The 72,089-nt window shown below is 41.4% G+C and overlaps 2 protein-coding genes across 2 annotated transcripts; one reads left to right on the forward strand and one right to left on the reverse strand.

The window, feature by feature from the left end:
* The first annotated feature begins 26,513 nt into the window (after positions 1 to 26,513).
* Positions 26,514 to 57,739, forward strand: nlgn2b (neuroligin 2b). Its single transcript, XM_053441524.1, has 8 exons — positions 26,514 to 27,021; positions 35,225 to 35,278; positions 39,802 to 39,951; positions 51,340 to 51,525; positions 53,785 to 54,050; positions 54,228 to 54,381; positions 55,558 to 55,924; positions 56,791 to 57,739. Exons 1-8 carry the CDS (start codon positions 26,532 to 26,534, stop codon positions 57,737 to 57,739), a joined length of 2,616 nt encoding a protein of 871 aa, XP_053297499.1. The 5' UTR covers positions 26,514 to 26,531.
* Positions 57,740 to 65,642: 7,903 nt separating this feature from the next.
* Positions 65,643 to 67,942, reverse strand: LOC128457174 (endonuclease domain-containing 1 protein). Its single transcript, XM_053441741.1, has 2 exons — positions 67,588 to 67,942; positions 65,643 to 66,608 (listed from the first exon to the last, which is right to left on the reverse strand). The coding sequence occupies exons 1-2, from the start codon at positions 67,888 to 67,890 to the stop codon at positions 66,000 to 66,002; spliced, it is 912 nt and encodes a 303-aa protein (XP_053297716.1). The 5' UTR covers positions 67,891 to 67,942; the 3' UTR covers positions 65,643 to 65,999.
* Positions 67,943 to 72,089: the final 4,147 nt, after the last annotated feature.

Consider the following 72,089-nt stretch of genomic DNA (forward strand, 5'->3'; position numbering starts at 1 on the left):
GCGACGCGCTGCCCTCCCGAGAAACAACTGCGATCGGGGAAGAAATGGCCTAGTTAGACGCTCCTCTTCATCATCACCATCGACACACCGACAGAGGACGGAGCCGAAGAATCGCATGGACGGGCCATCATCACCATCATCATCCTCGTCATCATCATAAATCCGGTGCTTGCATTGAGACCCTTAAGGTAAGCCATATGTTCCGCAGACGTGAGCAGAGATTTTTTTTTTGTCTTTCCCCTTCTCCCGTTTATCACGGGTGTCATGTGTGCGCAATGGTGACTTCGCACATTGCGCACGTTATCCATCTTGACGCACTGTCAGAATTGGGGGGGGGGGGGGGGGGATATTTTTTTTTTGTAGTGTCAATTCTCCCAAAAAGCACTTTGTTGCCATAGCACGTATTTATTCTTCCTTGCAGCGGGAGCCTTCCATTGGCCTTGCCTGTTGATAAGCTGTCACATCCCAACGCGATCGGTCGACTCTGTGCGTTCGGGAATCAGTATTCTGTCATTCGGGCCATGCTGCCGACGAGATGACATTCGTGTGATTTAATTGGGAATCAGTGGGACTGGCCGGGGGGGGGGGGGGGGGGGGGGGGGGGGGCTCCGGTGTCCTGTCTCACTGCTGCTGGTGCTGGTGGAGGTGGAGACTGTTTGAAGAAAGCCTTTATTACATGCGTTAATGGCTGCTTAATTAGACACGCTGCTGTGCTGTAATGTAACTAAAATCAAGCGGTGTATTCGTGTGTGTGTGTGTGTGTGTGTGTGTGTGCGTGTGTCAGAGCTCAAACTCAGAAGATGTCCTCTCTCATGAACAAACCCACAACAGCTCTGAGTAACACAAACAGTACACACACACATGCACACGCACGCACAACGTAGGTGCCCTAGAAGATGCAGATAGGATTGTGAATTAAATGCACACACTGATGATCTAGGGGAGGCTCCATTAATATTCAGCGGTGGTTGGGCAGTGCTCAGTTAATGGCAGACAACAGGACCTCTGTTCTGACAGGTCAGGGATGAGAAATGGTGTATTTTCATTTTCAGGGAATAGATGTGTGTGTGTGTGTTTTTATTCACGCGGATATATATGTGGCCTGTAGCCACAGAGGAGTGACATTTAAAATCCATCAGAAAACCAATAAAGTGTTTTTAGTAGACTTTGTTTGCAGAATTTGTGAGAGAAGAAGTATGAGTCTGGTCCGTCTACTGTTGGAATTGCTTTGATTGCCTTCAAAGGCCGGCCTCACGTCAGCTTGGTTACTGGCATTTTGGACAGTTACACAAACCGAACAGAATATGGCTGAAGACATGGCTTATTTCTAAGGGCTTCCAAACGTCTTCAAACCAAATTTAGTCCCTGCATCCAAGAGAAAAGACACAGCGCATATTGAAAGCAGAGAATGGAGACCCAGTACTAAAAATGTGCAGAACTATACAGAGAATCTCAAAATAAAACGTTTTCTTGGAGCATTAAAAAATTGAAAACCCCTTATTCCCTATTTGATAATTTTGAATGTTTTATATCTGGAATTTGTTTGACCATGCTCCATTTTGTGTCTCTGTTGCAGTTCTTGCATTCAACAGTGAGTGGGTTTGGAGGCTTTGGTGGCAAATTGAATACACAGAAGGTCTTTTGGGACACAAAATATATCATAAAACACTTCATATAATCAACCAAACCTGTTGGTACATGGGTTTTGCCTATTAAAACTGTTTTCTACCTATATAGGGAAATATGCATTTCTGCGTTAAAAAACGTCAGTAAAGCATCGATAAAGTTCATTTCACTGCGACCACATTTTGTCCAGAGCAAAAATAGAAAAGATAAATGTTGTATAAGAAAAAAATTGAAAGAACGGCTGCTTAATGGATTGGATGATGACGCGAAGTGTAGACCCAGAGTGTAGAACCCCCACAAATGTGGAGTCTTAATGTTTAATGAAGTATATTTGGATAATATGTGAGTGAGGAAAGTGGCCAAGAGTGTTGGCTGAGATATTCTCTCACGCATGGACATTGAGCTTTCTTAAAGGGGAGCAATGCTGATGTCCAGCTGTTGTGTCATCCATACAGCTGTTTTTGAGAGAGAGCAACTTTGACACATATCAGTGCTTATATCCATCACCAGGGCCCAGCGTTCAAAAGTGGAGCCCAACCGATATGGATTTCTGAAGGCTGAGGCACATACTGATGTGAGGAAGTAAAACGGTCTGATACTGATATCTCAGCCCATATATAAACATCTAAAAATGGACAATAATTGATAATAAGATTTCATTATCAAACCATTATGACAGAGAAATGTAAGTAAGGCTTGATTTTTTTAAGTTTATTAATTGTAATTTGCCATCGTAATGTCACAGACTAGTTTTTTGGTTACACAAGATTTTTGGGAATATACTAATTAATTATTAGTTTAAGGCCAGAAAAACAAATAGGATACTTGGATTCCTCATTTAGACTCTGATATGTGACATGTCTTCCTGCTGCTAACAAGGGCTCAAAATAACAGGTGATTATATTTATCACAGCTTCCCTTTGCTCTTTGATGTTGCACTGCTGCTTAGATGAATCAACATTTCCAAATGTTAAAAACAAAATTAGCTGTTGCACAGAATCTATCTCCCCGAACTGCAGCTCGTTGCGCGCTGTATGAGCATAGGCTGAATGCTACAGCCATACATGTGCTGCAAGGAATTTAGATGGTAAATTATGGTTAACTGAGGTGTCATTTGTTCCTAAATTTGGTTTTATGTCCATCAGAGACAAGACATTATCAGGAGTTTAAAGTTTCTCTGCTTTTGTTTGGGTTTCGGACGGGATTAATGTGTTTTATTGGGTTTAAGAAATCAAAATTGCGGAGAAAGTTGCATAAGAAACTTAAAATATGCTGTGATTTGTTAAAGCTAGCTGCAATTACTTTATTTTTCTCCTGCTATGCCTGCTACATGTTTTACATCAGCTTGTGTTTTATTTAAACTTCCATAATTTATACTTAATTACACCCTGTTGTTTGGTCACTTTATACATTTTACACATTCCAAAAAGATAACATTCTGTATCGAGCAGTTATATTACAAATTAGTAAACAGGTGGCTGTCTAACAAAGATGCATTCACAGAGTGGAAGTGCTATTGCGTGATACTTATACCTTGTCATATTAATTGCATTCAATGTACCTCCGCTTTGAGGAAGTTAATGTACAACAGCAGATCCAGGCTGTGCTCACAGTGGAGGCTGGAGAGATTTTCTGTTCCTGGCCAAACCTAATCTTTGCAGGTATTGCGGTGAGGACTTGTTTTAAGAATGTCGATCTTTACAGTGAACACCTTAGAGGTCATCACTGTGAGAAATGTTCCGACTGAAGTCATTCAAATTAATACAGACAGAATCTCAGTGTCCACTCCACGATCAAAGTATTGGTCTCCGTAGAATTTAAAGAGCTCTAAATAGATTTATAAAGTATGGTATTGCACTATGTGGCACTCAGAACAGAGGTATCTGACCATCATTCTGTTTAAAAAAATAATAAAAACAAGGCCGCCTATGGGGTTTCCCTGTCAATCCTGTTTGTTTTTTTATGTCACAACACTGTGAATTGTGGGTCAGTCCCGAGGGGAGTCTGCAGATTGTGCACTTACAGAAAGAGTGTATCACGGGTCCAGAAGGTCCACAAAAGAGCCCTTGTGCACTTACCAATTTTGCAGTTTGAGAGTCTTTTGATCTGTATCAGGACCAATTCTTAAAAATCTGGTATTTGGTTTGGACATAGAGGTTTGATATTAGGATGGATGTAACCTGTCGTGTCACTGCTGCACGGCACCTATTACCATGGGAAGCTGAACGTTTATGGAACAAAAAGCCCTTGTTGCTTTAGATTTTCCAATACTACCATGTTTATGTTTTTAGAATTAGCACAGCTACTGCAGGGGGTGTTCTCAGAGTGTTTAGAATGGCGGTTTGATTGGTCCGTGGTGATGCTGGATGCAGCGATCTCTCTGAAACAGTTAAAGTGACTTGCAGTAGTTGAGCCTTGGCAGGTAAAGAGATGCTGCAGGACTGACTCCCCGGATCCATGAAGCTGCTCCACTGCTGCTGCACAAAGAGCTGCTCGCCTGTTTCATTCAAAGTTTGGTGAATCTCGACTCAGTACACAGAACCTGAACTGGAGAATTAGTTTTCATTGTAACTGTTGCAAATAAGCTCGCTGCTGTGAACGTCTTCGTCGTGATAGACGATGTCACTTCATTGCTGATTTCCATCCACTGCAGTGGCTGAACATTGGTCGCCTGTTTACTCAAAGATTATTAATGCCAATGGTAACGTGTCAAGACGACAAGATAAATGGTTCTAGAGATATGCAAGCCACATACAGACCGGCTGAAACATTAGATTATCATTGGCCCAAAACAGGATACAAATCCATCCCATATTTCTGGTCCTCACATGAGCTTTCTCAGCAAGCTATGGCATCTTCACCTGAAACATTGGCTGCATGCCGGATTAGTGGTGAAGCTGCTTTAATTGAAGAGATGGAGGAGATGTTGATTCCTGTGTGAAGATGTCAAGTCAGAGAAAAGGGAGGTTAAAATGATCCAGCTCTTAGTCAAGTCACAACCAAGGAGGAGAGAAGCAGGAGAATAGCTCGACCTGACCTATTATTCTCGAGCAAAGTAATGCTGGAGAAACGCCTGTGCAAATGCCATGGTAACCATCTTGTGTAACCTCCTTTGAACAATATCACATAACAGTCATCCAGGAGATAAGCCGGGGTGAGTGCCGTCCCCGTCTCGTTCAGTCTGGGGAGGAATATCACACCGAACCCCATTAGAATATCTGGAAATATGATGTTTCTTTTATTAGCAGCTGAGGCGTGAGCCCGTTAAAACAGCCCACGTGTCCTTTCGTGAATCACAAAGTTTAATTCACCAGGTATACGATCCATTCAGCAGCCGTAACAGTCCGTTCTCCGATGTTTGTTTGGGCTGTCAAACAAGGCATCTTGAAAAAACAAATTGAACTGTTTCCTTCGAGCGGTGTTATTGTATCATTGACGAGGATGATCATAACTCACCTTGCTCCCGACACGGTGCAGGCATTAGGCAGCTGGCGCTCTTTATGAAGGTGCGGGCAGCGTTGACATGAGTTACACACGGGCAGTCGTGGCCTACTTGATATACTGTTCCGGAATGGCAGCCCCATTTGCTATGAGTGAGACGCCTTAGTTTCTGCATCTTCAGATGGGAATATGATAGCCAGTTAATGCTGCAGTATGAAGTTGGCTAATGCACGTTTCATTGCCTTGAGATAAAGTGAGGAGCTTCGATGCCTGAGCAAATTTTGAGATATGGTGCTCTCGGAAATGTTAATACCCACGTCCCCCCCCCCCCCCCTCCCCCCTCCACCCACTCTGTCCCTCCATTGCAGAAGTAAACTGTCGCTTTATGTGGAAAGCTCATTGGAGTGTGTGCTCGGCAGTGCACTCAATGCTTTGTGGAAACCCAGTGTAGCTACAAAAGACAAATTTAGCGGCCAAAAGACATTTTTAAGACGAAGCTGTGAAGAGTTTTTTTCGCTCAATATTGTGGACGTTCAGTCTTTAATGAACATTGAATAAAAATCTCTGTAAAGGTGCAAGGACATGCCACTGAGGATTATATATATATACTAACATTTTACTGACAGCACAGTAGAACCCTTTTAACCCATTGACACTAAAGGGGCCAAATAAAAAAGTGCTCTAAAACCTAAGCATTTTTCGAAAACAACCCAAAAAAGCCTTTGGGTTTCCTGAAAATGGAATCTGATTAAATTGTTATTGCTCATTGCCTTTTTCCCAAAGAATATTTAAAAATAATAAATAAATCTGGCAAATTCCCAGTCCCCTACTTCTCTCATGTCTTTCACCGACTGAGCATTGGAAAGCATGTCTGCAAGCACATCATCTGATTCTTCATTGTTATTGTCAATGTTGTTTTAATCAATGGAATTATGTAATCTGATTCAATATTGCTCCCCTCGCTTTGATTTTCAGCCATTGACACTCAACTTTAACAATTTTTTTAGCAGGCTCAGCGTGTTGAAAAGCAAGCCGACTATATTTCCCATGATATTCACTTCGCATTCGAGTGTCAGTGACCGTGCTCATAATATATAATCGTAAAATGCTATATACACGCACACCGGTACGTTGCATCAGGTCTAAATGGGTTAAAGCCACCTCAGAATCTCTGCCAGCTCCTGAATGAACAAATTGAGATAGGTAACCGTAAAGGTCTGTCCCAAGTGACAAAAAGAGGTTGAGGTATAGATTTGATGTTACGTGGTAAACTGACTGGTTTAAAAAAAAGATACAGAACATTGTTGTGAGGTCCTGTGTTTCTTGCGGAGCCACAAATCAAAGCGGACTGTACTTGACCGTTAATTAAACATTCAGGCGACTGCCCTGTGTGAGCCCCGTGCAAAAACCAGGCATCCCACAAGGCTACTGTAATTACTTTTTTTTTTCTACCAAATGAAATGGCAAGATAATTTTAACCACCCTGTCTCCTGTTTGATGCATTACTGCAGTCAGTGGGTTAAATGACACGTGCCGGCTTTATTCTGCTGATGTGCTGCTCGTGTGCTCTAACATTTGGACATTTTTTGTTTTCTAAACTCCTTCAAGTCAGAGATTCAGTGGATCGCATCAATCCTAAACCATGGTGTTGTGCTGTTGACGCTCCGGTGATTCAGGGCCCAGGGTTAGTCATCTCAGTGGACCCTTATTGTCTGCCCTTGTTAATTCAAAAATACCCATGTTTGTTCCAACAAAAGACCCCTCCACTGAGTTCAGACCAAATTAGTAACAAAAAGGCCCGTACTGATGATTACTATGTTCTCAAAAGGTCGAGAACTCAGTTTCAGGGCAGAAAACCTTATTGTTTGTCAGCAGAGCAAAAGATTGGTCTGTAGTTTTCACAATCAGTAGGCTGGGGGAGAAGGGGAGGTCAATAAACGTTAGCTCCAGCAGCTTGAATACAAATTAAAATTGATTTACCTTTTACAATAACATGAGGGAGAAAACATCATCCCATATCATCTAAAAATAAAGACATTTTCCTCTTACACGTTCATTGCAGCGAATTTACAACATTTCCTGTGACCTGTTTAAAAACATCCATTTCCTTTTGCATAACAAAATCATAATCACCTCCACCAAGGAGTTTATCTTTTCACCTGTGTCTGTTGATGTGTCTGCAGCATCAAACAGAAAGTACTGAACCGATTTGCATTTAACGTGGCGGAGGGCCGAGGCAGGAGTGAGGGATGAGCTCATCATGTTTTCAGGCACATCCAAATTATTTATAATAATTTGTATGTTTTTTCTCTGACATCTGGTTTATGTTGTTTAGCTTTGTTGAAGTTCTCTGGGCTCAATGAGTGCCTTTGAAGTGAAGTATGTGTTACAGAGCATTAAAGGGCTGAATAAAAAACATAATTTGAGGAATGAATAAAAAGAATTGGGGAAAAAAAGGGCAAACATCTATAGCTTATGGAAAATTGTTTAAACAGATGAATTTTTGCAGTATAATGTGGCTCAGCCTATACCCAGAAATATGCAATTCCATACCATTTAAATTAGAGTTATTTGATCATTTTTTATAAGCAGTGGGGCTGTTTTTGTGCTAAGGTAGATGTGTCAACTGGGTGGATGCATCAGGTTGAGGGAGTTCACAGATATGCATAAAATACAGGCTCATCGAGTCCTCTTTAGAAATAATGCCATGTTGTTGTCATATCTTTAGCTAAGACTTCCATTAGCTCGGTCGCTAATGAAATGGAAAGCTAATGGGTGTTTTTGTATCATAACTCCTGTCATAATCAGGGTTTCCAAGGGGTCTTAAAAAGTCTAAAAATGAAAAAATCTCAACTCAAGCCCTAAAAAAGTATTAAACACATGAAAAAATGTCCATATTTGGTCTTACAAATATTTTGGTAGAACTTTATTTTACTGTAACTTTACATTATTTGCTACTTCCAATTAAAGGGGACATATTATGCATGAAATGTCTGTAGCCTATTTTGGTCAAAATACCACAAGGATAATTTAAAACAGCACCCCTTTTACCCGGTCTAAAACAGCCCTCCTCAGATTGACCTTTTTTGAGTGCCCCGCCGCGCATCATTTTGGGCTCTTTGATTCGAAGTTTGCTCAAAGATCGTCACTGACACAGTGACTTGCTATTGGTCAGTGGCACAAATTTGCACGTCAAAGTTTACCAAAGTTGAATTTGATACTAGATATAATTTGCCAGCACATTTTAACCATTATAATTGAGTTCTTTGTTGCATAATTTCTAATATCACCAAGCTGAATGTTATTATCATGAATAATGGCTGTTTGTTACTTGAATGTAAACTGCAATATTTCAATACCTAGCATAAAGGCAACTATATAGAACCCTACGTTTTTTGTTTACAGTATATCCAATGACAAAACACTTGAGCTTGGTGAAGATCAAGAGACTGCACCGTGGTCACCACCCTATACAGCATTCTTGCAAAATGTCAGGTTGCAGAAAGACACTCGTATACTTTCCATAGATTTCCAGATACCGTGGGACGAAAATTGTCTTTCATTCAAAGGATAAATCCGAGCATGGCTGCTTCTGTGTGGCGGCAGAGGCAGTGACATGAATAATCACAGGAGTGAGAGAGTGTGAGCTTGTCAGATTATCAAGACCACCTAATTACCTTGATTCAATCTGATAGGCAATTGTAAGAGTCGTCTGATAGTGATCAACTGATGGCACACAGGATTCCAGGTCTCTCCCTAAACCAATATGACAATACTGACAATTTTGTTTAGCCATTGTTGCACTAGTACTGTAGTACTGTGGGTTATCTTGAGTAATCAGGTTTATTGAGGCAGTATTGTGTCTGAATGTACTTTTTCTGCATTAGCTTATAAAGGCAATGAAAACAGGAAACTGAAGGTCCTTTCTGAACCTGCCCGTTTGAATGGGCTGTTTGCTTGTCCTGTATTTATGCTCTGAAGCTACTACAGAATTATTCCTTGTCATTAGTGAGTCCTCCTCAAGCAGTTCGACAATATACGGTCACTTTTTGAATGTTTGTGTGCAGGACGTAGTGTGCAGAGCTTTTTCATCCGACCTGGTTTATCTGCAATTAGGATGTTGTCGTCAATGTTTTTCATAAAACGAAACTGAATTTTGCTTTACTACTGTTCAAGTGTGTGGTTTATATATGTTTATATTATATATTTACATCACATGCAGCGGGTCTCTGTGCTCTACTTATGCTAACTTACACATCATCAGTGGGCCCAGCCAATCTGTCAAGGTACGCTTCCCACAGAGCGTGACAGTCTTCTTTAGGCCACGTTTAAATTTCAGCAGCAATTTTTTTTTTTTTTCCTCTTTGTTTGCGGCAGTTTGATTAGCATGAGGAAAGTGAACTTGTACGTATTTACTCAGATGAATGATGAGCTCCCGTCAAAACTCTACCCAGTGTGAGACAATAAAGGAGGCTTATGTTTCAGATTGTGTGGCTGAACTCTCGGGCTGCTTTCCCATCATCTCCGCAAACGAGCATTGTATATCTATAGGACCAGCTGCATGACATGATTGTATTACACATTGTTATGACTGTCTGTGGTCAAAGATAAATCACCTATTATCCACCAAACATATGGATATGACTTTTAAATGTTTCACTTTTTGAATTGCCTCCGCCAAAGAGGTTTTTCGCTCCTGTCCATTTATTTGTTGGTTTGTCTGTGAGCAAGTTTCTGCAAAAACTACAGGATGGATTGTCATGAAATTTGTTGGACGGAGGCGTTATAGGTCAGGGAAGAAGCCATTACATTTTGGTGCAGATTCAGATCAGTGGGCAGATCCAATATTTGTGTTTTCTTTTACTTCCTTTAGCTCTGCGAGATGGGGTTTCTCTGTAAATAATTCATGGTTCTTGATACAATAAAAAAAAAAAGATGACATACTGATATTTATGACAATTTGGTGCTGATCCAAATACTACAAATCTGGATCTAGTGAATTTAAATGTGGTTTCTTAATGGGACTGTTGGGCCGAGTTGATCGTCTGTTTAAAAAACTGTCTGCATCTGCAATGATGTACATCTAGATCACCCAAAAACTGACAACAGGGCCTTCCTTGTTTTGAGCCAAGTATATAAATATAAAGGTGCATTTATCTTTATATTTGTCTGTAGACACAGGATTTAATAGGGATTGGACCTGTATGCCCAGTGTAAGTGTAATAAAGCATGATCTATTTCATCGTTGCTCACATATATTCTGAAAATACACATAAAACATTCCTAATGTTAATGATTCTGCAGGACCATCAATATTGGATTATTTCTGCAGGGGATTATCCTGAGTGAAGGTTGTTTTTTTCCTCACATTCCAACTTCTTGTCTAACTCTAATTTTTACAATATTAGTACATAGCAACTACATCATGGTTAAACTGTCTACCTACACTGCAACCTAATAAATAAAGACGTTTAAATGCTTTAAAGACTTCAGTTAAGTCGCGGCGTGGCGGTTACCTCTAAGAGAAGGTGGAGGTGTGCAGCCTGTCTCCTGCAGCTTCTCTGACAGCTTTATCTAACAGCTCACTTTGCATGACTGCTCCTGCAATATTTAAAACTGATCCACTGTCTGGAAACGCCAAAAATAAAACGTTTTGGACTCCCCTTAGTTGAACGAGTGGTGTATGTGAGAGGTGTTCTGCGTTTCCTGTGACTTCTTCACAATTAAGTCCATTGGCTTTATCATTGTCTTCATACAGCTCAAATATGGTAGCAAGTGTGTACATTGAACAGTAAGGTTGTTTTCAGTGAATTAATAATGCTCTGGAATATATTCTGCATCATTTCCTGTAAATCCCTGTGTGTAGGCAGCCGAATCCAGTGTAGAAAAGGTGGACTCTGCAACTACCAATAGAAAATAACATTTAGATAGATTGGTAATTTTTTTTGGAACACATTGAACTAGGGATGGGCGTTCGATCAAATTGTCTTCGTCGATCGTCGTTAATGACGAATTTTCGATTAATCATTAATATTTTCAAGTTCAAAAATTCATTATTTATAAGCTACATTAAAATGCAGTGAAAAAAAAAGCGTGTTTCCTCATTGAGATCTTTATTACAAGATGAACAAAATATGCGCTGCCGTAATCTTAAGCAGCGGAGCCGACAGCTAGAAGCCGGTGCTACTAAACACAACTGACCCTCGTTTTGTTTTCCTCCAAAATAAAATAATAATAATATAAAAAAAACAATGTTAAACAACAACTACAAATATATAATACTTAGGTCTGACAGGTTTTGCCAAATGTAACTCAAAACTATCAAACAAGGTACCGAGTCGAGAAAGCTTCATAAAAATAACCAGTAACACACATACAACTTCAGCACCAGCCTACGGATTTGTGTTGAGAAAGATGAGCATGATACCATGCTCTGGGGTCAGAGGCGAACGCAGCCTGGTGACCGTCAGTCCAGCCGCAGAAAAACTCGCTCTGAGGGGACTGACGTCACCGTGATACACAGGTAGCTCCGTGCTAACTTGGCTAGCCTGGCCGCGGCTCCGGTGTTTGCGCTCCCCTCGGCCGTGTCAGACAACGCAGGCTCCTTGTCTCCTCCAGCCTCTGGGATAGCTTCGCAGTGTTGGCAGTGAACCAAGTCATTTTTTAACTCAAAATGGTCCCATGCAACACTTCGCCGTGACCTCTTCATGTTTACTTTGGAAATGGAGGTACACGGTAACTCCAGTTAACTGAGTAGGACTGTGGCTTTTTTTTCAAACACTGCCCCCCGTGGTCAAATGTGTAATTAGCGAATTTCTCGATGAAAAATGTATTTCATCGACGAAATTCTTAATGATCAATTAATCGATCGTCGATTAATTATGCCCATCCCTACATTGAACCCAAGTCAGTCAGTCATTCATTAGAATTTCTAAGAAACGACTGAGCTGATCTCCATTACGTTTTGTGGCGGTTTGGTGTGTGACCCAAAGAAGAACCCAATACATTTTGGAGAAGATCTGGATAAATGGGCATTTCCAGGATTTATTTTTTCACTTTCTTTAACATGGCGAGATGCATTAGCCTTGGTGGAAGTATCCACTCTCTGAATGTCCTTCTAGGTTGCTACTCTCTGGGATCTCCTGTCGATGCTGCAGGAGTAACTGCATTTACACGTAAAGAGCCCTCTGGTTTATTTTCAGCGGAAAAAATATATAGTGGTGTGTTGCAAAAGATGAAAAACACTATATGCATGTTATCCCGGCCTCTCTGAAACATTTTAATTATTTAATAGTTTGGATACTCAGAACACGACTGGACTATAGCACATTAAACCGGCAGTTTGGGAACCAGGTTTCAGCAGCAGGGAATGACACCAACTAAACAAACAAAAGTATGCAAACCCCCAAAAATGCCAGTGACTTCAAGAAGGACGAGCATCCAGTAAGAAAATGAAGGACTATTACGTGTTGGTTTTATGATTTCAAAAGTAACTTTTATCTGCAGAACCAAGAGCTTGAGTCGTTAATGCTCAGTTTTCCACTTCCCCTCACAATGTTTTCAGTACAGTGGAGCTGACTGTAATGCTCTCATGCATGCTGTGTAATATACTGGACAATTGAAACATTTGACTTAGTTATAAGTCACGAAATTTACACTGAGGTTTTTCCTGTTCTAATCTGTTTTATAGTTTACTTCCTAAAATTGGCCTGGAAAACAGATAGAACTTATATAGACAACATCTCCCGATAAAGTTATGATACATCTAAGTCAAAAGGTGTTATAGATCTTCATTTGGTCCTGGAAGATCTTATTTTTAGAGCATTCATCAAAGAATAACTTCAATTATCTTTCATGTATGTAAAGAACATATATTATTTATTAGTGAAAAACCTCAAAATCCTTCCGGCTCTGCAACCCTGACATTAAAAAGTAATAAAGTCAATGGGTAATTTTTTTATTTATATTTTTATAAATTGTCCATTTGTAATATAACATTCCATTTTGATTAAAGCTTTTACAAACCAGACACACATTCAATATTCACATCCAATATCATCATGATAAAAAAGGATAAGTTATAATTCAACTAAGACTTAAAAAAGGCTTTGTTTATACTGCTTGAGAGTGATGAGGTAATGACTATAGTGACCAATAGGGACCAATTGATGTGTCCGCCAGGGTAACAGTGGCAGTTGGAGTGAATGTTAAGTGGTAATAAATATATCTATTTTAAAGTTGGTTGAATCTGCCATTTTCTTTCTTTTTCTCTTATTTCTCTCACTCCTTCTTACCTCTAACTCCTTCTTACCTCGGCCAGGTGTCACCACTTCCTGTATTGATTGTTTCAAATTAAAACCCCCTGCAGAGTTATGAGATTGTGATGTTACATAGCCGGCTATAATTGTGCAACAAAAAAGTGCTGCAAAATGTACGGCTTGCAACGGAAACAAATGTAAAGGCTAGAAGTGGTTGATAACACTTATACTGTCTTATAAAATGACTTTATGACTTAAAAGCAGACATTTGAAAAAAATCTAAGCTTCTCCGGACTACATCATTCTTTCACTAAAAATTTTACTAGATGGTGGGAACGAGCTTCCTGACCTTGTTAGCTCTGTCACTAAATCGACAACAACTTCATGTCCGACTATTTGTACTCGAAGCCGTCCCTAAAGCATTCCTCTGTTGTAGAGGCGTAAATGCTCCATCACAGGAGGTTAAGTAGAAACAACACGAAGGGGACACAGCTATGATGGCGTCCTCCATTTTGGACTCTTTAGTGCTCTGCCTGCTCCAAAGGTCAGCTCTGTCAGGGTGGCTTGCCGACGCTTGATGTACAAGTAACGCGTCAAGTTCACCAAAGTTTAACCTGTCGCGAGAAATTTGTATTGATCGAGTTTCCCACTGCGATTATGTTTGTTCGATAATTTATCTCTTTACTGCTGTGACCAGGCCCTTACCTCTTCCATGCACCTTAACAGATACACCCACTGCCTCATTTCATCTTTATATATCGACACTAATATAACTCCACATTCCCACCTTTCCGTTGCACTTCACTTCATCTAAAATCTCACAGCGCTTCTCTAGCGCAGCCGCTATCTGCCACCAGTGGTGCAGTATCCAGGCTGCAGCTGCTCTCCCCTATCCCCCAAACTGACTGCACACTTGTGTAACAATGGGTATTTTTATGCCAATGTGTGTGTACAATGTCAACCATGTGTGCTCTTTCCAGCCCAGTATCTTTCTTTGTTCTCACGTGATCTTATGTAAGAATGGAGCAGGTGTGGCTGACATGTGTCTCTTAGCCACACACTGACTCAGGATGCTCCTTAAAGTATATTGCGGTTTCCACCGGGGAGAATGGGGAAAGCAGGTATAACAAAACGCCTGATTGCAACACATTTTGACAACAACCAAAAGTAAGAGGTTGCTGATGATCTGTTTACGCAAAGTGTGAAGTAAAAAACAAAATCCCCAAACAATCACACTGGTGAAATCACAGCACAACTAGCATGACATGTATTAGCTTTGATTGTATCGTGTATTAGCTGTTTTGACAGCAGAGAATTGTATTGATAGCTAAATTATTAATTATAGAAATATAAACTAAAGTTCAATATATACGTGATAATAAAAGAAATAAAAAAAAAACATTTCAGTCAGACTGAGCTCATCACACATGAATCTCCTCTCTTCTGCTAACTGCACCCAAAACAGTCACTTTAACTTTTTTAATCTTTCTCACATCTTTATAATAGTTTTTTCATCATGATACACAAAACAGAAATATCAGTCATAGCATGAATAAATCAGTCTGCTTATTTATAGACTAACAAAGACTTTAGACTAACACTTGTAAAGGTCAAAATGTATATCCACTTTTTTCCTATAATATTGAGAACTTAATTTACGGTTTTGACAATGTTGCTCGTAATCAAAGACACCGCCTCTGCCACACGGACAAGCTCATGCTGGATAAGGAAATCCAGATTTAGCTGAGATAGTAGATAACCTGCTTCGTAATACAGATTATCAAATTGGCCAATGTTAGTTGAAGTGAAGCTGGATTTCGAAAATAACTTGGCTTTTTACAGGCTGCAGGTGATGAGGTGGTGAGAGACCAGTGTTAATATGACAAACACTACAACTGGATTAATGTCTTCATTAGTACACACGGCCGTTTATGCAGACATTAATGTCCCCACTGTCGTGTAGGGCTGTCAGTGGCTCCTAAACTCAATGCTGATGATGAATTGACTGAGAATAGCCTCATTAAGTAATGCACCCCTGGCAGGAGATGTGAGGAAAAAAACATTTACTTTTACCCTTTCAGTACAAAATATAAATAATATATTTACTGTCGTTTGACATAAGTTCTATAACCCGTAATTTTCTCGGCTTTATAAAACTTTACAAATTAGTTCACCATCATCCAAACGGCAGGTTATTGAATACAGCCAATAAATCCCAGCAGTGAATAAAGAAATATTCAAAATATAAAAAGAACATACTGTACTTGTTCAGATAAGCCAAGATGATTGCCTCCTGGAAAAGAAAAGATCTTTTCTTTTTAGAGTGTGGCTTATAAAATCACAGTAAACATCCGTGCTGCTTCTCTTCCGACACGACAGAAATCGAATTGGTTTGGAATTAGTCGCGAGGGGAAACTCGAAGGCAGAACGGTTGTTTAAAAAAAAATATGTACAGCACAGTCGGAAGCATAGTGGGACGGTGACATGATTTGATTCCACTACAGCACATTTGGCGTGAAATGAAGCAGTGGTTGTGAGGTGAAAGTGCTGTGTTTCAGCTTCAGAGAAAGAAAGTGGCTCTCATCTCATTGCTATACATATACAGACCGAATTGAAGAGGATGCAGCAGGACATCGATCGTGAGCATAAAGAAAATGCAGCCAAGGAGTTTTTTGGAGCCAAACCTCAGTCAGACCTTAAACCAACTGAGCACTTACTGAATCGCAGACAGAAGGTGAAATGCCTGTGAAACAAACAAGATCTGAATATGTCGATAGAATTGTTTTAATTTCATCTTAAATATCAAAGAATAATGTCTCGCTGTCATGCAGTCACGATACCATTAAGTACATTGATGTGTATGCATATATTGGCAGCGTTAGTGTTAACTGTAATTCCATGAAAATGTTATGGTCTAATCATACACACATAGATTTTTACGAGATTTCCATCAGGTTTCATCTTCAGCTACCAGGCGATTTTCACAAACTGCCAGTATGGCGGAGCTTTGAGAAAGAGGATTAGAGGATGAGCCGTAACTTGACATTAAGCAAACCACTTAACCATGCATGTCACCCCTGTTGCCTTCACCTGCCTCTATTTTAGCAATGACGGTTATGTTCCCTCTGTTCCCTGTCATCGCTTCGTGCTGCTGCGTGCCCTCTTTGAAGCCATCCTCTTCTCGTGGCCTCTTTTGAACTCACATGTTTGGCTTTTTTCTACCGCTTTCACAACCATGCACATTTTCCCCTCCCTCGGATTTGCCGTGAGCAGTACAAGCATGCAGCCACCGAAAAAGACACATGGATGAATTAAACCAAACGACAGATACGATTTAACCTTGACCCTTTTTTTTTTAAACCTCACTACTCTACAGCTAAATATGGTTGTTTTCGGCTGAAATTTGTTGTCTTTCATTCAATTTCAATTATCTAATTGTTCGATTAATAATTCCATTTGCAAAATACCATTAGCAACATGCGACTAAGTGGATAACTTTGACTGAACCATAATGTTCATTTTATTTTACTTGGATTTGACTTGAAGCTACACATCGCAAGATTTGCTCTTTACTATAATCTGGCTCCCCCTACAGGTGGGATGCACAACTCACGGTCGTAAATACGAGTTGCGGTCTGAGCCTCTCTGTGCACACAGCTATGCACACAAGCATTTGTTGGCAAGCTGAAGGAGAAGAAACTAACAATGTCAGAAGCCAATAAGCCACATTTGACAAGATAGAGATTTTATCCAAAGGCTTGTTTGGCTTGTTTGGCTAACCTGCTAAGCCTCTATCGAAATAGATTTACTTTGCACAATAGAATGTCGACAACTTAACTTACACAGCCCAATGCAAGCAAACAGAACAACACAAGACATAGCAAACAAGAAACAATTAGATTTATCGACCAATAAGAACAAGGGCAGGTTACTATCTGTCCTTCATCCTTTGGTCTCTTCTCGTCAACGAGTGAAATATTCTCTGATATGCACTCTTGTTAGATTTCTTACTCTGTTATTTTCTCTTCTCCTCTTCCTTCTTTCCTCCAACAGTGTCCTTTTTGTTTTCTTCAAAATTCTAATAGCAAGTACTAACCTAAAATCTGCCCTTCCGTTATCTAGTCCGCTTATCCTTGTGAGGGTCTTGGGCAATCCCAGCTGACATTGGGCAAGAAGTGGGGTACACCCTGAACAGGTCGTCATATCGTAGGGTTACTGACTGAACAGCAAAGTCCTTTCCGCATCACTACTTTGGGATATTTTTCCTTGTGCCAACATTGTAATGTCTTTGTGAATAGCAGCCTGTCTGGTTTATTTTAAGGCATTTTATTCCATCAAACTTCCTACACGTCCTTTCTTCAAATACAGGAAGGGGTTTTTGCTGGTCAGATGGATGTTGCTGTCAGGGCCAGTAATGAATTAGTCAGACTTTCAAAATGTTCATAACACACCCACGTCCAGAACATGAGGCGCGCAGTGACAGTGCATTACTTGACAGCCCTCAGACAAATGGGATACACTGGGAACCACTGAGCTGTCAACCAATGCACCGGTGTAGCTCCTTCAAACTAGAGGAGGCTGAAGCGCGAACGCGGGGTATTTTGTGCAACTCTGGTTCGGTGTCGTCACTTTTCAATGATCATATTTCAAGTAGGCAAAAGTAACATCTGGCCCGTAGCTACATTCAGACTTGTGAGTTTCCTGTCAGCCTGAGCTCCTCGGGCTCTTTTGACTCTCCTTCAGTCTTGAGTCAAGAATAAAGCTGATTGCAGTTTTGCTGGGGGGGCTTAGCGTCGTACGTGCCCGCCTGAGGATTGAAGCTAGTTAATTCTGTGTTATCCTGTAAATCTCCTTTTTAAATTGCACCCCTCTAGACACACTTTTATGTGTTGTCTTCATCTTTGAAACCACCTTTCCCTTTTTTCCTAGCGCAACAAAGATGATCATCGGCATCATTATTATTATTATTATTATTATTGTTATTATTTTGCTTTCCACATTTAGCAGGACATCCGCGAGGATGGGCAGTCATGTTAATATGGCTAAGCTGCCATTTCTGTTTAATTCAGTGGGCCATTCTATTCTTAAATTAGCTTTAGGCTCGGGGCAAAGCATCTGTCAGACTGCTCCCTCAAACTGTGTGCATTGCCCAGAGACACCTATAAACACGCTAACACAGCTAGCATTTCACCTAGATAATCGCTAATTAGTGTGTCACCATATTGTGCCACTGCTTTTGCTTCATCATGACACATCCTCCCGCTCACAGTTACCAAACACATAGACAAGGCGGATAAATAAAAAGTAACAGCCCCCTAGAGGCGGCGGCGTTCACCCATACCAGGGGTGTCTAGCCAGCACATCCTCCTCCGTTTGCGTGCTGGTGTGGAGCATTATAAGATAAAGGGGTTTTCCATTGGATGTACAGGTGTTAAGCAGAGAGAACAGTGGTGACCAACAGCACTATATTGATTTTCTGGTCCAGCACTGACGGAGGGCCTTTTGTCTCAACGTCTCCTATCTGTTCCCCCCGCCTGCTGCTTTATGATCCCTGCTGCTGCCGCTGCTTCACCAACATGCATTGATGCTTCACTATGGACACGTTTATTGACCTCTACTTAAACACCTGATTTATTTTCTCACTATGTGTTTTCAGATTGTTAATTACTGGGCTGCAGTCACGGAGCGGTGCAATCAAGAAATATGCAGTAATGACATTTAGCTGTTTTTGACCCATGTTTTAAATTGAGGTTGGCCTCCGTCGTTCCGCTGAGCTGAGGTGTGCGCAGTCACTTCTTGGGTTAACTGCAATTATATTATGTGTAAAGTGTTACTTCCTTGTGGATATTCCTACATTATTTTGGGCTGCAGTGTGATGAGGATGGGGGAAGCGGTGGCAGATGGAGCGGCTGTGGTATCTGATTGAGCTGCTTTTGGTGTCTGGAGAGCTTATGGTAAATAGAATAAATTGTGGGATGAAGCTTGCAGCCCTCTTCAGCACTAGCAATGCGGCAGTTCTCCCCAATTATGGGGTCATCATGAAATTAACACTGTGACAAGAACTTCCAAGCGGAAATGTTTATTTTCCCACGCAGATTAACATGTATTTGGATATTTGTGATATTTTGCAGAGGGATTTAATAAGAAATCAAGATTGAGTGTCTGGGAAACGAGATGTAATTTAAATAAATGTACGTAAAGGATTTGACGTGAAGTATATTCAAAACGTGTCTGTCACCCAGACCTGGTGATACTGTACTGACGGAGCAAAGACAAAATAATACCAATGCTTTGTAAAAATGTAGTGGAGTAGAAAGTAGTGATATTTTCTGATATATGTAGTGGAATAAACAAGAAATTTACCAAAAGTCTTCTTTGGTAAAGTGAAAAATGTACTTAGAGTAGAAGTATAGTAGTAGAAAAAAATTCTATTACAATACCCACAATATATGATTTTTTTTATCAAGAAGTTACATGGATGATAGCTTTCTGCATGAATAGTTACACTTTATCGTGCCTTACAATTTCTATGGACACTAATATCTTGAAAAAAAACATTACAACATAAATTTGTATCATCTCAGAAGGTTCCACATTGATCCAATTTATATAATCCTAATGTGGTTTAAAGCTCGATTGACATAAAGTCGGCCAGATCTCTGCCTATTACCGTCTGCAGCCTGTCTCTTGTCTTTAGAGGCTTCAGTCGTCATTATGTAACACGTCACATAGTTGAAGACAAAAGAAAGTTGCAGGGGCTAAACTTTTAGATGTAATTAAAGTACATTTTAAGTGACATTATTTTTACCTAATATACTTATAAGATGTGCGCTAAAACTAGATGATGAGTCTATAAACAAATGAATCAAACGGGATTCTGATTGACAGGAAATAGGCTGTAACATCCCTCTCAGTACTCCATTTTAAAATTGAACTAGTTTGCCAAACACTAGATGACGCCTAGCCCCTGTTACGTCAGCATCCTCCCAACTTCATACAGTTGTTACAGATCACAATGGAGCGAAGATGTCAGACTTTTCTAGTGGTGGCTTTTGAGTAAATGGATTCTGATATAATACTGCACTTTGCAAGAGTGTCAGCCTTTTCTCCCCTCTTCCGCTATTCCTACATCACCCAGTGCACAGTCTGTCCAATCGGGGCAGATTCTGGACAGCTTCAATGTCTAGGGTGAAAAGAGGATGAGGCCCTTTTGGCTGAGCCTACGTATGCAGCCTGACAAGTGTAATCTTGGCTTCCGTTTCAGGAAACGCTTCACCATTCATCAGTTAGACAGCATAATCATTTTAGCTTTGCATTAATGTCTCTGAATATCTGTTTTAACCAAAAAGGTATCAGCCGTTGTTATTACTCTTACATCTAGCTGAGTGGTCAGGGCCAAATCACAAGTGATTGCCTATCTAGCTTATTTCTAGCCCAGGTATATACTAGGAATCAGTGTTGCCACAGTTACTTTACACATTACTTGATTTTAAAAGTAACTTAGTTACTTTACAGATTACTTGATTTTAAAAGTAACTAAGTTAGATTACAAGTTACTTTATTAGTTACATTCAGCAGCTGCCGACAACCCCCACGCCACCTCAACATAAAAATGACAACCGGTTTTGCCAACACTCACTTTATTAGAAACCGCCGGAGGGGGCCCCCCGCGCAAACGGAGGGTTCCCCCAGCGGGCGCCGTAGCTGAGGTGATCCGCGAGAAGGGCCCGACACGCGTCCAGAGTCGCTGCCGCCGGCCGCCGTACCCGGTCCCCTCCAACGGCCCGCCTTCCGCACCGGCGACGGACACCGCCCCGCGGCCCAAGAGAAAGAAAGAAAGCCCCCGCACCAGCGACGCGTTACCGGCATCACTGCTAGGAATGTTATAGTAAACACAAATTACAGTTCTGGATTGTACTTATGATTTGAGGTTGAGCGAAATCAGGAAATACAAAACTTAGGTCGAGTTCGGACACAAAATAGAGAACACCAATCAGTGTTTGGGTTGGATAGGTTAGTTTTCTCACGGTCGGGTTCGGACAGAAAACTGCGTCACTTTTAATGGCAAGAGGTTGCTTAAATTGAATGGGGAGCTGGGTATGCACTGCACTTGGGGAAACACAGAGTTTCAAATTGAATTCCATTCACACAAAAAGTTCCTCATGAGCAGTAGCTGCATTCGTTCCGTACATGTGGGTGCCGAAAGGCCCATGCCAAACATGTTGGTACGGGTACATGTCCCCCTGATAGACATTAGGCTAGCTGTTCCCTCCTGTTTCCAGTCTGTTTGGTAAGCTATGTTAGCTGGCAGAACATTTACCATACACACATAAGAGTAGTGTTATTGTCTTGTACATTTTGCTTTGATTCCCAACATGTTGAACACTTTCTTCGACGGAATAATCCTCCTGCTGCTGAGGAATGGAAGTGTGACCGGACCAAGAACCCTTGGGTAGCACTGACAAACTGAGTTAGCTTAGCATAAGTGATGTGCTGATGTGGAACAAGAGAAAGGGTTATTTTTCAGCTCCTTTAATAAAATGTAGGGACTTTATTACTAAGGAAGTACTCAGTGCCTCTGAGCTTTTCAGATTGTTAATTGCTTCGCCATCAGTAGCAAAGGAATCAATAAAGTCGGCCACTTTGTCAGGTTGTCCCCCGGACTCTGGTCGTAGAAGGTATGACCAGATTATTTCAATTAAGGGGTGACAAGCTGTGCTGCCACATCATTTATTTCCACAAACAGCTAAAACAAAGGGAAGACACCTGTAGCATATGTCGGTTCAGAGAAAATAATAATACCCACAATATGGGACAATAAAATAATGTTGATTTACTTGGAAAATAACCCTTAATTACAAAAGGGATGTAGTTTTTCCCCTTAGATATCAAAGGATAGGAATGGAATGTTGTGTCTGTACATAGTTTAAGGGTACATAACATATACAGCCACCAGAGCTTAGCTTTATTTCAGTACTGAGAGATCTCTTTTTTCTCCATCAGTGACAGAAGATCGCAGACAAGCAAGTTTAGTCAAAAACTCAGCACTCTGTTTTCCTGGCTTGCTTAGCTGCTTGTCATCCACAGATGTTGACTAGTGGAGGAGAGCGGCCTGAAAGCTGAAGTAGTGCATGTAGTTTGAACACTCACAGAGGAAACAAAGCAATATAAAATCCCAGGACAAGCATTTTCCTCAAACCACTCCGACCATCCCATTTAAACGTGCTCACAAAAGTGTAAGACTGGCAGAGAGTCATTACCTCTGCCAACAGCTCCATCTGACAGGACTGCCTATTATATAAAACAAAACAGACTCATATCAACCATGTTTTTTTTTTTTCAATTTGTCCCACTTTATGTGCTGGAGATGCACGATCAATGCCAGTTCAGCTCACGGATGGTTAACGGAAACAGATGTTAGGATTGTTAAGCTAGCACCGTTTGCCAGTCACATGTGAGAGGTTGAGAACACACCAATTTGTGCTCACGGTCGAGTCTCTGCTTGTATCCAACATCTGATGCCTCATTAGATTTTACACATGTGTGCACGTGTATGTGAATGCTGCTCATGCAGTCGGGGGGGTGGGAGTTTTGTACAGAAAACAATGTGACAGGCTGTAGACACCTGACCATACCTAAGTTATGCCAGTCCTGATGGACATGCATGCATCCCTTGAACTACTGTGCATATTGAATGTTCTCTAACTCTGGGCTTGTGCTGAATGTTAGGTCATATTTACCAACACACTACAAACACCTGTTTTAAAATCACACTGCGTATGTGAATATAGCAGATGTGAGCTATACAGTGACAGCAGCTGTTGTGTAATCTGAACTACAAGGACATGCAGGATTTAGACAGTATCTGTATAGTTTATATTGTAGAATTATTGATTTGTGTGTGGTTTTGTATTGTAGTGCGTCTTGATCTTATACTTTTTCAATAGTCTTTGGATGGATTGTGTTCAGATTTGAGATACCATCCACAATGCACACTGAATTGACTTTTTCTCAGTTTTTGGTTGTTAAGGTTAAATGTTAGGGATATTGTGATATCCAGTTGTGAGGTTTCAGATTATAGTCGACTGAATACCCCCCTCCTTCCGAGCATGAAGGGCGAACCCGCGGTGGGGGTGTAGCGTAAAACGCTCATGTTTAGTTTGTCCATTCTGGGCTACTGTAGTTAATAAAAAGAATGTCAAAATTTGCATTAGTAAACACAGGCTTCTGTTTGAAAGCCAGCATGTGCAGTTGAAACTTTGTTCATAAAATTACTATTTATTGATTTAGTTGATTTGTCGAAACTACTTTACTTGTGCACAAATTGTCTTGTGTGTGGATTTGATCTTATTTTTCACTATTAGATCACGTAATACACATTTATTACCCTTTTCAGTTTCTTTTCTCTCTGTACTTTTTTTGTCAAAAGTTAGATGAGAAGCTTGACACACTACCACTCTCATATCTGACTGCTGTACAGCCGGTTAGCTTATTATAGAATAAAGGGCTAACAGCTATCCTCTGTCTGAAAGTAAGAAAATCCAAGTAGCTTAAAATCTCACAAATTAAAGGGGAGCTCTGCAGATTTTGCACATCAAAGTCTTTTTCTAAGTCTAGTGTCTCTGGTGCTGCTGCATAAGTTATTATCCTTGTCCATTGCGAGCTCGGCAGTGCAGCGCTAACAAGGGCTCTTTTAACAAATCGTACGTCACACCAAAGAGAAAAATGACAAGTTGTGGTGTCGTCAGGATTATACGCAGGACTATTTCTAGAACGAACAAGTTAATTAGTGATATTTAGAGGTGCTGGACAGAGATGTGTGTACTGTTTCCCCCAGTTTACATTCTTAATGCCGAGCAAAGCGGTGCGATGTGACAATGTTATCGATCCTCCGAGCCTACCTCGGCTTGGAAAATATTACTGAAAAAAATTCAGATGAGCAATTTGTGGGAAATGAGGATGCCTCTCTCACTGCGTCGCCTCCTATTACAAATAAGTCAAGTGGGTTGTCTGGATCACGCAATCTTACCCCCCCTCTCACACTGACTCTTTGACAACACAGGGTATAAAGCCATGTACTGTGTATAATTCACATTAATCTTTTTCTAAGTTGGATTTTCAGCTCGACTATGCATGCACAGTAACTCTTTTTAATAGGGATTCAGGGTGTCCTGTGCATGTGCAGAGATGTCATAAGAAGCAGTCACTCAGAGAGCTTTATGAACTGAGCTTTTTTCCAGTCAGCTTGTTACTGTTTTGCTCTACAATGAAGCAGACTGGCGCTCACATCACTAACTTTGAACATCCTGTTATGTAGCACAGAATCTTTGTGCTGTATTTGACTGTTGTCCCCTGTGTTTGCTGGCTGCCAGTGGAGTGTGGATATTGCAGGGTTGAGGGTGGAGGGATGAGGTGGCATTCAACCAACAGTTAGCACCACATAAAGCCTTTATCACACCTAAACGGCTCTGTCTCCCAAAGCCAGAGTGCGATAAGCACTGCCCATTCATCTGTAATGATGTGGAAGCAAGAACCCGACTGAACTGAGTTGAGAAGGAGAGGCTAACTCCGACACAGTGTGGATGGCTGAAAAGGATGCAGGGCCAGCAGGGGTTCGGCTTGTTTACCTCTCCGAGTGATGTGTGAACATGCTTTTATTTATTCTGCATTCTCTGCGGGTTGAAGTTAATTTCAAGACAAGTGTTGCTTTACACTTCAAACTACTGTAATTATCTGGAAGACGAAAATATGAGGCAGTGGCCACATTACACAACGGTAATTGAAAAAGTTTCCCTTTGGACTGCAAATTAAGTTTTTGCAACGAGACCAAATACTCTTCGGCTATTAAACCTGCTCATTGTAAGCTTGTCTTCTGAGGTAATAATTTACAAAACCCATGAGTATCCAAGTTCAGCTTCTAAATAGGGAACCGGTGTTTCCAATATTCATCATAGCACGAGAAGGCAGAATAATATTTGGCCAGAGCATTAATCATAGTTATGGACCATAATCACATTTATAGTCAGTGTTTGGCTCTCTCCACAGTGTGCACCCCCATTGTGGCAGGGGGTGGTGGTGATATGATCACAACTTTACAACTCTAAATGCAGCCGTGCGTTTGCACCCAAAAGTTTACACCCCAGCTGGGAAGCGCCCACGTGTGATTTAAAGTCCCCTCCAAATAAGTTGGAAGGGTATTGGCAGTTCCTTGGATTTTGTTGTACAATAAATACATTTGGTTAAAAGATTAATATGAAACATGGCGTCAAACATTTTGTCAAATCAATCTCAGAGCCCATCGGTATCGTCTGACAAAGAATCAGGCTCTGGTGGCAACAGCCGATGTTTTGGGGCTTCCAGTGAAGACCGCAGATATCCAGGTTCACCATACACCGTTTACAGTCTGCATTCAGTATGTCAAGTTTTGAATAAATGTGACTGAAGCATTGATGATTCACATAAAAAAAATGAAGACATTACCGATTCATGTCAAGTCAGTGTTCATTATATCTGCTTGGTTTGCTTCTGTCTTTGTAGATGTATCACTGCTCTTCTAGAATTAGCAAACCTGGGCCACAACAGAATTAAACTTCACCGAAGCTTAATCAGCACAGATGCTTGAATTCTCACTGACATCAATACTTTCAGGTTGAATCGATCATCTTCAAGGCGATAAAATCACATGACACAACAGATGTCTCGGTGTCTGTCAGAGGGGAGTTTAACCAAAGGGTATTATAAATGTACTTTAAAGGATTCATCCACAGTAAAGTGTCGTTATCCTTTGTTTTACGAGCTAACAGACAATTCATCTTGGTTAGATTGGTCTCACCCATTTTGTCCTCCTGTGCCTTTTTAAACACATTGACAGACTTTAACGATCAAACTGTTCACACTCGCACACACTGACACACACACAAACACACTGACTCAAACCTGCAACCTGTCTGTGTCTTCCAGGTGTAATTGGCTCGCTGACTGCAGCTCTGGACCCATCAGGAGCGTTGAGGAGGAAGACGGATGAGACCACAGAGTCTACCTGAGAATGCTACCTGACCCTCCGCCTCACCATGTCACCCTAGGAGAACCGTTAAGCTGTCCCTTTTCACACACCCTCTCTTTGCCTTTGTTATCCCCATAACCCACTGAGCTTGTGATCCCTGTCTACATCCTAGTGATAGGACTAAAAGAGCCTTTATTTTGGACATGTTGTTTTTTCCTTTCAATGCTGCCAGCCACCAAGGCTATGGTGGGAAGCTTCATTATACTTCTCAGCAGATTGCTAATCTCTGCCTGGTGTGGCTCTCAGGACTAGCGCTGCACCTGACCCTCTCCTCGTGTCAACGGGTTGACCTGAAATACCCTATAGTGTCCACGGGCTATGGAAAGGTCCGTGGTATCAGGAAGGACCTGAGCAATGAGATCCTGGGCCCAGTTGAACAGTACTTAGGAGTGCCGTATGCCACGGCACCCGTCGGCGAGCGTCGCTTCCAGCCTCCTGAAGCTCCAGGCTCCTGGCAAGAGATCCGCAATGCCACCCAATTTGCACCTGTGTGTCCCCAGAATGTGCACGGCGTTTTACCGGAGATCATGCTCCCCGTGTGGTTCACGGACAACCTGGATGCTGCAGCGAATTATGTTCAGAACCAGAGCGAGGACTGCCTTTACCTCAACATATACGTGCCCACTGAAGATGGTGAGTGACACTAAACCCGTATACTAGCTACAGGAGTAGTCATGCTGCTGATTTTTCTGTTTCAAACAATGTATCCATTACTGCCCATGTACCTACATATGTCCTTTACATTGGGATTGTTGATAGGCAAAATATCCACTTGAGTGTAGAAGTCTAAGTTATGACAACAACAAACATGTCAATGGAGGAGGGGTTTGTGATAGTTACCTACTTGCAAAGTATATTCCCAAGTACTTAAGCCATTGTCGAAATTCCTATCTTGTTTCGTATGGTCATCTATTTCGAACTATTGGCTACACTTCCCCACGTGATTTCTGTGGTACTGCTCTATTTTGTCTGTTTTGTTTCTATCCACGCTTTCAGAAGACATACAAAACTACCGACACTATTAACGCAGGGTAGGATAGAAGTCTCTGTAGGCTTTCGTATAGGTATCTAGCAATTTTGTATACGAATCCTACATTGTCCATAAATTAGACATTAAACTGCTCTTTTGATTTGGCACAGGTCCAAAAATAATATACATCAAACTGAGAGAGAAAGTGTGAAAAGCACCTCTACTTTTAGATAATTTACTTTTAGCACTTCCTGGAATAGTGTCATTTTGATAAATTAGCTGTGATTATAATCTGTGGAATGAAGCCAACTGGAAAGAATATACTGATAAACCTCTGTGTTTGTATTAACGCCAGTCTCAGTTATTATTGGTTAGTTAGTTAGTATAATACTGTTTGAGATGCAGTCACAAACAATCTTCCCTCTCAGTCTCTGAGGCAATTAGATTCACTTTACTTTTATTGCTCATATTTAATTAACTTTAACATTAAATCAAATATTTAGAACACTACCGAGCATGTTCCATCGCCGTTTTGTACCAATTAGCCACATTGTGACATGCAGCATTTTTGACTTGACTTAACACTAATTTGTTTAAATCATCCATGAACGTTATATCTTCATCATTGTAATTGTATTAGCTTGCTAACATTAACCTTTTGCATGAGCACCGCAGAGTTAGTCACACGTGTTTGGAGTGACTGAACAAAGGGAACCACTGATGTAGTAAATCAAACAGTGACTCCCTGACACCATTAGCATTTTGTACCTTCAGCCTGTACAGGAGGGAAATGATACTGATACTGAAAGCCCCTGTATTAACACATTTTCTATAAAACGGGGGGGGGGGGGGGGGGGGGGGGGGGGGGAAGAGGGTACTGTTATTTATGTTCTATTATCTCTTTATTATTATCTATTATCTTGTTTTGATTTGTTTTAGTCCTTAGTAGCTTGTCTACTTCAACTGCAGGAAGATGAGGACATCAGAGAAGATGTGTATATCATAACTGTCCTTGGACATTTTTTTACCTTGTTTATTGATCTGCCATGGTTCTTTCTTCTTTCACGTTGCACTGTAATTTGAATCCAATAATGACTTGTGGATGAAAGAAACCAAAGAAACCTTCACAGCAACACAAGCACCCTTCAAACTCCATCTTTGAATATATGAATATTCACAAACCCAGCTTCTTCATCAGATATTGAAAACCACATTTAAGGAGAAGTAATTATGATGAATAAATTAATTTCCTGCTATGAAAAAAAACTCATAAATTAACATCATCTGACCCACATGCGGTGTGTCTCAGCTCGGCTTCCCCTTCCCCTCGGGGACCGGCACCTTGCAGGTCCATTCAAGAGCCTCCCATAGGGAAAAAAATTGTTTATCTTTAATAGTCAACTAGTAGCTTATCTGGACTCATCTGCATGTTTGTTTAAATCATGCAGCTGAATGACTAACATTCACATTGCCATAAGTTCCATAACTGTTAAATAGAAGCAATACAGTCTTCTGTATGGCTCACATACAGGATTTAAGCTGGCAAACTTCATTTGTCAAGGATGCATTTTCCAGTGTGGCAGTTTGTATTGAGCTGCACACAAAGAGCTGTAATTAACTGTGTGGTTATCATTGGTGGCATGTGGCTTTAAACCTCCGTGACCGCTGGGTCGGGACGCACGTGTCAGTTTCATGCTTTGACTTACTCTTCACGCTCGTGTTGTGTGGATGCCGCACAGTGGTGTCTGTGCTTATAGGCTTTGAAAATGAATGCTGTTGTAGCAGCTATAGGTTAGTAGAAGGGTAATAGAAACAATAACATAACAAAAACCTTGTGAAGGCCTCATAGGAGGAAATAGTACAAAACTAAAAGCAGAAAACAACCGTCTACAATAGGATATTTTATTGCTGTGCTAAATTGGAAGTTGAAATTTAACATATTAACTGTTGACGGTACTTAACAAATATAAATAAGTGCAAAACTCACATAATGAATAAAATAGTTTCCATCTTACCCATCTCACCCATTTACACCCATTGTTTTCAAACATTTGCTGCACGTCCCAGCATCGGAATGTTTTCACGTGATATACAGCCACGCTTCCGCACTTTCAGCTTTAGCAGAGTTGAGGTGTCTGCAAGCTAACTATAGACAAATGTCACAAGGTCAGCGGAGTTATTTGAACTAAGCACGTGCGCCCGGGGTGTTAATGTTGCCTGTTAGAATAACAGCTCTTGCAGTGCATAGCTCAGGCACTGAAATCTTCATTGTGATTCTTACCGGTAGGTAGTAGGTACTGGCTGTGTAGCAGGTTTTTGGTTCCAAAGACAACCTTGTTAAGTCCTCCAGGGAGGAAATTAGTCAAAAATCATTTTAAGGAAAAACCTCCACCTGTTCATGGGTGATCTGGGTGTAATTTGTGCATGAATGCTCCTGTGTTGGAGAAAGCAGATGGGCAGGTATAAAAGAACACTGGAAAATGTGTATCTTTGCATATCTTGCTCCAAATACGATCTTAAAAAGTCTATTGTTAATGGGCTCACCTGAGACCTCGGTTCCCTAGAAAACACGTTCATGCATCGCTGCGGCTGCTCATCATTGCTTCCGCTTCTCAAATGACGATTAGCTTCAGTCCAGAGTTGTGTGACTTTAACATTAAACATTGAAGCTAAAACTTTAGCCTACTCAACAACCGTGTGTCGGTATTTCAGTTGAATTATTTTATTGATGCTCCACAGCCCAACACACAGATCGAAACATATTAACTGCTCGTGCAAAATATCAAGTGTAAAGTGACTAGACTAGAGGACATCAAAAAATATTGTCATGTGATTGAAATGACCCTGAACATGTTGGACAGCGCATAATACAAAACCGTTGTACAGTATGAATGCTGTACACTGCATATGCCACATACTCTGAGAGGATGATGTAGACTCTCCTGTGTTATTCCCTGGAGAATGATGTGCAAATGAGTGAGACAGATTTTACATGTAGCCCTGTGTGCTTGTCAGAATCTGTCACTTATTGTCAGGGGTCAGTGCTTACACAAGGCTGATGCAGTCTCTGAGGATCTGTTGGGCCTCGTGTGTGAGGGAGAAAAATAGAGACTGAGGAAGAGTGAAAGTGCCCCTGAAATCAAACACTACATTTTTCACGTGCATAACGATTGTGTCATGGTGCCTCAGATTGTTTACACGGTGTTAAACTTGCAGTTGCATCAGATAGCATCAGGTTTCAAAACCTGGATTTAAATGGTAAGGATTTCTGAATGACATCAAATGTTCAGGTCTAAATAAACCGGAATTTTAGAATTATTAAAAGCCGAACAGTCATCTAATGTGCTTCATCAGAACTCTGAGGGTTTGATCAAATGTGAGTGGCAGTTCAATAGTTTGTGGTTTGTCTCTATTTTTTTAATAAATGTACAAATATGATAATTTAAGAGCTGCCTTTAAACCACAACACAGCTCTCGCTGGTGATGTAACTGATCATTTCCTTAAAAAGAAGTACTCAATGTGGCACCTGTCAGCCTTCAGTGCTGCATTCATGTGTTTATCGGCCCTAGCAATGTATCTCCAGTGAGTAGTGATGTCCAGACTGAAGCTGCTCGCAGACATACACCGAACTCCAGATATTCATCAGAGTTCAGAGCTGAAAACGGCAAAAGTAAGAAGTGCTTTTAAACTGCAACCCAATTCTTGTTTGTGTAAAGAGAAGTGCTCGATGTCCCAGCCGTCGGCCTTCAGATTAGCATTCATGTATTCATCCGCTCTAGTAATGTATCACGAGAGATTTTTACATCAAGACTAAAATATATCAAGAAACACAGTATCAGAAGGATTGCTATGGCTTTATTTGCAGACATTCATGCTCCCCAGAGGACAGGTCTCACCATATTTGCAGATCCCTTGACCTTTCCTCTAGCGCCACCAGCAGGTTGACATTGTTTTTTTGGGGGGGATAATTCCTCTACTATCGGGTAGACATTCATGGTGCACATATGACGAGGCTTAATCCATTATCTCAAGTGTCACAGTAAGGCATTTGTGTTTTTCAAGTATTGGATTGATTTCCGAAAAAATTTGAATATGCACATCCTCCATTTTAGCAAACAGAGAAGCATATCTGCTGCCAGGGTCCAAGTCTCCGGATGCCCAAGACCATGTCCGTCCTAAAGTGTTTTAGCTAAACTAAGCTTTCTTAGCTAGCAACTAACTTAATTCCACATCGAGCATGTTTAAAGTCTGGACGTCGATGCTTTGGCAGTGAGGAGTTGCATTCCCACCCACAGTGGATGTAGATGGGCCAGAATGAATTGGCAGCACAGATTCATACACAGCCTGGTTCTGAATGTTTTGCTGCCAGATCTGCTCTGCACGACTTGATTTTGATGCATAAATCTCCAGAGTGCAACATCACATATTATCTGCCTTCTACCTTAAGCACCCCCCCCTTCCTCACTCCTGCTATATCTGGCTCAGACCTGGAAATACTCTTACTAAACATTACTCTGTGGATGAAAGCAAATTCGCAGCTCTCTTTTCTTTCTGCATCTGTTCACCCCTCCTGCTCTCTCCTCTCTGAAACCATCCCTGCGTCTTCTCCTCTCCTCTCCTCTCCTCTCTCTCCTCCATCTTTATGCAGATGGCAGCAAAAGGGGTCACTGTTCTGAATGCAAATGAACGCTTTCCACACCCCCCTCTCTGGGCCACCTCTACCGCCTGCTACTTCCTCGGCTCAGATTAAACACAAATAACATCTCGGAAAAATGTAAATAACAACAATGTTCTAGTGGACTAAAGAGTGAGTTTTATACTCCCTATTTATCTCTCTCTTGCTTCGTTCCTCCTCCTCCAGTGTTCACCCTAACTCTCCTGTGTGGCCAGGCTGCTAGGCAGTAGCACTGTCTCACTGCATTCCTATTTTCCCAAGACACTCCTCAGCCAAGAGCCTGAGATCCTTCATTTTTATTGCTGCTAGAGCAGCCATTTACCGCGCCTTTATTAAAAACCATATTTCAGGAGGCAGGAGAGTGGAGGCAAAGGATGGAGCTGGAGGCTGCGGGCACAGTGGAGGGGATGGAGAGCCAAGGGATAGGACTGCATGTGCTGGAAGCTGCTGCCTGGATGCAGGGGAGAGGGTGGTGGAGAGGTGGGGGACCCAAAGCTGTGTCTGACACCTTGTCAAGCAGACAGGCCACCACAGACATGACATACTGCAGCTTCATCCCGTTTACTGCACTGAGGAAATGGAAAGGGACGGGAGACAGCTTGCGCTCTGGACACTGGCTCACTGAACCGAGAAGAAACGCTGTTGACTGAGAGATGGAGCTGCGTTAGGTCAAACAGTACTGGGACATCCCAAGCTAAATGCTCCTGTGTAGGCCAACACATTTCTCTTACCAGTGGCATCTTGAGACAGAGCCTACTGGCAGGCTTCTCTGCTGCTGAGTTAGTTTCCCTTTGGGTTGTCTGACCCATTGTATTATTTCTTCATAAAAAGTATTTTATAAAAAGATAAATACTGCCAGGTGCATGTATTTCTAGGGAAATCTTTCTTATCAAGTCAATAAACATTTAAGGTTTTCCATTTATCCAAGATGTTCATGCTCCCCAGAAGATGAATCCAAATGAAATTGGAGTTTTTCATTTCATTTATTTAGTATTATTGTTATTTAATTTATCAGGGTCATTCCTGCTGTGTGTACTTCTTGCATCAAGTTGCGATTCTTAGCCCTCTTTTGTATAATGGCCACTTCTGCTACTGCCAGTCCTGTCTTAAAGTTACTTAAAGTTTTCCTTGAATAATGGTCATCAACAATAATAATGCATGCGGTCGGAAGGGTGCATCCAGTAAGGAGTCACATGATTTTGTTTACAGTCCTTTAAAGAAAAAGATAGAGAGAAAAGGAGAGATAAAACTTGAAAACTACCTTTCACCTTATATTTTATTGATGTATTGACATAATTATAACCTCTAATGATTTTCTGAGGTTACTACATAGCTAACATACATCCCACGCTTTCTCCTGTAATTGCATGCAATTGCTCAAACAGTCAAAAGAATATATTTATGATGAACATTTTACCTTTAAATTTTTCTTTTTTTTGGCCTGAAAAGTTGTTTCCCTATCATGTCCACTATTTTCTGACATTTTAAAACAAAAAATGAACTGAAAAATCATCAGTTCATCCAACAAATATCAGATATTTATTCATAATTAAAAAAAATCACACACACAATACAGCTATCAAGCGACAAGATCAGACTCTTGAGGTGAGGTGCCCATGTGATGGGTGGAGTCTGATGGTCCATTACAAACTCCAGCCGTCTGTTTAGAGCTTAGCCTCACATATAGGTTACTTCTTTATTGGGCATTAGAAAATGAATGAAATCACGAAAGTCTCCATTAAGCGGCGAGATGAGGTTTCAGAGTGGTGCTAAGTAGCGGGGGAAGTGCTGACAAGACGGAGGGATAATGTGCCTTTCTATCCATTACCGGCCTGTCTACCTGTCTGCTGCGCAACCGACGACTAGCGGCCGTACCCTCTCCCTCCATGGCAGGAAGTGCTCTCTGGATCTGGCGCCTGCATAGTGGTACTCAGAGGATGCAGCAAATCCATTCAGCATTGATCCTTCTCCATTTAGACAGCAGATAAACATTTTATATCAGGAAACCATATTCATAAAGACGGATGGGTGAAAATGCAGCATTATTATGATTGGGGAGTGCGGTGATGTTGTCTCTCGTCAGTAGACGGGAAGCGCAGTGAGAAGTGAAAGGGTATGTGCCATCACTTCTCTGGGAGGTGTCCTGCAGATTGATAGAAGCGGGCATGTCAGCAGCACACTGGCAGAGTGATAACCCAGCATAGAGTATTCTTTAAAATGAGTGACTGCAACGCCTTCCCACTGGGGAGATGGGCTGGGTAGAAGGAGGATAGCAACAGATGTAAAGGACACCGTTGACATGCTTCGTGTGGCATGTGGCTGTTCGGCGTGTGGGGGGCTGTATGTATGCATGCACGTCAGAGTGTTAAATGACTTTCTCTGGAAAACGCTCAGACAGTGACTGAGAACGAAGGGAAAGCGCGGCGTTAATTGTGGTCTGATGGAACGCTCCGCTGACAGAAACCAAGAAAAAACAAATTACTGGGATTCTTATCAGTTCAGACTTACAGGGGTTGACGCGCCGGGGCATTGGTTGGTCACTGTGATAAATGCTTGTTATTGGCTCTGCCCTATGGAGCATTTAACTGGCGTTACCATTAAAAGCTTAATGTGAGGCTCCTCTTTGACCTTGGTGAGGGGGAATTCTGTCACAAGCCTTCAAAGTCAGTGTATGTATCAAACGTGTGTGTGTGTGTGTGTGGTCACGTGTGTGTGCGGTGTGAACGGGCTGCCTTCTCTGGACCATGCAGGGCCTCTTGCCTCGGGGCTGCACCACTGTCCTGAGCAGGATACAAAGTATCTTGGCGTTCCTTTGCCTTTTCTGACTGAAAAGAGTGATGGCTTGATTCTGCTCATTGATTTTTCTTTACAAAGCAGCAGCATGTCAGGACTGATTGGGAGAAGGGTCGAGGAGAAGTGGCCTCTGGGGTTATTTACGAGGCAGTCCGTGACTAGATCCTAAGCAGTTAAAACAGATGAGTTTGGGGTTTATCTTTCCAGGAAACAGTGTGTAGTCCTTGTAAACATTTTTATCTTCAGCTGTGCGGTCACACGATTTCAACCAGAGCGTCACAACTTACAGTTTTGCTATTTTTCCCTCTTGTGATCTTTTCTTGTTTTTCCTGCAAATGCAACCTTTTTGAATTTTGTCTTTTGTCTCTCCTCCCCCCTCTTTTTTTCTGAACCGTAGGTCCACTCACAAAAAAACAGGATGAGTCTACAATGAACAGACCAAGGGATGAAGGTATTTTATAATTGCATGGTTGTTTTTTTTCCTCGTGCTCCATTTTTGAAACTCCGTGGGGAAATGGTGTGTGTGGGTGTGTTTGTCCGTGTTAATAACCATCTTAGACTCACCACTCAATGTGCACATTACACTGTCCATTGTTAATGGCTTTTATTAAGTGGGAAATTGCTAAAGCGTCCTCATGAAATAGTCCAAGTTAATGCCCTACATAATGTTATTGGGCCTTCTCCATACTTCTTTTAAGTCTGAAAAATCTGAGGATTTCTGCATGTCCCTGTTATTGCCGTACATTTTTCGAGTTCACTGCAGTCGGGGGGAGATGCCCTCACTACTCTCTTTAATGATGCAGCCAAAATCAATGCAGACAGCATGTGCGTATGTTTCTGTGTACGTGCCCAGACTTACTGTCAAAGTGTATAGTACACAGCATTATTCACACGTAGAGTGCCTCACATTTCCATTTTTGCCTGTGTGTCTATCGAAGCACGGTGCTGTTTGTGCTATTTGCTTATTGAGTCCTCTCTCTCCCTTGCATCTCTAATTGCCGTGGTTTAAAAAGAGACAGATGTAGCTAATCCAATTGTGTGGTTTCTTAACAGCGAAAACAGAAAGGATTCACACAGGATTGTCGAGGAGAGGAGCGGAACGATAGAATAGAGATGAAAGAAAGAGGGGGGGGAAGACGAGCGCTGCGAGTACACGGGGGAGGGCGACGAGGGGGGAAGCAAAGAGGAAAAAACTGTCATCATGAAGACAAGTGCATGATGAAATGACATTTATTGAGCCTTGAAAGTGAGAGAGATGTAGAGAAAGAGAGGATGAGGAGGAGACAGGTGGAAGCTTGACATTTATGCCGACACCTGATGGATCTTGACAGGATCGGGGGGTGGGGGGGCGATAGTCGGGTTGGCCTGAATCCCCTACTTAATTGCTCAGGTATGGATTGGAAACAGGTTTTTCAAATGCTGAGAGAAAATACTCCAATTAGCATCTACATTTATAAAAAAAAAAGTTATTTGCAAAAACCTGCATTGCTTGGGTGTGGGTTTTGAGTGCAAAGTGCTGAGTCAGGCTTAATACGTAAACGCCCAAATCAATCGAGATTTCCATAAGAGGACGAATGAGAGGAGGACCACAGGAATGAAAAAGTAGAAAGGAGGCAGTGTCTACTGGGAGGTGAGATGTTACATTGAGGATGGGTGTGAGGGAGGGAGGTGGATATTGAAGAGGAGAGTATCAGGTTAGGTAGAAAGAAGAAGAGTGAATAATGTGCCAGTGTTTTGGAGGCAGGCAGCAGAGACAGTGAGCTCCTTGTTGGCTTTGGATCTGAGTGAAACACTTTCACCCTGCGACCCTGCACCCCCAAAACCTCTCTGTTCCCACTGAGCTCCTTTTAGAACATTTCACACACCAAATTCTGCCTAATAGATTTTTATCTACTTTCTTTCTTTTTATTCAACCGTGTCCCACAAATGTGAATCTTAAACAAATCGACATCTTCAGTTTGTAATCAAATCCAAAGGGTCGCCTATAAATGCTCGTTTTCTCACGAAAACAAACAAAAACAGTGTGCAGTTTTTGTTTAATGTCAATAAAATTGTCTTGAACTCACCTGATCAAATACAAATGTTCTGCATCCTTGTGATGTGTGGGGACTTCTCTTCTGTTACAAAACTAGGACTTTTTCCTATTCAACTTTCATAAATGCATTTTAGGAAGCATCAGCTTTTTATATTTTATTCCCCCAAAAAACCTTCAGGGTTTTTGTTAAGTATTTCTTTGGTTCTGAATAATTAAGGAAAAAATTGCTATTTTAGACCTTGATCTAAAGACCTTGATCTACTGTAACACACAATGAGATGTTTGTCCTCTGATGTAAATCAACTTAAATGCAACCTTAGTAATTGGTGCACCATTAAAACCAGAAAGGATCCACAGTCGTTAAACGCTAACCTAATTATTGATCTTTCATAAAAATTGCAAGCTGCTTCAATTTGACTGTCCAGTACAACAGTAGTCACCCGTTTAACTTACTGTTTCAGCTTCTTAGGAAAAAAACAATGAGCGAGAACCTCAATGGGGAAACACATTTTCTTATCAAGGCTAATGGAGCAGAGGCTAGCTCCAAAAGGGGGCCCTCTATTAAAGACATAATCTGCGATCTAAATGTAAACCACCTCTTAAAACTCATCAGCCAAACTGTTGGCTGCCAAGCTGTATTATGTGTAATGTAGGCGGCAGGTTTTAAAAAGGAAGGATGATTGCATGGCGGGTATAGGTGATCATAGTTCACTCCAGTTTAAATCTTTATTGTCCATCACAACACAAACACTTATAATACATGGATAATCAATTACAAACCTTGTTGACCCTGTTGTTTTTATGAACAGCCGTTGTAAATACAAGTGCTTCTATGTAGTCGTTTTTTGTTAAAAAAAAAAAAAAGAAGTATTTTCAAAACAAAATCATAGTAGCACGTACAAAGAAGGCTGCTGCTCTCCAATGATTTTACTCTCTGTCTTGACGTTGTTTCCTTATTGATTCCTCATCCTGTTTCCCACATTTAAATTCCCATACCAACAGATCATTGTGAAGTTAGGGACAGATTCTGTGACGGGTTATTAAAATGACACTATAAGGTGCCCGTCAACCTTAAAAATATCTAACCTCTGCAAAAAATAAACCCTTTCATTTCCTTTTTTTTTTATAAAATCGCTTTCATTGTTATCACACAAAGATCTATGGTTGTAAAGCATCAGTCTGACAGTGTCATAATAGTGCAATGTTGAGATGTTTTACAGATAGGGTTGCATCAAGCACATTTACATCAGTTGTCTTTGTTAACGCAGAAGCAAAACAATAATTTTACAGCGGAGAAAAATAGAGATTGAGGCTTAAAAATAGCAGCTGCATGTCACTGTTCTCTGTCTCCGAGGATTTCATCTATGGCGATGTTGCTGCGAGTGCGGCTGACGATGGCCTGCTGATGTCACTCCTCTGTACTGTCCTGGTAATGCCGGGATAATTGAACTTGTTTACATATCCCCTGGGAAATCAGCCGAGGTTCAGAGCGCACCAGAGAAGAGAAGGAAAAGAGCAGCATGTCGGAGTGTATGACTAAAAATGTATATTTTTAGCCAGTCCGTTTGTGACATTCCTGTGATCCATAAAAGATGTCTGCATGTGTGAAGCCATATGTGCAGTTTTGCTCTGTTCACGTGTGTGTATGATTGCGTGCGTGTGAGTGCGTGCGCGTGTGCGTGCGCGTGTGTGTGTGTGTGTGTGTTTGGACGTTAGACTGCGAGTGACGCACCCAAGTGCATGTGTAACCTGAGATTCAGGTGGTGATGCAGGCGGGTGTGCAAATACGTGAGTAGAATTTGTTACCACGGCAACAGGCATTCAGTGAGTCGGTGCAATGGAATGGCTGGTGCAGTTCTATTAGCGAGAAGCAGTTTCCATAGCGACTCAACATCGCAGCTGCCTATGCAAGAGTTTGTGTGTGTGTGTGTGTGTGAGAATACGGTGTGAATCCTGTGTGAATTTGCGCCTTCATTACCGTACCTCGCTATGTATGACTTGCTCTGCGACATTTTCATATTTTTCATCCTCGCTATCACGTATTTTTTTTGTGTGAACCTCCCATCTACGTCTCTACCCCTGTCAGATCTCTCATGCTGCCCTATTTTCATCCCCTTCTCCCCCCTTCTCCCCCCTCCCCTCCCTTTATCTCTTGTTCCTCGCCTCCTATCTCTCTCTGCCTCCCCGTCTCCAAGTGCTGAAGCTCATCAGGGTAAACAGATGCCGTGGCTGTTATTTATGTTTCCACTTGGTCTGGCTTTCGTACAAATTATCCACAGGCCCTGCACAGTGCAGACGCTCAGCCTAACTGGCCTGCACTGGCAGCTCCCTCAGCCTTATCCACGCGCAGACACTGGGACCGTACCACAGACACTGCAAGAGGGGTGGTTTCCGAGATAGAAAGAGAGAGAGAGAGAGCGAGCGGCACCCTGTGCACATGCTGGCAGAGTGAACCATAGCAACACACTGATGGGCATAAAGATACCAATAACAAGAGAGCGCCTCAGAACTGGCTGCACCATTTGCTCCTCACATGGAGGGGCACAACAGTTTGGGAAGGTACCATCACCGCACGAGAGAGGGTAAATAGACATCACCGAAAAATATATAGAGGATGAGCCCGGAGGGGCAGACTTAAAAAACTTGCTGCCAAGTGAAACGCAGTCTACTGAACATGTCTCATTCTAAGCATCTACATCTTTTTTATTCTAGTGACTCACTTGCTGTAGGAGGTTGCGAAATGCTCCATATGGATTTTTTACTGACAAGACTGCTGCAGTCATATAAATCTAAAGCTGTCTGATTAAAGTGAGGAGACTGCCTGTTGCTTGCAGACACTTGAGCTTAGCAGGGATGCTCAAACATTGAATGTGTGGTAAAGAATTTAACATAAGTGAATTAACGTGATAATAACGTACATTTCTTTCTGTGTCATGTAGATATTCGGGATCGTCGCAAGAAGCCGGTCATGCTGTTCATCCACGGAGGCTCCTACATGGAGGGCTCAGGGAACATGTTCGACGGCAGCGTCCTTGCTGCCTATGGAAACGTGATCGTCGTCACCATGAACTATCGGCTTGGTGTGCTCGGTAAGTTTGGAGAAATGAATTTGTTTGACATGTGTCATCACGCAATTTACATGTGAAGCCTGCTCTGTTTGAAAACTAGCACACTATGGAAAGCACCCAATCCAGTAGGACTCCTTAAATTCAATCAGGCTGCACCAAATTGCACACGCTCATGAATATCTGTTCCAAAATGCGGCAGGTTATCTTCATCAGGATCCATTAATATCAACGTCCGTTCTCACAACGTTATATATGAAGAAAACAAAATCTGGGATATGTCCATTTATCTGCATACAGCCAAAGGTTTAATGGGTTCTTCATTAGGTCATGCCCCACCCCTCCTTCAAATGTCATCGAAATCAGTTCAGTATTTTTGTGTTCTCATGGGGTTATTGCAAAGAGTTTGTATTTGAAACAGATGCATGTACATAGCCGGCTGTCATAGTTGGAGATATAAAGAGACATATTAGCCTTATAATAAATTTCCCTAATCCTATCCCTAATTTAACAGTCAATATAGCACATGATATAGCGTAAACCTCCACCAAGGCCCAACAGTCCCCTTATGAAACAACTTTTTAATTCACTAGATGCAGATCTTTTTTTTTCTCACACATATCAGTCCCCTAAACAGTTTTTTCATTAAAATCTATAAATTATTCCCTGAGAAATCTACGGAAATGTGGAAAAACTCCATTAAATTGCATCAAAATTTGATGAGTTCTTCGCTGACCCACACCACATCCCTCCACGAGTTCCGCGGGTATCGGTCTGGTAGTTCTTGTGTAATCCTGCTAAAAATCAAACAAATGGATATGGGTGTGAACAACCTCCTTTTTGGAGGTAATCACCAAATCCAAACGTAGAACCTTACCGGCCCTAACCAAATATGATTCATGTCATTTAGCAAAGGACACACCTCATAGCACCGTACTGCACAACATTATATTACCGGAACTTGGAAACGTATTTGTACAATAACAATGTTTGTGTGCACAGTTACACAGGGATATCAGTCAGGAAGTCATGCACAATAAGGTGCTGTATCATTTCTCCTGCTGAAGTTGCTCAGACATTCTCAGTATCTTTTCCCTCTTGTTATTTCTGTGCAGCTGGGATTTCATAAAAAAAGCACAAACAGGTGTATTTACTGTGTTCATTTACCCTGAAAATTGCTTTTTTCAATTAATTAATTGTTCTTTTACCATGCATTACTGCAGAGAGAACTGACTTCAGAGAAACCAGCAAGCACTTAGTGCCTTCGGTGTGTACACCCATTGAAAAGGGCACTTTCAGTGTGCTTCTGTTGCTTTCAGTGTATTTTTGGATTATCTTAGAGTATTCTATTTGTCCATTCTGCTGGAGCTTTGCGGTGCTTGCATCGTCTGTGTGTGTCTGTGTGTGTGTGTGAGTGTGTGTGCTGCTGGGTGTCAGTGGAGTCAAGTATTTACACTGGGCATCATCTTTTGGAGGTGTTTGCACAAAGACTATCTGTGTCAGTCATTGCAGTTGCCAGGTTGAGTAATCAGATCTTGTTTATTGCATCACGCCTGTTTCAACATATCAGAATAAGGATAAACAGAGAAAGGAGAGTAGTTTAGGAAGCCGTCCAAGAGTTGCAGCGAGGGTAAGCACAGGGTAACATGATCCAGACCGTTATTGACTGTGCCAGTGGAGAGACACAGGGACAAGGGCAAACGAAGAGTTAGTGCAATGAGGCCCTGCACCTGCAGCGTCCTCCAGCTTGAAATCAGCTTGTTGTGTCAGACAAACCGTGACCATTAAAAGTTCAGCGAGAGATTCAATCTCTCAATCTGAAATCAGGTTTGTTGAGTTCCAGGCATTGAATGACATGCTCCTCGGAGCTCTCTGTCTCTGCTTTCCCGCTCCACCTTGTTACAATTTGGACGATTTGCATTGACATCGTCGCTGTGATTCATGTCGGAGATGTTTAAAGAAGTGCACACATGTGCAGCGCAGAACGCACACACAGTCGTTAAAGTACATGTACGTCGAGGTGGAGAGCGATCCTGCTGAGTGATTATGAAGGATGACGCAGTGTCCTCGATTCCTTTAACATTGTTGAACATTTTTTGGTAAGTGGGCGAATGTGTGCTCTCTCTCCCTCGGTCTCTCACTCACAGATATGCTTTAAATGGGTTACTGTACTAAGGCGATTATCCTTCTTTGTGTGTGTGTGTGTGTGTGTTTGTGTGAGTGTGTGTGTGTGTGTGTGTGTGTGTGTGTGTGTGTGTGTCTGTGGGTGTGTATTAGTGTAGCATAACCATGCATTTTTGCCTGTGTGCACGCCGATATCTCCCTGTGCATGTGACGTCGTGTAAGTGCGTGCGCGCTTCTTGGTTGCAGGCCGTGCGTAAAATATACATATGAATAATGCACCATCCATGTGAATTTTTAATAGCACCCCACTCTGACACTGTGCATTCGAGTCAAAGGGAGAAACACAGCATACCGTAGTATAATAGTTTTTACATTCTAATCTTTAGCATTATCCCGTACTTACGCACACACAGGAGCTTACACATGCCAACCTCATTTCATACGGTGCCTGTGCCTTTTAAGAGAGTGATCGGGAGTTGGGAATAAGGGAAGAAGTGAGAGCAGGAAATAGAGACGGATGAGAGAGGGAGAGTGTTGGAGAGACAGTGAGGGAAAAGGAAACAGAAGGGGGGGAGATGGGAACAGTCTAAAAATAAACCATCAGAAACGCTTTTTTCAATCTGCAGTGATGCAAAGTATTCATTCACATATAAGCTGCTGTAATGTGACCAGAGTGCCCTTTCATATGCTCCAACGCCTTATGCTTTTAATTCCAGTGCGACACAGACACATGTAATTTTGCAGCAGTTGATATACTTTCTGTAGTTTCTCATTAATTTATGACGTGCTCCGTGGTGCAATAAAATGGGTGAATGAAGAGAAAATGTCTGCAGCGCACAACCCAGGTCAGACGCTGGGTGACAGTTGAGATTTGCGACTGCTGCTCGGCTCACCTTCTCCTACCTTCCTCCTGCTCCGGGCCCTGAGAGCCTTCTGATTTGTGTTGCATAGCCATCTGTTCAGACTAATTAACTAATTAACTAATTAATGAACTCTGGGGAAGGGCCCACCATCGTGTGCTCCGGCAGTGAGAACATTTTTCACCTCCGGAAGAGAGATGAAACGCTTCTTCTGGAAACGTTTCTCTGCACTTTCTGCCTAATTTCAGCTTTTTACTTGTAAGAGCAACCGCATACCGCCACATTAATAACCACAGCTTTTATACTGAATAAATGGAGTTATCAATTTAACATTTGTTTGGATATCATCCTTCCAAAATGTATAGCTGTGCTCGGTGATACCTAGTGTATTTACTTTGCCGTTAGTTTTGATAAAACATATCGAATTTATAGTTCAGAACAAGCAGATTCTTCCATATCCTGAAAATGTGTCACCAAACCTGGTTATTTGGGGGGTTTTATTAGATTTTTACAAGCTGGGAACACAACATTAACATAGCATCCCCTTACTAAGTTGATTCAGTCAAAATGCCAGCAAACAGCTGCCTATTTATACAATAATACAAGCTTTTGTTTGCATTAGCATTTACAGCCCTGAGCAGCTTTTAAAATTCTTATAGCCTACAAGTCGCTACATGTCATATATGGTCACCTGGAAAGTCCCAGATTTAGTCCTTCTTGTTATGTCTTTGGTTTCAACTGCCGCCTGAACGAATCATCTGTCTCTTTAGCTGCCGAATCCAAATATATGGGAAATTGATCTGATTATGTTGACTGCAAACAGCTGCCCATCACAGCTGGAGCAAGGTTGACAAGAGCAGTAAGGCTGAACAGAGACGCCTAGTCTCAGAATGGAGAGCCAAAACTATGACAGATGCTAAATGGCTCTGTAGGAGTGAGGTGCAGGCGAGATTTCTCTGAGACTTTTTACACTGAGGGACATTTTTTAACAATACAGAAACACATTTGATCAATTTTTAATATAAACAAATTATTGATTAGCACGGCTTATAGTTATTAGTCATTGTCTGGATTATGTAAAACCGAAGTGGTGTTGGAAAAGAAAAAAGGTAATAATTTTGACATCCCACTATACGGAAAGTGTGACCAACTATGATGTATAACTTAGTCAAAGAGAAATATCTAAAGCCTCAGAAATTCATGTACCTATGTTAAGTAGAGACATTATTAGATCATGTAAATCTCTATTATATTTCTATTAAACCAAATCCAGTTCAACCATATTAAATACTCTTCACATTATTATTTTAAAGTCTATATTTACCCATCAAGTACAGATTGGTCATTAAAAGAAAGATGCGCTCATGTAGTAAACACCATTCTGTCCGTTACTTAATAGGCAGAATTTTTCAGGCCCGTGCACATGAAAACATTTTAAGCATGAGTCAAGTCAGTTAGCCTTGATAATCTATTCAAATTGTATGACCTCTTGTTCTAAAACACATCCCTATTAAATGTGACATAAACAATATTTTTAGCCAGCGCAGATTGTGTTCTCAGTTAATTTCTGCCTGCTGCCTTTTCACGACTTATTCATCCCTAAATACAAATGGAACGCACCTCCCACTCCGTGCACAGAGCCACAGTCCTCCCACTCTGTGAGCACTCCGCGGACTGCGAGGGCATCAGAGAAAAGTACGACAATTTTGCCTCGGCGGTGGTGAGATTGTGACTAGATTCACCTGCAAACCAAGATGTTGGGCCTTCAAATTAAATATGAAAACGCTGGACAGGATTTCTTGACTTTGCCGAAGTGGGCGGTTCATGTTACATTGTTCATCCCCTATCCTGTTCCAGTTGATGATTGTGCGTGAGATTTCTGCTTGTACGGACGCCAAGGACGGATCCTTACATATTGGCAAAGTTCATATTGAACTCTAATGACTCATGGGTGAAATGACTGAAACTGACACCAGTCTGCATGGCAGGCTGCCAGCCAGCCGCGCAGCTGGAGTAGTCAAACACAAGCAAGATAATTAACGCAGCTACATCTTACGCACCATATAAAGTCAAGAAATCTGGTATGGGGACAGTTTTCTAGCATGTCTATATTGTGTCCTTGTATAATTTCTGCCAGTTTTAAATCCAATAGAAATCACAGAAAAATACGCTCAATATAACTCTAGAACGGGTTTTTAAGCTTTCCTAGGTATCAAAGTTACCCAGTGAAAATTATCTGTACATTCATGGATACACTGCAAACAAGGAACAGCTATATGGCTAATTTGTCACATTTTTGATGGTCCAATTTGGGAAAAAACAAGAATATATGCTACAAAAACTAGGCTGGAGTTGTAGCCTACAGCTGAGTCAGTGACTGTGGCAACATGGGGAGCTGAGGCACAGAGGGGGCTGACAGTTTCTGACTGAAAGCCCCTAATTTAGATGATTTCTGAGTGGTTGACACTCATTTACAAAGATTTGTAAACCATTTCACTGATTGGATTGTTCAACCCACTATCTCTTACAGAATAAGCTTAATAGAGTAAAGGAGAAGGAGGTTAACCAGATAATGTAATCATATACTATAAATACCAAAATACAATTATACATGTCTGAAGATGCCTCAGTATGACTAACCTTAAGATAATCCCTTAAATTGGGACCAGTGATATAATATCCATCCATCTATGACCTATACCCCTCACCTCTGAGGGTCACGGAGAGAGCTGCAGCCAATCCTAGCGGGCATTAGACAAAAGGCGGGCTACACCCTGAACAGGTGACCAGTTTTTTGAAGTGACAACATATACCTCTTTTAGACCCAAAATTTGCGGTTATGACTTTTTTGTAATCCTGCAAAAAACACTTTCCCAAACAGGAGTTTGCCTTTTTTTCTCAGTGAGTCATGTTTGACATCACCAATGCACCGCAAACGGAGGCCCCCTCTCACTTTGCTGTGTTGCCAGATGAGCGTGCTCATCCGTGAGTCACGTTTCCATCAGCGTCGATTAAAACCCAGGTTTACTGCAGGGATTTGAACCGGGAACCTTATTGCCGCCCCTCTGAAATGGTATCCACTAAAATATGTAATGAACCATTCATCCACTGTATGTTCTATTGTTGTATGTTTGTTTTAGTTGTCTGTTTGTTTCTGAAATTTGAACTTCTTTTCCAAAACTTTGAGCCGTCTTCGTGTCCGTGTCCCATTTAAAGCATCCAGCTAAGCACTTCAGATTTGCACGGCAGCCCGATTTCATTGCACAGCTTGGTTCCTTATTGAATGGACATGTGTAGTGAGCAAAAATTAAATGAGATTAGTAAGGTAATAAATACAATGACATTGGAAGCCCATGGGCGGTGTACTGAAAGCACGGCAGTTCCGCGGGAGGGAGCCCAATTACAGTATAATTTCATTTCTGCGTATACTTGACATACAGAGTGATACATAACTGAAATGGGCCTATTAGCTCTTCACATTGAACTTCCCGTGCCGGCGAGAAGACTTAACAAATTGTTGTAAAAAGAAAGATGATAATAATCCAATGTGAATGAGCAAGAGGTGGAGAAGAAGATTCCAAGATACATTTTAATGATTATACCAGACTTTTAACATGTGGAAATAGCCGCCTCTAGGGGGCGTTAACAATGCTTTAGACTTTTAGTGTCAATATAGAAAGTGCACTGTATTTCAGAAACCTTGTTATTTAAACTGCAAGCCTGTTCTTTATTGGTATTTATACTGTACCTCAGATTCAGTGTTTTTCTATTGATAGGACCTTTAATATCATGTCATAATTTGTTGTTAAGCTCTCAGAAGATGTTTTTTATATGGTGCAGTGAAAGCTCATGTCATATTCATCCATTGTTACAATCATTTACAGTCCATGATCCTCAAGGTTAATATACAAATGCTGAATGATCAGATCGACTTCACTCCGATCATCAAAACACATCCTTTAGTCTTCAGGAGACACTCACCATCTGCTGAGGCTAGTTTCCTTTTTTGGCAGCGCCTCTACTTTTCCTTGATCAAGTTAGTGACTCGTATACACACAGAAAAATTTGATGTTTCCCCCGTTCCGTCACCTTTTCCTTGTGTATAAAACCGGCATAACCTCTTTCCGATTTTTTCACATCTCTCATCATCGCCATTGAAATGATATCTGTCCTTTAGTTTATTCCTTTCACCTCTCTGGTCATTTAGGATCTAACGGTAGCTTTGGGCAGTGTTCGTTTTAATACCTCTTTTTATGTCTCTGGCTTTTTTTTTCTCTTTTTCATCCCACCACACCCCTCCCTCCGTCTTTCTCCTCCGTTCACAGAAATGTGCTCAGTGACCCACTGCAGTCATTCTGTTCAGTCCTAAAAATTACTCTGCAGATGCATGTTCTGTTCAGTAGTCAAACTGTCTCGATGATGGTTTGCAGAGGATATAGAGAATAAAGCTCTTTATTATAGCACAAACATAATTTTAATGTGGGGTTGTTGCCTCTCTTTGTATAATGCGGATCTCTTCTGAAATATGAAATAAAAATCCCCCTTATAAGAAGTTCCTGCTGTAGATGCAGAACCATATCAATATGGGATAACGGCTTTTAACATGACTCATACCACACAGGAAGACTATGTATTATGCTTTCATGATTTCCTGAACTACACTTTTCTGAAGGATTTTCTGTAATCATGACATTGAAGGTCGCAGTTATCATCAGATGTTTTTGAGCTTTTTTAAACTTCCCTCCATGTGTAGCTCACCACACCTCTGTTGTCTCCGAGCCATTCCTTTCCCTGTCTTCAGCCCCTATCTTTACTTAGAGGTTGATGACTCTCCTCACAGCTCCTTGGCCGTTACCTAAAGCAAGTGTTGAATATGCATGAGTTCAGCCTCATAAACTGCTGCTCTCAGCGCTAAAGTCAGTAGGAAGCCCAACTCAGCAGATGGGGGAGGGGGTGGAATCAGGACGAAAACTTACTGAGGAGAAGGAGAGGAGGAGGGAACTCGTTTGACTTATCTTCAATGGTGGGAGATAAACCAACCTCTCTTCATGTTGCCCTTGCAAAAAGAGGGATGGTAAGTGCTAGCTCGAGCTAGCATGCTAGCACACACATTCTTGCACGTGTGCTTGCGGTGACTTTGCCTCATGTGTTCATGTGCGCGTGCAGGCACTTGTTTGTGCACTTGAATGTGGAAGTGCTTGGATTTTGTGTATGCAAGTGCTTTTGTGAGTGTCTGTCCATATCATTTTGCCTGAAGCTCTGGACAGTTGCCAGGCAACTGTGGCAGGCAGCTCAGCGCCCGGCTGGCAAGCCGCGGCGCAGACACTTCCACATGCCTATGGTTTTGATAAGAGACACAGGTCAGTGCTGATACGTTACCAGGTCAGAGTCACATCAGGCTAAGAGCCAGTCAATTGCTGGGATGATCCAAGGATAATACAATTACACAGAAACATGCAAACTTTATCTTGATTACAGGAATAATCCCTTTAAAGTAATTTCTGGTGTGACATTGATATGATTTAAACTAACAAGATTTCTAGTGACACCAGGCTCAGGACCAACGCATATAGCAATAAGTCTACTTTCTTAAAATTTTAATTTTTGTTCTTCTCTTTATATGTTTTGCACTCACTATTTTTCATTAAATGTAAGAAATTATTATAGACTAAAAGATTAAAAATGATCTAAAACTATTAACGGGGGGGGGCAATCATACATCATCATCATAAAAAACCTGCCACCTTACTGTACAACCCAAATAGAAAGTATATCCAAAATTATGAGCAACCGCTGCATATTCTTCACATTTATCACTCTCCAAGTTGTCGAAAAAAAGTGGGAAAACATTTGTAATGATATTTATTCAAGGATTTGGACAGTCTAATATTAATCATATTTGTGTAAGTGTAGTCTTCCAAAAATACTGAAAGTACAGTGAAGAGTGTGGAATGAGACGCGTGTGGCAGCCCGATGGTCTTAGGAAGGTCAATTTGGCAGGATGTCATCATTATCATCGCCTTCATTATCATCGCCGCCATCACATTATCATCATTAACAATAAAACTTCATTTGCTGCTCAGCACACTTGGAAACGTGCTGACTGTGGCCTCCTGCCATCTGTCTGTCTGTGTGGACTCCCTCTACTGTACTTTGCGTCCATCCTTTAGATGATGCCGGTGATTCAGCCACTTATGTGTCTTTTACAACTCCCACACACGGAAACATTGTGAATAATAATCACTGTATTCACCACGAGCATAAATGTCTGTTTATACCATGTAGAGTATGCAGGCACACTGACCATTACATCAGGAACTTGTGTATAGTGGTATATCTTGTTTATACTGGGTTTTACTGTACATATCTCGGCTGGTCTAAACATTTACTATTCAGCCACTCTTCCCATGTGGGTAACATTGTTTCACTGTAAAGAGCTGCACTCTTTGTGTTTGCTAATGTCTGCACTCCAGGTTTTAAATTATTACTGAATATAAAACGATTCGGTTCAAACTACACATTTACTCATTCACTGTGTAAAGCAGCAAGTATCCTAGGCCAAGATAAAATAACATCCAGATCAGCCGGTTATGCCTTTCTGTCTGAAAACATGTTCTTTCCCAAAATATAGAGCCAATTAGGGAAGACGTAGGCAGCTTTTTTCTCCAATGTTCCATTATTAACCCGATCCGACCAATAGTCTGAATAAGGCACTGCCATGTAAACACCATTTTCTGATTTATCCTGAATGAGGTCATACTCATATCCAATAATCGAATTACGACGTGGAGTATTCTCACCTTAGTCCCATTATATAGACATGTTTATGTCTTAATCCACTTTTAACGTGCTATTGGAGTTTTCACAGCATTTTCCACAAACGGCAGTCACCAGCTGCTTAATGGCAGATTTCCTGGGTTTATTGGTGTTGTAGTTTTTTGCAAAGTTAGAAAAAAAACATCCAAAACTATCTCAGGTTGGGTCTTTAAAACTGGACGTTATCCAGTTAGACTATGCTTTGTAACAGGAATGTGAATGTAATATCCCATTAGCAACTCATGTATAGACCATAATTGAAATAGTGTCTTATTCTGAGTAAGATCCACATATTGGCGTCCATGTAAATGCCGTCATTGTGACCCCCTGGCTTTAGCTTTGGGTACTGACATAGACTGTTTGTAAAGATGGACGACATGACAGTGCCTCAAAATTGTCTTGATCGCCTCCTGGTGCCTGGCTGCAGTATAGGTTATAAACGCTGCCTGCTACATGTTTGCTGATAGTACATGGACCAAACTAATAAGTCAAAATACACGTCAAACATATTTTTATCAAAGATGGTTTCTGTCAGGTTAGCTAGTTCTTATCACTGTGATCTGAGTTTGGTTTAAATGTGTTATTTTATGCTTTAAAAATGGAAAGAAACGTCCTTGTTGACATTTGAAACTGACTCGGGAGTGGTTGAGTGAATGTAACGATTGGACCTTGATACTCCATTGCTGCTGTGATAGGGCATGGGCCAGGCTAAAAAGTTGAATCGACACAAGATTCAGTATCCAGGATATATTCGCTCGTATCCAGGATATTTTGGCTTCATTTCCAAATTGGAAGCTGAGGCTTGACCTCCATCTTTATTTACAGTCAATGGGAACTACTAGAAAATTATGTCAATACACACGTGAGAGAGTGATGTAGAAAATCATTAAAACATACATTTCTAAGCAAAAGGAGTATTTTCTGTTACTGAAAATCAGGAGATAGCAGTTATTCTCAAAGATGATGTGTTTTCATTGTTTTTCATTACAGCCTCCACCCCTACAATGACTTTTCTGAAGAGTGTGTGGTTAACCGAAATCGTTTTACATCTCTTCTCTGTATTAAAGTAGTCTAAACTGTCAAAAATGTGAGAATTTCTACGTTTGTTGCAGGTTGAAATAGCTTGGCGCTGCTTGAAACGTGTGTAATCTCCTGTAATTCGCTCTTGTAAAAAAAAAATGATTTTCCTATGTGTGTTGTGCATGTGTGACACTTTGTTCAGTTTATTTTATCTTGTTGTGGGTGTGCACCTACCGTGCAAATGTGTATCCTGGAAGTAGGTGAAACACGCCTTCTGTTGCTCTCCTCTCTCTGCTGACAGGTTCTCTTAACTCTGTTGTATTTCCAGTGTGGGTATTAAAAATGAGTAATTTGGCAAGTTTTTCTGTGTGAAATCTCTTCACACTTGCATCGAGTTGGAGGCCGACGAGTTCCTGACAATGACAGGATGCCATCTCCTGTTTATGTGTGATATTTTTTAAAAAGGCAATAAACGCTCAGGATTATGTTATCCTGTGCCCCTGGATTTATGCCCTGCTCCTCCGTTTGCTCATAAATCTGTGTTTTCTCTCCCTTTTTTCCCTCTCTGTGTTTGTTCTAATTTGCCCTGCAGGGTTTCTGAGCACAGGGGACCAGTCTGCTAAGGGGAACTATGGCTTGTTGGACCAGATCCAAGCCCTGCGCTGGCTCAACGAAAACATTGGCCACTTTGGAGGAGACCCAGAGAGAATCACCATCTTTGGCTCCGGAGCCGGCGCCGCCTGTGTGAACCTCCTCATCCTCTCGCACCACTCCGAGGGTAAGGTTCTTTCATTGTTGTTGTAACTTCAGTCGTCATATAGGCCTGCTCAAAGGGGACAATTAGCATATCAGAACACTGTGGGCAGTGTATTTCATTACAGAGCAGGTAAGCACTTTCAATGAACAGCCTCAACCAGATAAAGGTACGTGACAATATTATTCCCCCAGGGTAAAGGATCAATATCTAAAGAATCCTCCATCTATATGCAGCGATGTATTTTTTAATATACGTGAAAATTGCATAGATTGAGTAATCAGAAAGAAAACCAGATTGTCAATCTGGACTGAGGATGGAATGAAAAGATGTGTGATGCTGTAAAAGGTCTGCAATAATAGCAAATACACAATTTGTAATGGGGCTAATCAGTGAACTACATGGAGAAAACATCCCTTCTTCAATTATCTTTCTCCAATCAAGTAAAGAATCTAAATGAATCGTATACTATCATTGGGCCGCCCTCGAGGCAGCGGTATGCTTCTAAGTACTGTGTTTACTTTTTTTTGAATGGTGGATCTCTAAAATACCCAGCAGATGCTTGATCACTAATGCTGTGATGTGATCTTGGTTGGCAGAGCTCAGAAGGGGAACTACAGTTCATCCTGTACAAAGAACTCAGATTACGTTCTTACTGAACTGTTAACCTTCACCTTGTCCTGGCCTGACTGTGGACACATAAAAACAGCATCTCTCTGTGCTGTATGAAGCCGATTTTCCTCAATGTAAGGGAACAAACAATTTTGTTCCCTCACCGCCACGACGGTGTATTAGGGCCTTATTGAGGGGAAAAAAATTGATTTAAGATGAATGTTGTAAAATTACAAGAATAAAGTCTTGATTTAACGAATAGAAAGTTGTGATATTATAAGAATAAATGTGTAATTTAATGAGAAAAAAGTGTGGATGATCTAGAAGTATTTTTTTATTTGTAAAAACTATTCTAAAGTATGACTTAACAAGATACTCCACATTGCTCAATTTAACACAGGCATGTTAAAAGAGTGAATTTTATTTTTTCTGTGACTATCCCTTTAAAATCCCAGGCTGAGGCCAAGTAAAACCAGCTGTGCCCACCCTGGAAGCCTCCTAATTGTGACACACACGGTTTTAAAGGACCTCAGTTCCCTGGCCAGGCAGACCTCATTGATGGCTGATTAGTTTATTCAGGGTGAAGCTAGCGGAGAGACAAGAGAAAAACAGGGACAAAGATCAGGGACAACTTTTTGGGTACAATTTTGACTAAAATTAACATTGTGACTATATTCTTGTAAAATTCCAACCCTTTTCCTGTACAATTATCAAATTATCAAATATATTATGGCCACATGGAATTTAGCATTTAGCCTGACAGACTGTAAGGCGCTTTGCATAAAAGCCTCAGCTAAATGAAATGTAATTGTTATAGCGAGTTCTTTCTCATGTTAACAACTGCTGCGATCTTAAATAAATGATCATTCACGTTCAAATTATACGTTGTAATGCATATGTAGATTTGTAGCAAAGATCCCCCTCTGCTCGATTTTGAAGGCTTTAACACTACAAAGGAACGAAAAAGTTGGAGGGTGATGATTTTTTTTAAGGTACTGTGTGAGTGAAAGTGTGTGTGAGAGTGTTTGTGTGTGTGTGTGTGTGTGCGTGCACGGGTGTGTGTGCGCGTGCGTGTGTGTGTGCAGAGGAGAAATGAGATGAGCAGTGGAGCTGGAGCTGCAGCTGAGAGGCTTCTTAATTGATTTCACAGGGAGAGGAGCGGGGGTGGGGCACATGCAGAATATGGGGGGGCTTAATTATTAATGACAGAATCTGCAGATAAAACAGAGGGACAGCAAGACACTTTACATAACAGTGCAGCGGTGCAACAGTGCGAGCAGTTTTCTTTCTGTCTCCGTCTCTTTTTCTGTCTGTCTTTATTTATCCGACAACAGCCATCAAGCCATTTCTCCCTCTGCTGTCTCTCGTCGTATGCAATGCAAGCACTTGATTTTCCTACACAAATATTCATAAAGACTTTCACCGGCTATGAAAAGCAGCAGGATACCTGCTCCATCTTGCTTTGTATGTACTGTAATACTCTACAATCGCTCCTCCTCCAACATATGCATTATTGAGAGCTCTCACGCTGCAAAGCCTTGAAGGCCCCATCAGCTGCTAGCAAAAGTATGTCAGAGGGAAGAAAGCTGAGTTAAACTGAGAGAAAGAACAAGTGACCATAGCTTCTCTGTTAATGCTTTATCTGCTGTATATGGTCCTGCTCGTCCCTAGGCCTATTCCAGAGGGCCATCGCTCAAAGTGGCTCCGCCATCTCCAGCTGGTCAGTCAACTACCGACCGCTGATGTACACAAAGATCCTGGCGAAGAAGGTTGGATGCACTCTGGGGGACATGGCCGAGTTGGTGGACTGCCTGCGGAGGAAGAGTTTCCGGGAGCTGGTGGACCAAGACATCCAGCCTGCACGCTATCACATCGCCTTCGGACCCGTGGTGGACGGAGACGTGGTGCCAGATGACCCTGAGATCCTCATGCAGCAGGTCAGAGCTGCTTTCTCTTTGTATTGTCCACTGAAGAACTGCTTTGCATTTTAGGCGTATCATTTCCTCGCTGTTGGCATGTGAATACAGTTTTGCCCTGACTTCTGCTAATTAGAGTTAATGACTGTAGCATTCTGTTTTGTGATGGCGTGCTGTGTGTGTTTGTCATGACACCAGGGCGAGTTCCTCAACTACGACATATTGCTGGGCGTCAACCAGGGAGAGGGCCTGAAGTTTGTGGAAGACAGCGAAGGAGAAGAAGAAATCTCGGCAGCATCATTTGACTACACCATCTCTAACTTTGTGGACAATCTGTATGGATACCCTGATGGTCAGATCCAGTTTTACCTTCACATTATTCACTGATTTAAAGATCAAATCTGCTCTTTTAGGCCTGCCAATGAGAAGTCCTAAAAATGATGCTCAATGATGCTTTCAGGGTTGAACTGAGCTGTTTTTTTTGCTCAGACCAACACATTTAAAAATCTGAGGAAAACTTACACAAAAATACACAAATAAAGGTTTCAAAATCAGATTAATGAAAAGTTGCATTTGCCTAAATATTCATGAAAGCCTGTCTGTTTTAGAAGGTCGTCTCGCTACATCTCTTTCTCTCAACAGTGTTGCAGTGATTGCACTCGAATTTTTCAAAAGTTTTTTTTTTTTCCAAAAGTAGAGTTAAACAAATAAAGATGTGGCAGGTTTGATATTAGCATTGCCGTTTTTCTCACTGCTGCAGAGTAGATTACATTTTTAAGGACAGTTATGTAACATGCTCCTTCAATGATTTACTGCTGTAAGTAGAAAAGCTAATATTCTACACTAGCCTTCTAATGTCATTGGACAATAGCAGTCCTCATGTCCCCTGCTTTAAAGTCATGGATTGTGCAGATCCTCTTTGCTTATTGATTTGCTGTGATGGAATCACCTGTAGGACATAAGATAGCATTGATTTTATAATATAAAGCAGTGTTCACAGTAACAATGTTAAGGATGCTTCCCGAGCAACGGCTCTGGTCTGACTCCATTGGTGCAGTACCATGCCTCACACGTATGTGCTGAGTACTTTAACCCAAACGCTCCTGATTCACTTTGAATGAGAGGATGCATGCATTGCCAAACGGCAGCAACGGAAGCATCAGCCAATCAAATCCTGTTAAAACAAACACTTAAGTGCAGATGACAGCCAATCAAAACACCAAAGAGGAAGCAGAGGCGGTGGTTGTAGTTTCAATTGGCTGTATACTTTTCTTTTGCATTGCATTGACAGCTAGTTTGGCACATTCACTTGAAAGACAACTATGTTGTGTGTCCCAAGCATGAAACTGTAAACTGGAACAGGCCCATCATCAAGCGTTAACACAACTAATAAGTGAGTCCAGCGTGAAGCTGAAGACCAGTACATAGACAGAAAGTGTTTAAAAAATCCCATCACCATGTTTCAGAAAACCACTCACCCCATGAATATGTAGATTACATACTCATGGTCCTTCTGGTTTCTTCCTAGGTAAGGATATCCTGAGGGAAACTATAAAATTCATGTACACTGACTGGGCTGACAGGGACAACAGTGACATGCGGAGGAAGACCCTCCTGGCTCTGTTTACCGACCATCAGTGGGTGGCCCCAGCTGTCGCCACTGCCAAGCTGCATGCCGAGTTCCAGTCGCCTGTCTACTTCTACACCTTCCACCACCACTGTCAGACCGAGGCCAGGCCGGAATGGGCCGACGCAGCACACGGAGATGAGATCCCCTATGTGTTTGGGATTCCCATGGTGGGAGCCACTGACCTGTTTCCCTGTAACTTCTCCAAGAACGATGTAATGCTCAGTGCTGTGGTCATGACTTACTGGACCAACTTCGCCAAGACAGGGTTAGTAAAGTGCCAGATTTCATTGTGTGGACTTATACGATTTTGAACATTGAAGTGAAGTTAGTGGTGAGTTTATGGCAAACGGAGCCCGAGGAAGAGCACACTGTCTGTGAGGCTAGATCCTTACCACAACTCTGCCATAGTTACTTCTGCCGTCCACACACTGCCTAGACACAAAGATGTATGAAAACTGTGAAGCAGACACTCCCAACCGCTTGCTAATTGGTTCTTTTTTCACACATGACGTAGCCTTCGATGATTCATCAGGCTCCCTTCCCCCCTTTCAGAAGCTGTAGTGCAGTTAAATTCTGCACTTTACTTTTTACGATGGCTGCTTCCCCTTTTGTCCTTTGGCTCTTTCTGCATGTAACAGCTAAATGTGTCCTGTTTACACCGGCATGTGCATGCACAGTGTATGTTAGCTTTCATGTGATGCATTTCCAGGCTTACAAGTATGGAAGGAGATTCAAAACGATACGAAGCCAAAGTGCCTGTGTGGACAGAGATAATATTGGTTTAAGAATGCTGTTGTCAAAATAAAACAAAGTCTTCAGCATAAAGCACATTCAATGTTTATTGAGTCCTATGCTTAGTGACTCAGAGTTTGTTTCTGAGAAGACAGAAACTGTTGAGTTTCAAATAATAGTCCACACATCTGGGTTCACTGGAATATAATACTCGTAAATACTAATATAATACTTGTAAATCACCTATTTCTTCTAAATTCCACAGCAGATTTATTATCTATCTAAACAGTGTATCGGCTCCTGTGTTGTGGTTTATTAGATGATTGTAATAACACAGCTAATGCTAAGTTATGAATTTAAAACAAATATATGAGTCTCACCTCTCTTTCCCTGTTCCAGGGATCCTAACCTACCAGTTCCTCAGGACACCACCTTCATCCACACCAAGCCCAACCGCTTTGAGGAGGTCATCTGGACCAAGTTCAGCTCCAAGGACAAGCAGTACCTGCATATCGGCCTGAAGCCTCGGGTCAGAGACAACTACCGGGCCAACAAGGTGGCCTTCTGGCTGGAGCTGGTGCCACACCTCCACAGCCTCCATGAGGAAATCATTAGCTCCTTTACAACTCGACTGCCGCCTGGAGGCCCGAATCGCTGGAAGAACCGTCAAAACCCTGTTGGCCCCACCCCTCAACACCCTGGAATCATCACCTATGCTCCTGATCCTGAGCCTTATGGTTCAGAGAGACCCCGCACTTCTCCATTCCCGGGTGCAACCAGGGACTACTCCACCGAGCTGAGTGTGACGGTAGCTGTGGGCGCCTCGCTTCTTTTCCTGAACGTGCTGGCCTTCGCTGCGCTTTACTACAAACGGGACAAGCGCCACGAACTCATGCAGAGACGCCACCGACGACTCTCCCCACAGCGAGGCACGACGATGGGCATGGGCATGGGTGTTGGAATGGGAGTAGTCGGGTCCCCGCCGCACAACGACCTGGCGCTAAGCCAGGAGGAGGAGCTGATGTCCCTGCAGATGAAGCAGCAAAGAGTGGAGCTGGAGCACGGCACACCCCTCCCGTCCCGCGGCGTCCTCGGCGTCCTCGGAGACCTGGAGCCCCTCCGGCCCCCAGTGTGCCCGCCTGACTACACGCTGGCCCTGCGGCGAGCACCGGAGGATGTGCCACTGATGACGGCCAACACCATCACCATGATCCCGAGCACCATCAGCAGCATGCAGCCTCTCCACCCTTTCAACACCTATCCCCCTGTCCCGGCCCCCTCCACTACACCCGTCCCCAGCCACAGCAACAATGCCCTGCCACACCAACACTCCACCACCCGTGTATAGGACCAGGCACAACCTCTGCTACCCCACTCTGGGCTTACAGAGACACACCACACAAACTGTTCCATACACACTTCACTCTCGCCGCCCTCTCTTCTTCTCCACTACATCTCCGTCTTTTTTGCATCGAGCCCTCAGATAAAGCTGCAGTTTGTAAGATGCGAAGCAGTGAAATACCTCTAAAATGTTATCATGAATCAAGGAGCGGATTTTTAAAAACACTTTGCCAAAAGTCTGTCATCACAGGTGCATACTGTTTTGCCCTGTTAACACACCCTTTCAGTACCTGGTGCTTAATGTGAGCCACCAAAACCACAGCTTTAAGCTTGTAGCTCTCTGGAGCCATCACAAGCTCATCTCGATCAGTCATGCATTGTGCGTGCAGCTTGGTGGTTCCTCGCGCATGTGTAGCCGCGTCCGTGTAAAACTAAGTTGAACATAGAATACAAATAGTCGTTTTCCTCCGTTTAGTGCAGAGATATTACAGTACCGAGCAGCTTTGTGTGAGGAGACATATGCTCCAACAAGCTGTCTGTCATAAAGCGGTGATTTCTCGAAACTTACAAATTGCAGCTTTAAAGGCCCAATCTGGAAGTGAGGTTCGGCACCCTGTGTCGACCGCCATGTCCCGACAGCTGTTTCTGAGATCTGGTTTCGGAGAATTTACTTAGTGTGAAATGTATGGGCAGGCCCGGGAGTGAGAGGATGAACGCCATATGCAAAGAAATAGTTTCTCGTTTTAATTTGAAAATTACATTTCCTCTATTTACAAGCGCGTGTGTTGCTGTTTTCAGCTAGGATGCGACCTAAATTCCCAAATCCAAAAGTTCCGCTTTTCAAAAATCAGAGCTGATGCTTTCAGAACATTTCCAGATTGGGGCTTCAACTGTCGGGCGGTACAGGAAATAACTGAATCATACTCGGTCTGCGGGACGCAACCTGGAATCCAGGCTGCCCATTAGAACTCGCTGCATCTCCGCCACGCAGGCTCTAATCATGGCCATTACTTTATTTGTTTCTCTCTCATTATCCCTCTGTCTGTATCCCCCATCTTAGCTCATTCAGCCGCTTCTCTCTCCATCTCTCCGTCTGCATCCTCCCGTAGTAGCTCTTTTTATTAAACCATCGCCATAATCCACTCTCATCTCCACCTCTCCCCTCTTTCTCACAATCACTTCTAGACTCTATTTTCCTTTTGGAGTCTTTTATACAAAAACACAAATGTAAATGATGTATTATTAATAAATTGTAAGGATATGAATGAAAAAAAAAGATATTCTGATATCTCGTTTTTACCAGCATTCTTGGTGCCAAGTACTGTGATAAAGTTCCTCTTTCACTGGCGTCCAGTGGACCGCCTGGAGAGGTCCGTCCTGACTGTATCTTACAAAAGGAATTACCATCATAAAAAGTGCCAACCCCCCCTTCATCTTTCTTTTGGATCCACACCGTTTTTCTTTTCTTTTAATTACACTCAATGTTGCACTGTGGCTGGTCTCTTCTTTAAAGGGAAATCAGATCAAATCAATATATCCTCATTTAAAAAAAAAAAGAAGAAGAATATAAAGTTTTATTAACTACTTTGCTGTCTGGGATATATTTGCATGATGTTTTCTTTTTCCTATAGAGTGTGGACAGAGGACTTTGTTTGTCGTTCTGATGATTTGCCTTGTTTTTCATTGGTTTCTTTTGTATTATTATTTTGAAAATCATTTTCATATTCTATTTTAATATCAACTGCACTTTGTGGCACTTCAAAAGGTATTAAAGTACTAAGAGATGAATATTGTGTATAACTATGATTATAACAAAGAGAGTAAATATTTCCTCTTTATTTTTTTTCATTTCCTTTCACTGAGGCTGTGCTGCAAATCTACCAGGAGGACTGACGAAAGCCTTTCTCTCTCCCCCACCTTCTTTGGTTCTGCTCTGTTTCTCTGTCGGGTTTGCACAGTCACTGTCTCTCAATCTCACCTGAAGATAGCACTTTTTTTTTTTTTAAGAAAAAAGAAACTTTAGGTGAATAGTCTAAATACGGTTTTTGTCTGCGACCGACATAAGCCACATGCTTCAAGTGTTTGAAGACTGCTTGACACTTATCTTTTTCGTCTGCTCTTTTTCTTGTTTTACGATTCTCCCTCCTGCGAGGCGGGGAGAGAGGATGAGATGTATTTATGATGGTCAAAAGGTGACAAGGCCTTGTACGCGCATTTCACATCTTTCGCACAATTGAACACAGGGACGGGTCACACGCTGAACAGTTCTGAAAAGAAAACGGAAAAAAAAAGACAACCCCGGTGGCATTAGAACAACACTGGACAAACGCCAGCCGTGATTCAACGGTGACGAGGAAATAGCTCGTCAGCTACAGTACGATCTGTCAATGCACAGAGGATACATTCTAAAAAACCTTATTTAAAAAAATCTTTAATGACAGACATTACTCATACACCATATACCACAAAAGCAAGGCAAGCTGGTTGACTCCTGCTCCTTGAAAGGTTCTGTATCCTGTTAGGATAACGTCACTTTGGAGCCAGACTGCCATCCCTCACTGGACTGGAGCAAGGACAAAAAGATCAAAAACCATCGCGTGGAAACAAACTGTACATTTTTTAAGTGTAAGAGAACAAACTGGAATTTGTAAATATTATGTTTGTCGTTTGGTTTGAGTGATTGGCCGAATCTTTTCTTTGTGACAACAGGTGCAAGTTTAGATGACTTACATGATTTTAGCTCTCATGCGTATGTTTGTATGTTTCTTTCCTAGATCTCAGAGGGGTATTATATTCCAGTAGGTTGTGGGCACATGCATACATCTGTTAACATACATGAATGATTTTTTTTAAAAGAAAAAAAACAAGAACCACAGCATGGTTGAGGTCGACATAAAGACGAAAAAGGAATGCTTACGGCTCAGGGTAGCCTTGATATTGTGGTGATTTAAAAAATGTTCTTACTGCATATATGGCCGTCTTAAGCATAGCGTTCACCATCCCATCAATCATGAAGGAAGCTTTCAAAACGAAATGGGTCCTTTTTATTGGTTAAAAAGCCAAAGAACAGCTGCAGAGAACAGATGAAGAAAAAGGAATGAGACAGAAAAGTGAGATGTTTCGAATGTGCTCTTAACTAACCACAAATGGAGAAATTTGACTTGTGATGCTGTTGGATTTTAACTGTCAGTGTCTCACGTAGTCTTGACCATTGTCATACAATATAACCAGTAGCTGGGAGGTTGTGGAAGCCCTTGTATTGTTTAGGTCTTATTTTAGACTCTGGTTGATTTGCTAACTTTTGGAATTTTGTCTGAAAACTCTGTTTTACGATGATGATTATTGACCCGGCTATTTGATGTGAGTTTGAGTTGCCCTCGCCTCCAAAAAGCAGCATTACAAATCCTTCTTTTTTTTCTTTTTTTGGGGGGAAACTAAAGTTTGGACAGCCAACAGATAATGGAAGCACACTCACCAAGTTTACATGTTTACACTACAGTTTTGTTGTTGGCTTGAAATAAGGGACAAAATCAGATATATATATATATTTAAAAAAAACATTACAGGAATCCAGATATCTTCTTATTACAACATGAAATGCTGGAATGGTAAAGCGATGGCTTGCACCTGTTTGTCTGTTTCATTTAGTCTGATTCAGTAACCTGCTTGACGCTCAAGATACTGTGAGTGAGCATAAATGACCAGGAGGGGTTGAAAGAATTAAAAGTTAATATTTCTATTTCAAATAGAGGCTATTACACACTGTATGTTGTGTATCTGAACTGGAAAACATTAAAAAGACATTCTTAAACAAAATGATTTGCCATTACTGTTCTTCAGTTTTGTCACATGGTCAGATATTATATTATTGCTTCGCTTAATTTGGCCACTTGGGGGCCGGAGAACAAATCGAGACAATAAGCGCCTTTCGTTAGGCTATCTCGTTGCTGTCAGGTCAAGAAAGAAGTGGAGCAAATTTAGTGTTAATTTTGAGTTTTGTTTATTATACCGTATAAACATTTTTAAATACTGTAGCTTTCAGCTCTAGTTTGAACTCCACTCTGTCCTAAGGGAAACAATCAGCTGCTATGGTTGAAATGTAGCTTAGTTTTTACCGTAACTTTGTGGATTTGTTAGTACACTGTTGGGAGAGCTGAACTGGTTTTTGTTTAACTGCTGCTGCTGGAAAAAAATGATTCACATTTCTGTATTGAAGCCTTATAATTATTTTCAAGTGTACGTTACAAAAAACAGAAGGTTAGCTGCAATTAATGTAATTTTTCTGCTTTCACATCAAGGTATTTCCTTACTTGTTTTTATTTATTGAATATCATAATGAAGGAAGTGATGATTGTTGTTTTTGTTTATTTTAGTTTTTTTTAAAGAGAGAAATAATTGATGTGGGTGTCCAGAACAACAAACAACAAACAAGACATGTCAGGTGGAGTAAGGCTGCTCGCTGGTTTGACTGCAGGTTTCTTTCTTTAGGTTGTCTGGTGTAGCTATAGGAGAAAATCACAAACTGTTTTGTTTTTTTTGTTCTTGTTGGTTTATTTGTTTTTCAAGTTGTCAGCATCTACTGCAGCATTTGTAACAAAATGTGTTTTCCAAAAGGGACTCCAGAACTGACGTTTGGCTCTGTAAGATCTTTGGAGTTTCATTTCAAAGCCGAAAATAACTTGGCAGCAGCCGGTCTTATTAGGGAGGCTGTCCTCTGATCTGTGTTTATTCAGCTGCAGCATGCACACAATAAATCAGCAGCACAGCAAATATACTGGAACACACTGATGTGCTGCTGTTGCTGCTGCTGCTGCTGCTGGGGAATAATGCTAATGTACAGTCATCCATCCATCCATTCATCCAAGCCCTGTTGGCGAAATAACTGAGTACCTTCTTTTCCACAGAAACAATTCTATATTTGTACGTTTGGGAAACAGCTGGGCAAATTACATTTTTGGGAGAAATGAAGAACAGCCTATGAAGCAGAGGGATATTATTATATGTTAATACATAAAAAATGAATCTATCTTTAAATATGAATGCACTGTTACTTTTTGTTTTAATTTTGCCCCCCAAAAGAAGTTAACATAACAATTGTAGCCCATGCAAAACTTTGGGCAGCCTGCTACTTAGATATGCATTAATCCATTAGCCCTTAGATTTGGAAATGAAAATACTTGAAGACTATACACAGTGGTAGATCTATTTTTTAAGTGAGGGGCCATGAAGGGGCTACGAAGTACACAGAGGGGCCAATTATAGATCTTACATCTGTGTACAGCGCCTGATCAGTAAGGTTCACATTTAAGTCATTCCTTCATTACTGTTAGCTCTATAGCTTTGAGCAAAGCCAGAAATCATTGAAAATATTTAGAAAACTGTTCATGCACATTGTGTACGTTACTAATCAAATGTATTCTTATATCATTATATAGTATTGTTAGAAAGTGAATAGCTAAAAAGTTATACGTAAAAACCTCCAGGGGCCAATCAGATTCCAGTGCCCTCCTGGCCCCACCCCTGGATACACCCTTGACTGTATAGTGGAGACTACGAAGTTTCTTTTAGTTGCAGTTCCCACTATATGAAATGTTTTTAAGAAATGGAAGTTGGATTCAAGAAAAGGTCTCGAAAACCAGAACGTTTTTCAAATTGTACGACTTGTAAAGTGTCTTTGAGTATCATGAAAAGCGCTCTATAAATAAAATGTATTATTATTATTATTATTATTACTGCGACACATTTGCTGGGCGAAAAGTCAAATCAACCCCCCAAAGTGCAGAAGAGCAGCAGGAAGGTTTAGCTGCATGGAGCATTGTTTCATTGTGCAGCACAAACAGACAACATGGAGGAGTCATTCATATAGGAAACCTGAGATCTCTTCACAAATGGATGAGCCAGAGTCGCCACAGAAACAAATGCTGCGGACAGATGGAGTTAAGTGCTGGTCAGCATTAGGGTTGAGTTATAGGTTCAGGTTAAGAAAACTGAAAATACTTTGGAGTGGTACACCAACCCCTCCAGAAGGTGCCCTGTGTTTAGAGAGGAGCTGTTGCAGCATGAGGGAGGATGTATACTGGTTTAGGGTTGTGTGGCAGCCAGTGGCACAGGAAACACTGAATAGATGGATTCCAAAAACCTTAGCTGCTACAGTAAAATACCATCAAATCTAAAATAATATCAGAGTAGTAGATATATTATTTTACCCTAAACTAAGAAGTAGTACATGACTTGAATTTTGTTATATCATGTAGAAGACAGGACAGTTATATTTATTTGGTGAAATAAATGGAAATTACATAATTTTAACAGTATTATTCTTTTTAATCAATATATTTAGCTGACGTGTACATTTTAAATTACAGTACAGTCGTGGGCCCAAAAACTGACGGAGGCTAGTTTCAACAACTGGACAACGATCCGCAGCAAAGCTCAACATCCTTCATTCAAATTACACTGGAGCTTTTGAACGGTGCCCAGAGTCTTGTGACGAGATTGGCCAAACTTTTGAATACAACTGCATATTTAATTATGTGTTTTCACTGGAAAAATAAGTGCTTTAAGAACTGCATTGCATTTCTTACCCTCTGATATATTGTTTTTTTTTTCAATAACATCTTTGTTATTTTTAAACATCACAGGTATGCTAAACTTGTTAAAACAACAAAGCCTCTTTATCTCCAGAAGAAACCCCTGCTGTCAATTGTGTGACAAGGACAATTAAAAGTTGTTTTCAGTAATATATATACATATATAATATGAAGGCAAAGCTGACCAAAGAGGATTATGAACAATCTTAAAGTTTATTATGCATCAATGTGTTAATACATCAGTAGTCTTCTATTGTTTTTCATTTTTCTTCATATCTGAAATGCCAAAGTAATTCTTTTAGTTTAGAATATCTAACTTGAATTATTGCAGCAGTAAGAAGCAGTTCATTAGTCCCCAGTCTAATAAGTCTTCTTGTTGATGTGCGCTGCATTAATCATCATCATCTCTCTTATAATAACTTCATTGTGCTTCACTGTTGTTTCGATGACAGATGCACATGGTAATGTCTTTGCATTTTTCTTCTGCACTCGACCCCATTTCCTCTGCAGATAATAACACTCGCTTGGTTTACCTGCAAGACATCATTAACGAAAATACCGCTGTTCCCTCACTAGGTGGCAGTGTTCAGCTGTAATGTACAGAGAAGGTCAACCTACTGCAGCGAAACATGGCTCCAACCCATATTAACCGGCTTAATCATCTATTTTTTATAAAGAAATTTCGCATCTTCGTGTTTCTAACTGAAAGTTTGACACTGAAAATAGAAAAGTAATTTCTTGCAACCATTAAAGATCATAATCAGATGAAACCAAAAATCCAACCATTTAAATGTAAATAGTAGAATAAGCCTAATGTTACAACCCTTCAGTTTATTTTGCACGAAATACCCTGTTTTATATATAGTCTTGTAAATTATGAAAAATCTAAAAAAAGTTTTAACTGTCCAAAATGTTGGTATTGCGTTTGTCAGGCTTTTCAAATCCTGTTAGTTTATCTTTTGATAGCATCAGAAACGACCTGATGGATAAATAATTTAAGACACTAAACCCATCAGGACGTCAAATCCAATTTATTACAAATGACCAAACTTTCAGACTCATGCGTGCAGGACTACAGGAGTTATTTCGAAATTCAACCCAACTTCTTCCTAAATGTGTTGATTTAGCATATATTACTATAGCTTACATGTAAAGTAAATTACTACAGGGGAGGCCTTGTTTTTCTGTTATTTAGCCTTATACCACATTTGTGATTCTTAAAATTTGACACATCAAAATTCTAAAACTTATTTAGTGTTCAACCCAAGCTCAGTATCATATATCATTTACTTCACAGTGTATGTAAGACAAACACAAACATGCCGGTAAATTAAGATATTTTATTTAAAGACACAATTTGCAAGATTTTAAGATACCCCACATTTGCATAATAATGAATGTCTCAACAAAGCAGATCAGTAGAAATTGTTTTGGGATCTGATAAAAGACAATGGTATTTGCTTAGCAGAAGTTTATTTAGTGTTATCAAGCACTTAATAGAAACTTCAAAAACTTTCTAATGGAATAACTGAGGTGCAACATTTGTTTAATTTCTACTACAGAAAATGCCTGGATCATTTTATTTCTTAACAAAATAAAAGCACATAAATGTCTACTGTTATTTATGATGACAAATAGAGACCCACATGCACACAGAAGGTTTAAGTGGAGTGGTTTTCAGATGGTGTGTTGCAGGTAGAGAGGAAGTGGTGATGGAGAGATGCAGTTGTCATAAAAGAGCTGAAGGTTCTGATCAACGTCCATGTTGTTTTTCAGAAAGATCTCCAGCTCCTGCACCGTCATCTCGTGCACGCTGTTGCCCTCTTTGGCGTTTTTAGCCAGGGCCGCGTGGGACGGGAAGAGGACGCGGACGACGTGCGGTGAGTTCCGGTCGTACTCGGTGCAGCAGTAGGCCGACCACACGTCTTCGGGAATGGCCACGCGGCCCTGGTTGTTTCGATGGATCATGTTCCCCCTGGTGGTCACCCCGGTCACGATGAAGGCTGTGCCGCGGCAAAAGTTGTTGAGGCGGATCCGGATCCGCTCCTCGAACTCGCGCCAAGGCCCAATGTTGAACTCGCGCATTTCTGGGACCACGTTGGTCAGGGTGTAGGTGGCGGCACGGTCGTGGGGGGTGGACTGGTGCTGGTCAGGGTTCAGGTGGGCTCTCTCGTAGAGGACCACGTCAGAGTAGTCGTCCAGGACGGCCTGGCTGTCCTCAAACTTCATGTGCAGGTAGCCTGTGGGGAAGGGCAGCATGTTCCCGTTGCCATCCATTTCTGCCAGCTGAGGAGACGGGGGAGAGGTTACAGTGAAGTGTTAGCTCTGCTGGTTGTCTCTCTGTCTCTGAGGCCTCTGAGTTCCCCTTTCTTTGTTCGCCCTCTGACCTCTTGAGTGGATCTACGGCCTATTTCAGCTGCCAGATTCTTCACCAGTGGAACAGCTCCTAGTTTGTGTACATGAGCCAGAAACCCTCTCTCGGCTAGACTTAAAACATTCCCCTTGGATAAAACTATCCAAGCTCAGGGCTTGATAGTCAGGCTGGATCAGGTGAGTCCTGAACCATCCCTTAGTTATGCTGCTGTGAGCTTAGACTGCTTGAGGAACTCTCATCATAGACTGATCACACTCTCTCCTTCTCTCTGTCTCTTTGCCCCCCATGTTATTTATTTTTATCACATCACTAGATTGAACTAACTTTGTGTTTCTCTCTCTCTCTCTCTCTCTCTCTCTCTCTCTCTCTCTCTCTCTCTCTCTCTCTCTCTCTTTATCTCTCTCTCTCTCTCATTCCGCAGGTATCTCTGACTCCTGAACCGCAGGATACAGATCTTATTACTCAACAATTATTATTATTATAATAACGTTAACCATTTCTGCTATCATTAATAACATCATTATATCTGTAGGTCTGTATTTGATTACCTTATCTTATCTTATCATATTGCCAGTCTGACAGAGACTCCCCTCCCCCTTACCCTCTTTTCCACCCACCTATCTTCCCCATTTTTCTCCTTTCACCCCAACCAGTGGACGGCCTCACACATTGGTTCCAGAGGTTTCTCCCTGTTAAAAAGGTGCTTCCTCTTTGTGGGAACTTCGGACTTCTCTTTAACTTTGTAGGTCTCCACCTTCTATGGAAAGTGCCTTGAGCTTGTGCATGTTGGGATTTGGCGCTATACAAATAAAATAAAATTGTAGCTGCAGCAAAGTCTTTTCTGAGAGATTTTTGTACAGAATGAATGTAATGTGAATACAAGTCACAGACCTGTGGCTCATACATCCAAGGGTAGTCCACCCGTCTGTCCCCCTCTGTCTTCTTGAAGGTATATGCTGAGTAAACTGGAATCCTCTTCTCAGGGTCGTACAGGGTCACGTAGCGAGGTCTGTCTGCGTATCTTTGGCAGATCTTCTTCAGCTTTGGGTCCATGAAGCCCCGCGGTGGCGTCCCCATGTACAGGGAGTCCTTGCACCTCTCCACATGATTGAAATCCTGAACGACTGTCGACGACATCAGAGGGAAAAAGCAGGTGATGAGAAAAGCAGAAGCCAACGGCCTGAACGTATTCATGGTGAATGATGTCTGGTCGACGTGCCCTACCGTGGCATCAATGACAGGGGATGTTTGCAGTCACGATTTAAATGTCACAGAGTAGATATGCAAAGCGAGTCGCTTGTGACCAAATGAAAGGCCAAAAGCTGAGAATGAGAAACAGCCCATGTCCCCTTAGGGGATCTGCACCTGGGGATTGTGGGTAGTGTAGTGTTTCTCCTTGACAATTTTTTTCTTTTTCTTAAAACTCACTTGATATCGTGCAGACTCGTGGCCTCTACAGGAGCAATTTTTTTCACAAAGCAATAGCTTGTTTTTGGATGGTTCAAATATTATAGCTGATAATAAAAATCTCTATTGAGAAAATAAATTGGGTTTTTACTTCTTGAACAACGCTGTTGAGCTCTATTATCCTACATATCCTCTTTAGTACCACAAGGAAATCATAATAAGTTTTCCTAATAGGTCCTAATAGCCTGGTCTTAAAAATGAGTCACCACTACGCTTGTGAATCCTCCATTTGGCACAAAATGTAAAGCCCCAAGCTTCCTGCCAGAAAAACCTTTTTGACCTTGCGCGATCTTTCCTCTCCTCTGACGTCAGCACAGTAGCTTTTTGCTGTAGGGGAAGACATCTCTTTAAATTAATTGCAGTGCACTTTCCATGCTTCGCAAATTCAGCTGTGTGATGAACACCGAGCATTGAAATGAGATATGTGCCAGCCTAAGGATAAAATGCAAACCGTCTAATCTGCCCCAGTAACGAACAAAAGACCTACAGTGACCAGCGTGGTTCAGACGTACTGGGCTGCTCACTATGAATGGTGGATAAGCCAAAGGGCAGAAGAGAGATAAAGCACGAAGGTTTATTATAGTGACATAGTGTACGCTGCCTGCTCCTGTGTGTTGCTGCTGCATTACATCAGATACAGTAGTTAAAGCTGAAATATAATAAAGTCCGTCTACGAGCAGAGATAAAAGCGTTTGTACAGATGGGGTTTAATTTAGAGTCGGAGGGGAAAAGAAGAGTTGTTTGTGTGTTATTTTACGAGCAACAAGCTTAAAAAAGAGTCCTTGCACATGAAGTCGTTCTGAGGCTGCTGATGAATATTAAGAAGCTAAATAAGGAAACAAACCAGTACAAGGACTTCATAGGAAACTGAGAAACTTCATTTGCAGCGGGGTAGAATTATTTCAGAGCAAATGACTCAGTGTTCTGCCAAAATGGCTGCTTGACCTATTTTGGCAGCGCGCTGTGTACGGAGCGATTCATCCATTTGAAACCGTTCCCTCTGAGTACGCTGTATCTTTCTTTAAACACCACGATTGAAATGTGACATCAAAGTTGCTCGGTCATCTCATTATACGCCCTGAAAGAAGATTTCATCAACATCTGTGATTCCAAAAACAGGGGCTGCTCGAATATACAGAAAATGCATGTTCTCCCTGTGTCTGTGTGGATTTTCTCAGGGTCCTTCGGCTTCCTCCCACAGTCCAGAGACCTGCAGACTTGGGCTGTTGCAGCGGATCATGTTGCAATTGAAGACAAAATTAAAGTCGACGTGAATGTAAAATAAGTCAAGATAGACATTATTGTCCCAGTGAAAAATACCTCAGTAGTATAAAAACACAATTGAATACATTCATCCTATAAATTCATGTAAATAGGTACATTTACATATAGTGCAATGTAATGCTGATCAACTATGAGCAGCATTATGATCAGTGGTACCTGCTGGGGGGGGGACGACCCTGTACCTGATGCTCAGGACATTAATAGATGATGTTATGGGCTCTTCTGATTATAGTTTGGTGGAAAATGACCTGGGAATTGGGATGTTCACAGACTTCGCAGTTATTTTCATGGCTTTGTTTATAAGCTGGTTGAGCTGAACCTTTAATTTACCGCGACATGCAAGATACCATGACGCAGCAGGATTCACTCCTGCATGAGAGATCTGAAGCTGCACTTCACAGCTGGCGCCACAGGATGTGAGCCTTCCAAAGGAAGTAAATGGTTTGTATTTATACAGCACTTTTCTAGTCTTGATGACAACTCATAGTGCTTTATAGTACAGTTTATTGCCATTCCCTCATTCACACTGTGAATCTCTGGGCAGCACTTTTTCTAGGACACTCGGGCATACAGATGGGGAAGACAGGGATCAAACTGCCAACCTCTTCCCCCTCAACCACAGCCGCCACGAAGTGCAGCATAATAGGATTTTATCGATGTTGATGCCCAGGTACCTGTAGGCGTGCACATGTATTATGTCCTGGTCATGTGAAGAGAGACCAGGAGATATATTAGGTAAAATGTTATATCTTCTCTCCTTCTGTGTTGAGCATGAGACAGTGAGGATAATTACTGTGAATGCATGTTGTGATATGCTGGCGACCTTTCCAGGTTAACTGTAACCCTGTACCTCGCCCCTCACCCGATGTAAGCCGGCTCAAGCCCCGCTATTTACCCTGAAATGAATAATCCGGATGTACCTGAGGTCTAAATGGTTGAAATAGACAGATACAATGGATAAATTACATAACCGATGGTATGGGCTATAGAGTTGAAATAAATAACAGACCTAAAAATCTAAAATGAAGTAAACAACGATTAAAAAAGATAGTTAAAGAAGGTTTTTCATATTTGAAGTTAGATTAACATATATTAAATAGGATTGTATCGCTGGTACCTGAGTTCATCTAACCAGGCTGCAGCTTCTGACATTAAAACATTGGAAACCACTGAAGCCCCGTCCAAAACCTGGCATTAACATCCATCCTGAGTTATCCCATGACGATTGGTCGATGCTAAGTGCTGGTGTGAATGCATCCAAATGTTTCCTGAACGCATCCTGAGATCCGATCACTCAAACCACATTCAGGGATGGTCAGGGCCTCCGTGTCTGAGATGTCTAAGAAATCAACCTCTGCTGCACTTGTAGTTTCTGTATCTGTCCTATACGCTGCCCTCTGCTCACTTCACTCTCATGCAAATAGAAAGTGTTTGTCAGATTAGCTGGAGCAACAATCCTTCACTGCCCTAATAAGTCAATTTGAGTGACTGAGTGTTGTTTTTCATGGAGGGACCAGCTTGCCTCTCTGATCTAATCATGAGTTATGACACTCATAACTTATGTGGCCGGGCCTGATGATGCGGTTATGTGAACAGACATTTTTCAGCTGTCAGCATTTTTACCAATTAAAAAAACAAATTCAGGCCAAGCAGCAGACCCAGCTCCGCTGCCCCCTGCTGCCTCATCTTCTGCAGGAGATTATTCACTGATGCTGTGTTTCATTTTCATCATGACTGGACATGCAACAATTTTTTATCTCCTTCAAACAGTCAATGATGATAGTTCGATTTAGAAACTGCTTCAGGGCGAAAGATTATATAATCGAAAATAATGTTTTAAACAGTATTCATCCCATCCACCTATTTACCTGCATGTCTGTCTGTTTGTTTCTTGTCCTGTATTCAGAGTCCCTTACTATCGTAATTGTTATAAATCAGTCAGTCACTCAAAGTAAAATTGATCGACGTGTCAGTCTGACTGAGCTGGAGCAATGAGCCAGAGATTTAACGACAATTTAAATAAATAAGAATGGGAGCCATTCATCACATAATGAGGTTTAACTATTTAACAAATACATTTTGACAATTTAGTGCCTCATACTTTTTCTCTATATGTTAACTTCTCTACTTTCCTGGGAGCTCTACTTTATAACTTGCACTTTCATACAATCATGTAATAACACATATTTCTCACTTGGGGGCGGTGTTGGCTTGGTTATTCCTGTTTCCTGCTCCTTGATAATAAATGCATGGAAATATAAAACCTGAAAACCCACTGTTGCCATGTTAAGTTTTACAAAATATCCATAACATTAAGATTTTAATTTAATTTGATAATAACTTTATTGCTGAGACAGTGATAAAAAAAGCCTGTGCACTTAGTACAGTACTGTGTTATAAACTTTTTTTCTGGTATGTAAATTCCTTAGAAATCAAGTAATATACACTATACATTACATACCTACATATAATTTAAGGCTGGTCTCAGATTTCGTCAAAGCTGTTACCATTAGAATATTAGCATATTTCTCAATTATTTCCCATTAAACTAGCGTTAGTATTCTTTTCTTGAATTTACATTGTTATAATTAATTCTGAAGTTAATGGGCAACATTTGCTATCATCACTGTGTCATCAGATCC

This window comes from Pleuronectes platessa, chromosome 15 (assembly GCF_947347685.1).
Source record: "Pleuronectes platessa chromosome 15, fPlePla1.1, whole genome shotgun sequence".
Lineage (NCBI taxonomy): Eukaryota > Metazoa > Chordata > Actinopteri > Pleuronectiformes > Pleuronectidae > Pleuronectes > Pleuronectes platessa.

What these genes read in the sequence shown, in the direction of transcription:
- LOC128457174 (XM_053441741.1), bottom strand. Translation starts at nt 67,890, where the DNA reads ATGAATACGTTCAGGCCGTTGGCTTCTGCTTTTCTCATCACCTGCTTT. An exon ending in CTTGGATGTATGAGCCACAG is followed by an intron (nt 66,609 to 67,587) that starts GTCTGTGACTTG and finishes CCGTCTCCTCAG; the next exon opens with CTGGCAGAAATGGATGGCAA.
- nlgn2b (XM_053441524.1), top strand. Translation starts at nt 26,532, where the DNA reads ATGTTGTTTTTTCCTTTCAATGCTGCCAGCCACCAAGGCTATGGTGGG. An exon ending in GAACAGACCAAGGGATGAAG is followed by an intron (nt 35,279 to 39,801) that starts GTATTTTATAAT and finishes TGTGTCATGTAG; the next exon opens with ATATTCGGGATCGTCGCAAG. An exon ending in ACCAACTTCGCCAAGACAGG is followed by an intron (nt 55,925 to 56,790) that starts GTTAGTAAAGTG and finishes TCCCTGTTCCAG; the next exon opens with GGATCCTAACCTACCAGTTC.